This window comes from Cavia porcellus, unplaced genomic scaffold (genome assembly GCF_034190915.1).
Source record: "Cavia porcellus strain 051 isolate PalLab524CR breed Dunkin Hartley unplaced genomic scaffold, mCavPor4.1 scaffold_10, whole genome shotgun sequence".
Taxonomy (NCBI): Eukaryota; Metazoa; Chordata; class Mammalia; order Rodentia; family Caviidae; genus Cavia; species Cavia porcellus.
The window spans coordinates 15,986,143-16,058,231 of NW_026947493.1; the positions used below are offsets into that span (position 1 = coordinate 15,986,143).

The window sequence follows — 72,089 nt, forward strand, 5'->3', positions numbered from 1 at the left end:
TAAATTCTGTGTTCTGTATATAATTGTTCTCCTCACAACCCCTGACTACAATTGCATAGAAAAACCCTGTCTCGGGCTGGGGATTTAGCTCAGCGGCATAAGCGCCTGCCTTGCAAGCAGGCAGTCGTGAGTTCGATCCCTGGTACTGATAAAAACGAAAAAGACAAAAAAAAAAAAAAAAAAAAAAAAAAAAAAAGAAAGAAGGAAAGGAAGAAAGAAAAAACTTAAATGCAATGAGTATGGAAAACCCTTCTCTCAGGGCTCATCCCTTATTCTTCATCAAGGAATTCACAGTGGGAGAAACCTTATGGGGTATGGAGTACAGGAAAGTGCTAAGCAAAAGTTCTATCCTTGTGCAACACCACGGACCGTATGGACAAAAACCTTGGAAACATCTTGAAGGTAGGAAAGACTTTATATAGCAGACCTGTGGCCCAGTTTTTTTTTTTTTTTTTTTTTTTTTGCCTTTCAATCATTAAAGAGTCCACAGTACGGAGAAAGCTTAGGAATTTGTTCAGTGTGGGAAAACCTACAGTCAAACTCAAATTTTTTCAGACCTCAGAGAAAACACAATGCAGACATTTAAGAGATTACAAGACAAATCAGTACTCAGATCTTTTTCTTCAGAAATAAAGACAGACATATCAAGTGATACAGAATAAAAGTGGTGAAAAACATGAGTGCGACATCTAGATGGGAGAAGATATGCAAATACTTTGGTCTGAGCTTGAAGTATATCAATTTATCTGAGTGCAGTTACCTTTCCACGGGAAAACAAAAGACTGTTCCTTCTGTGGTAGTTGGGGTTAGGGTAATGAAAATAAGTATTTCCTCAAGTATCTTTATTAAGTAGACAGTTTTGACCAGCGATGGCAAACCTTTCAGAGCTTTCAGTGATAACAGACAACCTGCTGTGGCTCATGTGCCACAGTTCAGCACCACTGGTCTGGACCTTCCGGATAACAACTGTGGCTCTGAGTGTCATTGACCCCTTCCTGGGTAAGGGGATCTGCCAGACTTTAAACTTCTTTCTCTCTCTTTCTGTCTTTCTTGCTTTCTCTCTCTCTCTCTCTTTTTTTTTTTTTTTTTTTTTTTTTTTTTTTGCTAACTGAATTTGTTTCCCATTCTGAGCCCTTCTCTGTTGCTGCCTCTTTCACCTGGGATCACGTTGATGTCAGGTCATGCCGCCATTGACCTCTGCTGGCTGCTCCCAATGAGAGCGGTGGGGTGGGGGTGAGGTGGAGAAGAGGGAGGAGTGATGACCCGCTTTCTCTCTCTGGCATCCTACCATCCTGACTCCCTAAGATTTTCTAATCCTCCTTCAGGCATCAGTCCCCGTCCTCTCCCTTTCTTTCTCCTTATCTTCCTTTTCCTTTGCCCCTTCTGCAATTGCATCTCCACTCCTAGGGTTCTACCATCAAAGCCTGGCACTGTGACTTAGGAGTGCATCCTGTTGAGTGGAGAGGGAGCCCTGACTTGCTGCCATGTTTGGTTATGACCTGAGCAAGGGAGAGTTTGATTTTCTGGGTCATAACAGTGAAAGAGTCTTTATGACAGGAAGTCTGTCTTGCCTGTTGCTTAGCTGCCAGGTAACATTGTCTTGAAAATAGTGTGATTGCCCCATCAGCTATTCAGTGAAAGGAAGACAAAATTCCCCTGGAAACTACCTAGTAGGCTTCCCTCCAGATTTGGTACATACAAAAAGCAAAGGGGGAGGGCTCACTGTGGTGGTGCAGACCTGTAATCCCAGCACTTGGAAGGCTGAGGCGAGAGGATTGTCATGAGTTGGGCCAGTCTGGCCTACATATGTAGTGAGTTCAAAATCAGCATAAATTACAGAGTGAGACCCTGCCTCAAAATACGGAAAAACAAAATAAAAACACTCAAGGAAAATAAAAAGCTAAAAATCTCTAGTAGCATTAAGGTTATATCTACATGTGAAATTGGATAGACTGGACTACCTTAAAAAAATAATTAGGCTGAGTGTGGGGGTACACATCTGTCATCCTAGCATTCAGGAGGCTGAGGCAGGAGGACTGCCACAAGTTCAAGGCCAGCCTGAGCTACATGGTGAGTTTTTAAGCCCAGCTGGGACTACACAGCAAGATCTTGTCTCAAAAAAGAAAAAAAAACCTAAATAAATAAATAGGCTATTAATTAGTTTATTAATAAGCAGAATTGTTTGAGCTATTTTTAAAATTTTGTCTTAACCCATTTTTAAAAATATATCAAAGTGACACATTGTAGTGGTAGGGTCGGTCATATAGTCCTTGGCTGAGAATCCCAAGTATTGTAGTTCTGTTTAGGGGAGAAAATTGGAAGTTAAAACATTGAACATGAGAAAATGCTTTTTAGAAATGGGCATCGCTGTATGGAAAATGGCCCATGAATACAAATATTTAATAGTTCTAGAGATTTGGGTTATATCTAGTGCTTGGATCAGTTTCTGAAATGGAAGGTGAAATTTGCATAAGCCTGTTAAAAATACAGTAATAAATGCAAGTCCAGCTGGTGGAGAAGCGAGGCAGAATAGAGCTTATTTATAGATTTTTCTGATACCAGTTCTAAGAAATGTGCCTTAGAGATTAAGATTTATTGAAATATAAATATACAGAATGCTTGCTTAGCATGTGGGAGGCTCTGTTCAATCTTTATCATCACACACACACAACACACACACACACACACAGAAATGTTGGGGGGAATTTACTCATACTTGTTTTAGTTGAGCACATGGGGATTTGCCAGTCTTACACCCTGAAAAAATGGTACTATACATCACTTCACGTAAAGACATTCCCATAAGCAGGATATATTGTACCCCATATAGATGTTGGTGCATATATACATAACACACATGCTTATATTCCCTTTCCCCACCTAATCTATGTGATATCAGGTTTTTGTTTTTCTATGTTTCTTTTTCTTTCTTTTTTTTTGAAATAAGGTCTCATTTTGGCTTTGAATTCACTATATAGCCCCGGCTGGCCTTGAACTTGTTGCTATCCTCCTGCCTCAGCCTCCCAAGAACTGAAATTAAAGTGTGTGCTACTATAGCTCGTGCTTCTTTTCTCCCTCTTATTGGAAATTGAACTTATTCTCTCTACCTTTGTATTGCATTGCATTGCCTGTTGTTTTTTTATTTTTGAAACAGGGTCCTGCTATGCTACTAAGTTGTCCACAACGGGCTTCTACCTATAATCATCCTGCCTCAGATTCCTGGAGTTTGGAGTTATAGGCATGCTCTGCCATGGCTGGTGCTGTTTCCTTTTTATACCTTAGTTTGCTGGTTGTTCAATCTTCTCTTACCTCTTGTTCTATATTTGGTTCTGGATCTCAATTTTTTTCTGTCATGGTAGAATCATTTTGCTTGTCAAGAGACAAGTGATTTACTGTTATATGTTTACAAGTATATTTGAGAAAAATATTTAAAAAGACAGATTTTGCTCTATGTGTGCATGTGTGTGGTGAGTTGGGGAGCTTCAGGTAGCTCCGTTGACTGGAAAGAATCACTGGATGGTAGGACTGAAGATTTGCAAGTGTTGCTCTCTGTGAGTCTCTGAGACTGCTGAATTGCTCCTGAGCGAAATCCTCCTCTGCCCTCCTTGAGGGAAAGTAGACTGGGAGTTTCATTATTGAATAGGTAGACTTTCTAATCCCTTTATTTTTAGTAAGTTCTTCACTCCTATGTTTCACAAATCCTGCTATCCTAGGGGGTGGGGTTTCACAGGGAGAATTTCTTCAAGAGAAAAACTAGTAGTGGTAGGAAAGCCCCATCTTATTCAGAGGAGGGAAGGAGATACTAATGCAAAATATCCACCGTTTCTACTGTTCTCAATTCTTATTAATTATCTTGGTCTTAAAGGAGATCTGTTTCTTTCCAGGTGTTGCTTTATAGATGGTGTTTCTTTCATCTGCCAGGGCCTTGACTTCAGAGGACCTATGTGTGTTTCCAATGTCTTTGGTCTGCTGAGTACCCTCTTGCTTTAGCCATCTATTTCTGACTAGTCTGTTATCCGAAAATGTAATGGTTTCAAACAACACTATTTAATCAGGCATGGTAGTGCATGCCTATAATCAGCACTCCAGAGGCTGAGGCAAGAGGATTGTTGTGAATTCAAAGCCAGCCTGGGATACAAAATGAGTTCAAGGCCAGCCCAGACTATATAGTAAGACCCTGTTCAATAAACAAACAAACGAACAAACGTCCAAATAACAATAACAACAACAAAACTAATATCATTTAGTAGGGCATAGTGATGCAAGCCTATAATCTGAGCTTTCTGGGAAGCTGAGGCATGAGAATCACAGGTTCTAGTTCATCTCAGGAATTTAGCAACCTAGTAAGATCTATTTCTCAATGTCAGTTAACGTGTCTCAGAGATCACTAGGGGAAGACTAGAATGATTGTGCTGCCAAGATCCACGTTCCATGTTGGCTGTTGCCAGAGGCCAGTCTTGGTTCTTTACCACTGGACAGTATTGCCACGTCTAGCACAGCTCTTGAAACTCTAGAGTGGGGATTGTGGGGAATGAAGAAGACAAGAGTCAATATACAAAAGCTGACTTGAGATGGAGCCCTCTCTTCTGATGGGAGAAAAGAACTGCCCAGCACCTGCAGTGCATTTATTTATACAATCAGCATATGAATAAGTTTATGGAGAGTTTAAGGGGATAGAATCTGGGACAGGAAGACTATCTAGTCTACGGCAGAATAGCATGCCTTGATGTTGTCACGGGGAACAAGAGGAAGCTGTCTATGTTATCTCAAGCTCCCTGAGCTGTGCACACTTCTTGTGGGGCCCTGCCAAACTTAAGAGAGGCAGTGGCCTTGTCCTGGATACCCAAGGTACAGACAGCTTTGCCCCCAACAGAGTATACCTACCCCAGGGCAGCTCACAACACTGTATCTTTATCAGGGTGAAAATGAGTAAAGTGTACATCTGGTATAACATCTCTTTTTTTTGGAGGGTGGTGAGGGGATCAGGAATCAAACTCACAACCTCGGGCTTGCCCGGCAGTCACTGTGCCAATTGAGCTATACCCTTGGCCTTTATATAACATCTCTTAAGCAGCATGCCACTATCTTCATCCTATTGTACTTTGAGAAGCACATTACCAGGTCCAGGTCACTCTCGAGGGCAGGGATTGCCTCAGAAGTGAGTCCTAGGAGGCAGGCATCATTGGGACCATCTGGGAGCCCTACCCCGGAAAGCATCTGTCTCCCTGTGATGCTGAGCTCTGCTTGTCAGCTACTGTGCACAGGATTCACCTGGAGGACTTGTTAATATGCAAATTCTGACTCAGCAAGTCCAGATGGGGCCTGAGAGGCTGCTTCTTTACTGGCTCCCAGATGCTACACCTATGGCCACATTTTTAATAGTGCAGTAGTAGAGAAATAGTGTCTGTTGGTGTGCTCTGAAGAAATTACATTTGGCTTCTCTTCTAAGACTGAGAAGACATATACTTAAAAGACCTAGGTCAGACCATAATATATTATCCACAAATTATAAAGCCTTTGAATTTCCAAATTTCTCTTTGTTGTCTTAAACATGGTATAAGATATAGGAATAATCAGTATGGATAAGGCCTAGGGGTAAGAAATTTCTTGGCCAGGTCATTTTTGTTGTGGATTGTAGCTTTTTTTTTTCCTTCTTCACGACAGGGCCTTGCCATGCAGTGCAGGCTGGTCTCAAACTTGCAACCATTCTCCTGCTTCAGCCTCCCTGAATGCTGGGATTATAGGCGTGCACCATCATGCCTGGCTGACTGTAGGATTTTTAATGCGCTGTTACATTTTTTTTTTTTTTTTGTCTTTTTCGTTTTTATCGGTACCAGGGATCGAACTCATGACTGCCTGCTTGCAAGGCAGGCGCCTATGCCGCTGAGCTAAATCTCCAGCCCAATGCACTGTTACATAGATTGCACTCAATACATGTGGACATAGTCCATTTTCTTCTCTCAATGTATGGCCCTCTTCCAAAGCATATTACCGAAATAGGATAATGAAAGACTGACAATAGGCAAAAGATTGTCTGTATCTGACATATCATTCTACTGACCTTCAGTTCCACAGAAAGATAGAATGCTGGGGCTGAGGGTGTGGCTTGGTGGCAGAGTAAAGTATTTGCCTAGGCTGTGTTTGGGTGTGAATTTGATCACCAGCACTGAAAAAACAAATCAAATGGAACCATTTTGTGGAGCAGGAGTAGAGGCCTTTCTGGATTTTCATTTCCTGTCTCCTCACATTCTTTTCTCTGCAACCATCTTTCTGCTTACATTGAGACTCTGGGAATACTGGCAGATGGACAAAACTGCTCAACTTGAGATGCGCAACCTTTTGTAAGCTTTATAATGCAAGTCCCATGGGCTGTGTTTGTGTAAAGGATTCTTGTACATTTTATTCAGTTTGAACTTTAAGAGCTGCAACAATATATTCTCTCTCATATGCTATGCAAAATACAACCTTCACCTATCTTCTAGGAAAATACCAGATCTACATCCTCTACCTGGGTGTGCTTGTAACCAGAGAACAATTCAGTCCTGCATGTTCTTAGGCTTGAAGGGTGAAGGCAATGCAGCTTTGTCTCATGGCACACTTGCACCAAGGCCTGCTCTGCTCCACCAGCAGTCTGACTGCTTTATACCACCCCACTGAGAAGAAGCCCACTGTTGCCCCTGGGCAGTTTGCTGGCAGAAGCCCTTCGACCCCAGCTGGAGGCCTTGCTGCTCCAGCTCCACCTACTGTCTGATTGCCAGGAGACAGCCAGAAATACCCAGCCAGAAACTCCCAAAACCCTGACCCACAAAAGTCATTAGAGATAAGGAAACAATTGCTGCTCTTTCCTGGATTGAATCCAGGGCCTCATGCATGCTAGGCAAATGTTCTACTACTGACTACTGAACTACATCCCCAGCCCAAAGGCTGTTATTTTAGACCACCACTGAGTTATAGGATGATTTGTTGTACTGCAGTATTTTTTTTAAATTGGTACCAGGAATCGAACTCGTGACCATGCACTTGCAAGGCAGGTGCTTATGCCATTGAGCTAAATCCCTAGCCCCTGCAGTATTTCTTAAAATAAGTGTGAATAAGTAAAGCAAATGTATCAGTGAAGTTACAAATAAAAGAAACTGACTCTGGCTAATACAGGAAATGAATGTCCAAATTAAGAAATGAGGAGAGCAGTGGATATGGCTAAGTGGTAGAGTCCTAGCTTAGCATGTGTGAATCACTGGGTTTTGTTTTCAGCTCAGCACTGGCAAAAAAGCAACCAAAAAAAAAAAAAGTCAGATTATAGGAAAACTGAATGAAGGCAATGAAGACAAGACCAGAAACTAGTGAAATTTACAACAAATTTAGTCGGCTGGGTGTGGTGGTGCATGCTTGAAATCCCAGCACTTGGCAGGCTGAGACAGGAGCATTGCTGGGAGTTCAAGGCTAGTCTGGGCTACATATTGAGATTTTGTCTCAAAAAACCAAGCAAACAGCTAGGGATATAGCAAGACAATTTCTTGAAATAAAAATGAATAAGGGTTGGGGATAAAGCTTGATGCAAATACATTGGTTCAATTCCCAGAAACAAAAACAAACAAACAAAAGAGAAGGTTTTCTTTTACTTCTCACAGATACATATAGAACTCTAGAAAAAAAAAGCATTTTAAAGGTATGGAAGAGTTCTGAGGTCAAATTCTTAAAGTGAACAGCTGACGTAAGGCAAGGCAAAGGCAATGTTTAAGTGGAATGCTGTGTAGCATTACCAACTTGCATGGTTCACTTGAACATTTAAAAATGAGCAATTGGTCTCATTTTCAAGGAAATTTTACTTCTTATTTTTCTTTTTCCCTAATATCCTTCTTTGCACTGCCCCACTTGCCCTATTTGAATTGAGTTTGGAGCTAAAAGATTGTTTAAGCTCTTTCTTTCTTTCTCTACAACTTGGTTGACATGCCCATTGTTGAGTTTCACAGTGCTGTTATTTGAATATAAGGCTTTCCTAGGATATAATTTGCTTTTTTTTTTCTTTGTCTTTTGAGACAGGGTCTTGCTGTGTAGTTCAGGCTATCCTTGAACTCATTATATAGTCTAGGCTGGCCTCCAGATGTCAGTGATCCTGATCCTTCTGCCTCAGCCTCCCCAGTGTTGGGACTACAGACATGTACCATCACAACTGACTTTTTTTTTATGATGTCTTGCCATGTTGCCTTAGCTGACCTCAATCCTCTTGCCTCGGCCCCCTAAATAGCTAGGAATATAGATGTGTAGCATTATATCTGGCTACAATTAGCATTTTTAAATGGATAATTTTGGAAGACACAATTACTTCATTCCGTTATTTTGGTCAGAGGAATGAAGAATGTGGACTAGACAGAATTCCACTACAAGCAGTTTGAGTATCTGAACAGACTGAGAATAAGACCCGCAGGGTTAATAAATGAGGTGCCTTAGAATGGCAGCAGCAGAAGGCAATTTCCACTGCAGCTGCAGCACTCTGGGGCCAGTCCAGTCCTGAAGCCCTCTCTGCATCCTCTTCTGATACTGAGGAGCCCAGTTTCCAGGGGCCAGTGTGTGCCTGAGACTGGCTTGGGTGTTCCCTCGTTATCCTCTGTTACTTTCAAAGTAACACAGAAAGGAGGCAATCTTTTAAAAATCCTAAGGATGATAGACATAGATTTTACTTTATAGCCCTTATCTTTTTTTTTTTTTTTTTTTTTTTTGTCTTTTTCGTTTTTATCGGTACCAGGGATTGAACTCACGACTGCCTGCTTGGAAGGCAGGCGCTTATGCCGCTGAGCTAAATCCCCAGCCCCCTATAGCCCTTATCTTTGCAATGTTTTTTTCCCACTTAGTTTTCGGTTCACAGCACACTTGAACAGAAAGTACAAAGTTCTCATAATACCTGCTGTCTGTACAAACACACAATTTCATATTGACATCCTGGTCTGGTATATTTCCTATCATCTTTGAACCTACACTGACAGGTCATCCTCAGCCAAACCCATTACACATGGATCACATCAGGGTTTGCTTCTGCTGTTTTTTTGACAAATGTATCAACATTATGGTATTTTACAAAAGCTTTCCTACATACCGTTACTTCTGTGTGTGTGTGTGTGTGTGTGTGTGTGTGTGTGTGTGTGTGTATTATTTCTCATTCTTCTGACACCCAGCAGCCACTGGTCTTTTTCTGTCACTAGTTTTCATTTTCTAGGATATTATACTTGATATCATATAGTATGTAGCCTTTTCAGAGTGGTATAGACTTTTGTGGGTTTCCTGCCTTCTAGTTCACATTAATCTCATTATACCTGTGCAGAATTAGATGGTGGTTGATATAGAAACTGAAGAACCAAGTTAGAAAGTGTAGCTTAGAAAACTGTTGCATCAGCGTTACTGGAGGGTGATGTCTGGGTCAGAAAACTGTATTTAAAGGGCGTTTGGGTGGCAAAGAGCCTGAGAAAGAGAAGCAAGGCCCAGAGTTGGGGCAGGGTTATGCGGGTAAGAAGCCATGGGTTTTTTCCCCCCAGAGTAACAGGAAGCCATAGGAGAGTTTTAAGCAAAGTAACCAGATGTCATTTACATTTTTAATATTTTTTCATTTATATCTTAAAAATACACTGACTATTGGGGAGAAGACTGTAGGTGGACCCAGGAAGCAGCCTCTCGAGTCAGAGAACTGCAGTAGCAGTTTGCTTAGGCAGTTACAACCATGTGGTGAGAAGCAGACAGTGGAGACATTTTTTAAGATAGAATAGCTCAAATTTGTAAATGGATTGAATAGGATATCAAAGGCAATTCGAACGTTAAAAACCTAATTTGCTGGCTTCAGGATGGGGCGGATTTACCAAAATAGTAAAGATGGATATGGTGAAGGCACTTGTGAATGTGTACGTGGGTGAGGGAAAGTGTTGCACATGTAAATATATCTTTCATGAGACATGGTTCTCCTCTATTTTTGTACTGCAAATTTTCAAAAAGCAAACTCGGATGAATTTTACAGTGAATACCCATGTACCCAACACCTTTCAGTAACCATTTAGTCATTCCTCTATCAGCTCATCTTATTTTGTATTGCATTTAAATCACAGGTCTCAAAGTAGTATGTACTTTGTTCTCAGTGCGTCTGAGTACATATCTAATGGTGTTTTTTTTTTCTTTCTTGAGGTCTAGCTATGTAGTTCAGGACGGCCTTGGACTATGTGACCCAGGCTGGCCTCAAACTCACTCTTGCCTCAGCCTCCCCGAGTCCTGGGATTCTAGGTGCCCTCCACCATGCCAGGCACATGTGATGTTTTCCTTATTCTTTGGATATGAAATTTACATACAAAGTGAAATGCACAGATCTTAAGTGCACATTACCTGACTTTTGACCCATGAGTCACTTATCTATATCTTAAATTGTGAAGCAACCGGGAATACGCAAACAGAATGCTGGACTTAGAAATCTGGAAATCAGAGGAGCTTTTTCTGTCTGCATTGTAAATTTGGGAATTATCAAAACACAGATTTAAAATTACATTAGATGAAAATACCCAGGTGCGTAGAGTGAAAAGAACCGGGCTGGAGCTCCACACCCCAGAACTCAGTGTTAGGGTCGGTGCGGAGTGGGGACACCGGAAAGGTCAAGGGTTGAGCAAGAGTGGGTAGGCGGGCGCCGCGGGCGATCCCTGAAACCACTGGGTCACCGGAGAAGCCAGTAACCGGGTGGCGGGACAAGCTGGGGATGCGCCCGGGAGAATGGCGCGGAAGGACCCGCACCCCGGGCGCAGGGGCGGAGGGGCGAGGCGGGACTGCGGAGGGGCCGGCGCCGAGCCGCGGGGGGCGGAGTCGCCGCAGCGCGGCGCGGCGCGGCGCGGGCGGGCGGAGGGAGGGGGTGTGTGCGCGGGTCACATGGTCGCGCTGCCCTCCCCGTCAGCCTCCCTCGCCGCCGCGGTGCGCTGGCTGCAGGAAGCCGCCGCGCGGCCGCTTTTGTTGTCAGGGAGTCTGCGAGGAGCGCCGCGCGCAGGACGCTGCCACCCTCTCCCTGCAGCCCGCGCCCGGCTGCGGGGCTTGGGTCCCGTCCGCCTATGAGGGCGCCCCACGACTACCGCCGCCTCTGGCCCGGGGCGGCGCGGCGCTGAGACGGGCAGCGGGCGGCTTCGGGCCCCTCCCGGAGGGCACCATGGAGGTGAATGCGGGTAAGAGCCGGGCTGCGGCGGGTGGGGGAGCCCGTGGGGCGGCCTGGGTGTCTGCACGGCCGGTATGGTGGGCTGCGGCGCGCGGCGTGTCCGTCCCGGGCCGACTCCCGGGCAGCCCCGCACCCGCCCTCGCGGCTCCCCGAAACGCTGCAGCGAGGTCCGGCGGCGCCTGGCCCAGTCCGGTCCCCCCCTCACATGGCCCGGCCGCGCGAGCCACGTGCGCGCTGTGTTTACGTTCGGCGGCGCGCGGGCGCCGGTTGGCTGGGCGGGCGCGTGACGCGGCATTACATAATGGGTGCTGAGGCGGCGGCGGCGGGCGGGGACACGTGAGGCCGCTGGGCTCTGTGACCCACATTCCCCGGGGCCGCAGGGATACGTGGGGGCGGGCGCACCGCAGCCTCCCGGGAGGCCCCGCCCCGTCGGAACCTCTAAGCTGTGACGTGGCCGCGATTCCCGCCTCCCCCGCGGGGTTGCACACTGCGGAGGAGGCGGCTGCGCGTGCGCTCCCGCAGAGTAGGGCGGCGGGGCGGCCCCGGTCAGATACCCGCGCCGCAGTGCGCGGGCCGCGGCCTCCGGGTCAGGAGGTGACCCAGACTAGAGGAACCCGGGCCGTGCGGCACCTTGGGAGTGCTGCGGCCGCAGACCTTGCGGATCCTGAGGACCGAGGGGGTGCGGGGCGAGGGTGCGGCACTGCCGAAGCTAGAGCTGGAGGGAAGCGCGGGGCTCCTGGGACGGGATCCTCGGAGCAGGGCCAGTGGGCCGCGACGCGCCTCGAGATCGACCCCCGCCCCTCAAGTGCTCTCTTGGGCGGGTTTATACACCAAAGAGCCTTAGAAGCAGCTCGGGAATTCCCTTTGGGTGGGGATTTTACTGTAAACAGGTCACATGTAACTATGATCAGAACTATGGTCTGGATGACTCAGGTGAGCGAAGGTGACATCCAGCCCTGTGGACTACTCATCATCCATTTAAATTAAAAAGAAAACAAAATTTTTAAGTCTTTCATTTTTATTTTGTGAGATAGTCTCATTATGCGGTTGTAGGTGGTCTTGAGCTCAAAACTTCTGAGTCTTTAACGTGTTCTAAACTTGAGATGTTTTTAAAATCCTTGTTAACATTTCCTGTTTGCCGAGGAATGATACCATACTCTGTCTCCTTTTGACTGCGGGGGACAAATGACCCTTAAAACCTGAAGCAGTGAGGATACAGAAACAGCCAGTTTTGTTTGAGTTCTATGTGCTTCTAAAAGTCATGCTATATAATGCTAAAAATAAAGTTTTCTGATTGTGTTTTGCTTACTGATGGGTATAGCCTTTCAAGGTATTTAAAAGTATTTAGAAGCTTCCATGGAAATACATTTGTGTGTATTTTTATGTGACAGAAACTTAGAAGTTATTAGGGTCAGCCCTTTTGTAACGCCATGAATTTTTTAGGCTTTGCAACCTCGTGAGGTGGGTTGACTGGTGTGGGTAGAATTTTCTCGTTTGTTTGAACCTTCCTGGAACGTGATGGGTTTTGTTTTGTTTTTTTTTTTTGAAACAGGTTGGCTCAAACTCAAAAATCTCTCAAGTGCTGAGTTTACAGTGTTGGTCCCCAGCTAGCTTGATTTTAACTTTTGTGATCCTTGATTTTAACTTTTGTGACTACGATTTGATCTGGGTGATTGTGGAGAACTAACTCTCCCATCCTTTTTATTTCTTCCACCGCAGTTCTCATGTTGGTGCAGGCTCACAGTTACCTTATTCTACCCGTTGGGGTGTAGTGCTCAGAAGTGAATAGGTTGTTACAGAAGTGGACGGATATTTACCAAGTTAAAGCCGGGCTCTTTGCTTTGGACCTTTCTGTAAATGCGTTCTGAGTTCTGTGGCAGGCTTAGTGTTTATTGTTTTTTTTTTTTTTTTTTTTTTTTTTGTCTCTTTCTTTTTTTTATCGGTACCAAGGATTGAACTCACGACCACACACTTGCAAGGCAGGTGCTTATGCCACTGAGCTAAATCCCCAGCCCTGTGTTTATTGTTTTTGACTATTGCTTTGCTGACTTTTGGTGACCTTGTCATCAATTAGGACATTTTTTGTTTTTGAGATGGGGTCTCACTAGTGATTTCAGCCTAGCCCTCAACTCACTAGCCTAGGCTGGCCACGAACTCTGGTGATCCTTTTGCCTCTGCCTTCTGAATGCTGGGATTACTATGCCACCTACACTACCTTAAAACTACATTTCATCCATTGTGTGTATAATTACTTGACCTGAAGTGTTGGAGTTTGCAGTTAAATTTTTGTTTGTTTGGCCTCAAGTTCAGGGCTGTGATAAGCCCTTACTCAATATGTTAACAGTTTCTACCCTCTATCAGAGCTTTAGTAAGACTTCTTTTCAATTTTAGTTTGTTGTAAAAGTAGACCAGGGTGGGGCCAAGTTCAGTGTTAGGTGACACAATCTGGCCCTTCCTGTATCTAGGTCAGTACCAGTTGATATGTACAACCATTGATTATCTTATTATTCTACAATTAATGATGCTATTTCTCTGCTTTCCATGACAAATTCAGTTAAGGAATAGTTAAGAATAGAAGAATAGTTAAGTGTAGAAGAAATTTTATGTTTTGTCACAAGGATATTGAATATGCATTTTATAAAAATGAGTCATTTTACATACTTCATGACTGTGCCTATACTTCAGATTTTAAAATTTAGGAAAACATTCGTACACAGTGTAATTTTAGGCTTACAGTATATATTCTGTGTTTTCCCAAACGTGGCTAGAGGGATACAAGGGGGAAGGAAGATTGCTTCACTTGGAGAAATAGCAAAATAACACGAAAAAGTCAGAAGTGAGGTACTATGTTGCTTGTTTGGTTATTGGGGTTGAAGGATTTAGAAGGTAATATGGCAGTAAAACTGGAGAAAGCCATTGGGTCCACTTGACACATTAAAAAAAATGAGAGAAGGTGGCATAATAAGGGGGAGTCGTGTGTAACCATGGCCAAGTTAACAATCAGCAGCATCTGCTGAGTACTTACTATGTACTTACTATGTACAGGCCCATTACAGGTATTCCCTCATTAATTCTGTGAAGAGCCAGGCGTAGTGGCACACCCTGAAATTCCAGGGCTCAGGGGCTATGACAGGAGGATCACTGAGAGTTCAAGGCCAACCTGGGGTAAATGGTGAGACCTTGTCTCAATGAAACCAAACCAAAACTAAACAGAATTCTGTGAAGGGAGGTCCTGCTGACACTATTTTAAAGAAAAAAGGGTAAATAAATTGCATATAAGTAGTGTAGACAAGTTGAGGAGCCAGGATGTTAAGTATATTATGCTGCAAAAAATTTTAGCCTACGTTTGGAAGTATATGCACAGTGTGGGGAGGGGTCCTGTCTTTTAGGGTTAATGGGGACGGATATCTATGGATCTACTTGGGTTGCAGTTGTTATGGGGTCATATCTAGTAGGAAGGGACTGAGAGCTGCAGGGCCTCCTAGTTCAGCATTTCTTTTTAAACCTTGTTGTTAGTTAGCTGGCTTTCTCCTACTAAGACACAAGTTATACTCTCACCATTTTGTTGTTTAGTAATTTACATGGAGACAAAAGTAGTTTATTTTAGAGTAAGACCTACTTATTTTTGGTCACTGCACTTAAAAATAAATCTTGGGCGGGGGATTTAGCTCAGTGGTGTAAGTGCCTGCCTTGCAAACACAAGGTCGTGAGTTCTATTACCAGTACCAAAAAAAAAAAAAAAAAAAAAAAAAAATCTCATGATACATTATTTAATATATTGTATCCTCTTATATACATCCTTACTTTGATTTTGTTGTCTTTGCTGTTGTGTGTCTTGACCTCTGCCTTCTCTTGTACTTTTGTTTGATCCTCAGCATTTCAGTTACTTGTATGAGATACTGCTCACATTAATACAGCTTTTTCCCAAGAAGAAATATAAAGGTTTTTGGGGAAGGGACCATGTTGTTCTCCAGACCCTTGACATCTGGGACACAATTCGAAGTTTAGTGTCAGATACACCTTTTTATCTTGTGAGGTGAAATTGCTCATAACCTACTTTTTTTTTTTTTAATTGCCCAGGCTGGGGTCAAACTTGTGATCCTTCTGCCTCAACTTGCTAGCATGCTGTGTAATGTACTTTTTTTTTTTTTTGAGACAAGGTTTCACTATGCAGTTCAGGCAAGCCTTGAACTCACTTTGTAGCCCAGGCTGGACTTGAACTCGCAGCAGACCTCCTGCCTCAGCCTCCTGAGTGCTGGAATTACAGACATTTACCACCACACCTGATTACATAACCCACTTTTAAGATAAATTAAAATTTTTCAGTGGTAAAAATGTTTTAAACCACAAAATACTAAATAAAGTTGTCACTTGATGTCAAGCATTTTGTTTAGGAGGCTGTGCTTGCCTGGAGAAAGGGTAAGAAAGCCACAGTGTATGCAGGAGCAGTGCTTCCCAGCAGTCTTTGAGTATTGACTTTGGGCTTGTCTGAAGTTGACCACTGGGTAAGCCCTAGCCTGGGAACCTGGCCTAGCTCCAGGGTTCCTTTCAGTTAAAAATAGAGAAGATTCTGCCTTAGCTAATTTTAACTTAAGGCCTTCCAGAAGTACATTTTGCCTGTTTTTGGAGATGAGGTATTGGGAATTGCTGTTTTGGGGATTTTACCTTTCTTGCTTTATCATAAAAATTTGTTAGTAGGTGGGCATGGTGATAAATGCCTGTAATCTCAGCAATTGGGGAGGCTGAGGCAGGAGGATTGTTACGAATTCAAGGCCAGCCTGAACTACACAGCAGGACCCTGTCTTTAAAAAACCAAAATAACGAAAAATAAGAAGCCTGAAAAGACAACTTTGCAAAATTTCAGTATTCTCTTTTATTTTAACTTTTTTTCTTTTTGATTTTTTGGGATAGAGAACCTTGCTCTGTAGTTCACATTGGGCTTGAGCTAAGGAATTATAAGTAATCTCTTTTAGGAATTACTAGATTTCACTGTAGTGTTATAATTACCTGGAGGAGATATGCTTATTTTAGGGACTGTGACTGAGGTTTAGAGAGATTGAAAGTGACTTTTTTGCTTCAAAAAGGCCTCAAAAAGAACTGATGGTCTGAATCTTGACTTTGAATTCTGGCTCTGCAGTGTACTTGCTGTGTTAGTTAAGCAGTCTGAGCTTTGAGTTCCTTGTCTATAAAATGGAGTGATGGAAGCTAGTTTGCAGAATTCTTATGAGGATGACATGTGTTGTAGTCAGGGGTTGTACACGAGAACAACTAGAATTAGGACATGCAGTTTATAATATTTTTTTAATAGTCACCAGAAGTTAACGCAGAAAAATGCAGGAAATCTATATGCAACACCAAAGACATAGATTATTATTTATTTAGTCAAGAGCCTAAACCCACAGCAATGTCCCACATGAGTCCAGATAAAAACCCAGAGCTTAGGACAGTGCCTCCCACGAGTCCAACTGGAGGTCCCAGAGCCCACAAGAAGGACTCACGCCAGTCTTTTTTATGGATCCGTGCCGGGAAGACCCAAGGGTCAGCGGTGGAAGCCAGAAAGGATGAAGGAGCTGTGCTAGAGGGATGAGGGTTCTATGCTGGCGCTGAGAAGTCACACTCACAGGAAAGACCAGGGCTATCCTGAAAGGTACCACAGCTGTCCTCAGCAACACGGAGGCCCCGAGCTTCTCTGACGACAAGCACAGTCGGGTACGTGCCATGAAGCAGCGTGACGGGTTCATCCTGGAGACCAAGCAGCACATGTCTTCCGCTCTGGAGCCAGGAAGCAATGCTCGATGTGAGGACCAACGCTTCTCCAGGAGATCCAACAGCTCAGACAGCAACTCGTAGGAGAACCCACAATGCCTCCTTAACGCCTCAACCATCAACACTTCCTTTCTTCACCTATTTATCCTGGCAACTTTCCTCAGGTGGAGCATCTTCACTCAATGCCATGATGATGTAATCCAGCTGGCGTTAAGCTGATCACCAGTTGTTAATCCATAACAACATGTGATGTGGAACTGTAATTTTATGGTTGTATTTAGAAGGGATGTGATGACTAGTGTCATTTTTCTTTAAGTTGAACTAATTGATGTGTTCCTTATCTTCTAAGAAATTAAAGTAAACTCATTTGAATTGCTAAGATTGGTAGACATGTTGATAGATTGGTGTCTAGTAGAGTAGTAAGAATAGATGCCACAAAACTGAAATCACTATTGAAGGTCTTGATGGTAGACTTCTAGATGAGACTTGGATTCATTAATTTAGTACAAATGTTGAAACTTCGTAAAGAAAGTTTGGAACTTAAGGGGATAGCCAGAATGGTTTTCTAGTTCGACTTTGGAACTTTGCAAAGGAACTTATTTCTTGGTAGCTAATTTAAGTACTTTTACTGCCCATTCAGTATTTTTAATCTGTTCTTAATTTGGATAACTGCTTCCTAAAAGTTTACTTCAAAAGTAATTAGAAAATCTTATTACGTAAAAAAAACTGACTCAAATCACTGGTCCTAGGAACATCTTACTTTAAGGAAAAATATCACTTCATCATCTGTATACTTCAGGGATGTTGGATATGGATTTTTGTTTTTTTGTTCTGGGAATTGAATTCAGGACCTTGCACTAGCCACTGTACTGTATGTCTGGCCCTAGCTATGGATGTAGGTAGTATCCAAGACACTTGCTTTAAAAAAAGACAAATACCAGTGAGATTTTCCTTTGGGAGTTTATGGAGGACTAAGGCTTAAGGTTTTTTTTTTGTATCCTTTCTTCTTTTTCTTTTTCTTTTCTTTTTTCGTGCTATAGGGTCTTGCTGTGTAGTTCAGGCAGGTCTTAAATTCACTATGTAGCCCAGGCTGGCCTTGAACTCACAGCAGTCCTCTTACCTCAGCCTCCCCCCTGCTGGGATTACAGGCATGTGGCACCATGCCTGGCTTTTTGTATCTTATTCTGAGTGGAGAAATGTAAAAAACGTAGCAATTTGCTGGCACCTGAAGTTTCCAATCGGATTTCTAGCGTTTTGTAAAGACACACTTAAGTGGTTTTACTCAGTGGTATGACATTTAAGAGGCTTCCAGGTTAACATGGCTTCTCTTGGCTCAGAAGGTATTAAAGATATTTGGACAGTTGTGTAAAGTAAATATTACCCTTTACAACTATCAGTGATCTATATTTGAACTCACTATCCATTTTTTAAACTTCATTATAAAGAGAACCTGCTAAAAATGCCTGTTTCTGAGTGTACTTTCTCCAGTCTGGTCAGGGCCTTGGGAACATGGATTCTGAACAAATACTAGGTACGTTTAGTGATAAATTTTTATATAATTTCTCTTGGTAGTGAAAGTAAACTCAAAGCTGTGGAGCTTTTTCTCCTTGTGTTTAGGCTATTAGGAGCTTTTAGATTTTAAATTCAGTAGTGGATAAAAGTACTGCCCTTGGTCACTTCATTCCAGATGAAGTAGCTGGCTTGTGGCAGTGTTACTCAAAATTTAGTGTGCATCAGAATCACCAACAGGGCTTACTAACATTTCTGATGAGGGCTGGGGATATAGCACTTGCCTAGGATGTGTGAGGCCATGAGTTTGCTTGCTTGAGGGTAAAAGTATTTCTGATGCAGTAGATCTGGAGTGGGACCTGAGAGTTTGCATTTCTAACAGATTTCCAGGTTATAACTGATGACTCTGGTTTGGGGACCAAACCTTTTTATCCCCTCTATGGTACTGGGGATCAAGTCAGTGGATATATGCACGTTAGGCAAGCATTCTACCACTGAGCTGTGTCTACCTGCCCTCCCCAAACTCTTTGAGGATAGTTGGTTTGTAATTAGAGACTGTATTGCAGAACAAATAATACAAAGCTCTAGTTTCTCTGGGCAGATGAGATGTACACAGAATAGTTTGTGGGAAGTGGGTCTGTCTGACTACAGAGTAGATTCACACTTACAGCCTTAGAACTCATGCCAGTGCATGCTTTTTTTGGGGGGGGGCAGGATTTTACTGTGTACTTAAGTCTGCCCTTGAGCTCACTGTATAGCCCAGGAAGACTGGCAGCAGTCCTGGTTCAACATCCTGACCGCTGAGATTACAGGTGTGCATCATCACACGGGGTGGGATGTTGATGAGTTTGTAAACTGTTTTTGAAAGTGGGTCCATGAAGTGCGGAGTAGCTTCAGCCTTAGAGTTGTCCTTTCACTCCATGTGTTCTTCCTTCTGGGTCCTTTAATATGTTCTATAAATAATGAGTCAAGAACAAATAGTGAATTTGCATCCATAAAGAGCTGCTCAGGGATGAATGAGCCTTTCTGCAAGTCCAGTGGCAGAATGAATGGAGAATATTGAACTAGGGATTAATGGATAGTCAAGAGCTGTCTTCAGGGAACAATAAGAACAGAAAGATTAAAATGGGCATGATGGCACGTGCCTATAATCACAGTGCTTTGAGAGGCTGAGGCAGGAGGACTGCTGTGAGTTTGAGGCCAGCTTGCACTGCATAGCCAAGACCTTGTTTCAAAGTTGAACTGAACCTGACCAAAAAAAAAAAAAAGAGGAAGAAGAAAAGAAAATTGGGGACAGCAGCTATTAAAGGTTTCTTGGGCTGGGGATTTAGCTCAGCGGAATAAGTGCCTGCCTGGGAAGCGCTAGGTCATGAGTTTGATCCCCAGTACCAAAAAAAAAAAAAAAAAAAGTTTCTTGTATGAGATAAATCATATTACCTGGAGCTCCAGATGTCAATTACTTCTTCTAGGGATGTACATATGATTCAACTAAGTGCTGGGGTAGGGCAGTGATGGCTCATGGTTTCTGTGACTGTCGAAGGTATAATGAAAGAGACAAAGAGAACATCTCTTCACAGCTGAATTTGTTTACTGTGAACTGTAATGTCACTCAGGGATATTTTTCTAGCCCTTTTAGGAGGTTAGAAAATGAAAGCTTTAGGTTTGTTTAGAATAACCACGTCAAAGAGTACGTTTGTACTTTTTTCTGTATGTGGGAGTTACATGTGCTTCAAACATTATGGAAAGAGGAAGAACAAAAGGACATAATTTTCTTTTTACTTTTGCTGTAAACCAACCTTTAATACCAGTAGTTGGTCTCTAAAGCCAGCAACTTCACTAACACTTCAGTAAATTAGTATGTTCAAATTTGTAACAAATTAAAAAGCCCACATATATTATCTTGTATCTAATTGTTTGATTTCCCCCGATTTCTAGGAGGTGTGATTGCCTATATCAGTTCTTCCAGCTCAGCCTCTAGCCCGGCCTCTTGCCACAGTGAGGGTTCTGAAAACAGCTTCCAGTCTTCCTCCTCTTCTGTTCCATCTTCTCCAACTAGCTCTAATTCAGATATCAATGGTAATCACAAGAATGGTGATCTCTCCAATATAGAAGGCATCCTGAAGAATGATCGAGTAGATTGTTCTCTGAAAGCAAGCAAATCAAGTGCTCCTGGAATGACAAAGAGTCATAGTGGTGTGACAAGTAAGTTACCTTAGTAATTTAAAGATCACTGCAATTAACTGTAGACTGGATTTATTTTATCACCTTTGATTTGGGGAACTATTACAGTGCCAGCTATAATTTGACTCCCTTCTGAATGATCATAGATCAGTAGTTAGGGACGAAATCAACAATGACTTTACAAGTTACAGCCTATGGATTATCACGTAGAGTTCAGTTTTCTGACTGACCATGTTACTCCCAGGGTACTTCCTCTTACATTATTCAGTTACCTTTCTTCTGGATTCCTAGTACTAAATCTCATTTCTTGAACAGAGTATTAGACCTGAGTGTGGTAGTGCATGCATCCCAGCCCTCTGGAGGCTGAGGCAGGAGGACTGCTGCAAGTTTGAGGCCAACCTGAACTGCATAGTGAAATCCTGTCCCCCAAACAAAATAACAACAACCTCCCCTCCCCTAAAGCAGAGTATTAGCATGTGGGAAGGGGTTTCTTCTGATGAAGTAGGGGTTGGGAACACTTGGAATTAGGAAACAAAGCAAAATTGGGATAACCAGTGGGTGACTCCTGAGATTGGACTCCTGAGTGAATGTCAAAGTAACAAAGATTAGAAGGGAGGATCAAGAAAAGGGAGGATCAACAAGGAGCAGAGCTGGGCCTGTTTAGCTCCTGTGGGTGAATTGAATGAATTCACTTGGCTGTGGAGACCTTTCTTTGCCTTGTTTATTGATTGAGTTCCCCATATCTGTGTTATTTATCAGTTTCTGTGCCGGAATTGTAATTTTATGCAGGAGAATTACTTCTTCATTCTGCTTGCAGGTATAGTGTAAAGCAACTGTGAATGTACTTAATTGCAGTAAATGTTTAAAATCTCTAAGAAGGAGAAAACCCCAACTCTATGAAGTATTTTTGTAGTTTCATAATCTATTTAAAATGACCAATTTGCTTTTATTTGCTGTAGAGATTTTTCTTCTACATTATAAAGGTAGATATATAGCTCTTAAAGCACCTAGAAGCTGAATGAAACAAATAAGCAGTTGGAAAGAAAAATACTTGAATTATTTTTTCTAGCTTTTCACCTCATGTCTGTTTGTGCTCTAGAATTTAGTGGCATGGTTCTACTGTGTAAAGTCTGTGGGGATGTGGCATCAGGATTCCACTATGGCGTTCATGCTTGTGAAGGCTGTAAGGTAAAGCATGCTTTTTTACCCTTAAACTTCTGATAACCAGGGGAAAGAAATTGAGATTACTTTTGCAAATTTCCACAGTTGATAATCTAGGAGGGAGAGAGAAGTCTGATGCTTTGGTTTTAAGTATTTATGAAATAATTTTGTTATTTTATTCATAATATGAAATATAAAATAATTTTTTGGGGGGTGGGGCAGTACTGGGGATTGAACCTAGGGCTTCATACATAATAGGTAAATGGTCTTTTGCTGATCTATATCCCTAGAGTTTTTATTTTTTATTTTGAGATAGGGTCTTGCTTAGCTTGTCAGGCTGGCTTGGACCTTGAGATCTTACTGCCTTGGTCTCCAAAGAAGCTAGGATTACAGATGGGCACCACCATGTTTGGCCTTGAAAGTATTTCTGTTGAAATTTTTATCAAAACAGATTTGCTGAAAGCAAAAATAGCAAAATGAAAACAAAAACAAAAAACCAAATTTGCTGTGTCACTGAAGCAAACAGTATGAACGGGAGTGTCAAGTACATGCTGTAAGTGTTAGGGAAGCAGCAAGACACAGAACAGACAGGCATTGTGACTGCTCAGTGGAGCTTCACTTAGGCCAAACTGTGAATTAGGTCTTGACCTAATTCTATTTTGTATCACTGTAACAAAGTAATAAAGACTAGATAGTTTATAAAGTTTATTTGGCTCAGAGTTTGGAGACTGAGAAGTCCTAGATCATGGGGTTGCATAATAAGGCCGTGAGGGCCTTATTACTGGGTCATATGGTAGAAGGCATCATGGAGAGAGAGAGAGAGAACATGACAGCCAACAAATGTGCACACTTGCCGAAAGATATGTTGAGTGTGTGGAACAGGGAGGGGGTGGACAAACTCACTTCAGACCTCGCACAGTGACAGTATTAATCTGATTCATGAAGGCAGAGCCCTCTTAAAGGTCCTGTCTCAACATTTTTACACTGGGGATTATGTTTGTAACACATGAATTGGGGGTGGGGTGGGGAGAAGCACATTAAAACTAGAGCAGGTCTTATCAGATAGTTTGCAATTCTGATATGTCAAGTTCTGGAAATTGGGAATTGTAAAATGCCTTCATTTAGTTGCATATTTCCTGGTTATCATTACTTGAGGGTTGGTTGAATAATTCCAAATAAGATAATGTATACTTACCTACTCATAACTAGAATCAGTCAGGGTCAGTGTTACCCCTCTCTCACATATGGCATAGTCCTTTCTTCTGTTATCACAATTTAACATGCCAAAGACATGTTCTTGACTTCAAGCTAGCTGCAGGAATTGATTTTGGCAAGATATAGCAGTAGGTGAAGAGATACTGAATATATGTGATGAGAAAAGGTGGCTCTGAATGAATTGTGAGTTCGTTAGCTTTTAGTGGCTAAGTCACTTCATGAGAGTAGTCAATATTTTTTTGTAAATACAGCTTTTCCTACTGTTTTCTTTATTTTCTTTATTTTTTTGGATTTTTTGAGGTAAGATCTTACCTAACTAGTGCAGGCTGCCCTTGAATCCCTGCTCAGCCTCTTCAATGCTGAGATTACAGGCATGCACCACTACATCCAGCTTCTAGTTTTAAAAATAGTGTAAATAACTTTTTTTTTTTTTAACAAAAATGTGAAGTAGGCAATAGTGAGGTAGGCTTCATGCTCACATTATAGCTAATAAATACAAGCTGAATGAGATGAATTGTGCATTCTTTATATGTATTTGTTTTAGTACTTTCTTAAAAATATATTTGGTTTTGCTTTTGTGTCCAAGTCAGGTTTGTAGTATCTTAGTAATAAAACATAAAAATGCTGTGTCCTACAACTGCTTCATAAAGATTTATGAAATGTTTAGTCAGCATTCAGGGAAAAGGCAGTTTAAAATAATTCTGGTAATTAAGTTGTTTTTTTATTCTGTCTGGAAGCTGGAGCTCTTTGAGAACCTGTTGCAGAGTATGTACTTAAATTGTTAGCCTATAGTAAAGAGAGCCATTTGACAAATGTCTTTGCTTATCCTTGGCTGGTCTGGAGGTGTGTGCTGTAACACCTGTTGCTGATACACAGGCAAAAGTACCTGACGTCGGAGAGGCCTTGCCAGTGCCAGCAGGTATCGATCCATAAAAGACTGGCCCGTGCCAATGCAATGCCAGATTCTAGTGAGGCAGTTACAACTATAAACGCATTTTCTATCAGCTTTTTAAGGATTGGTCATTTATATTTCAAGAGTTCTGGAATTTGCGTGTGACTAGAAGTATGGGATGAAAAATGTGGCTGCAGGTAAGGTTAAGTAAGAGGGCACTGTAGTATGAGGGATGCTGTTTGGATAAGCACAAAGATACTTAAGGATTTTGTTTGGCAGATACATGTAGCACCTGTTTGTTGATATTAGTGACAATTGAAATAAATTCTTTGTGTCAGTATTGTTTCTATTTGTCTTAAGCCAAAATCATTTCCCAGTAGGCTTGAGACAAAGAATTCATCTGGAATTTCAAATGAATGAGTAAATCTTTTGTTCTTAGGGTTTCTTTCGGAGAAGTATTCAGCAAAACATCCAGTACAAGAAGTGCCTAAAGAATGAAAACTGTTCCATCATGAGGATGAATCGGAACAGGTGTCAGCAGTGTCGATTCAAAAAGTGTCTGTCTGTGGGGATGTCCAGAGATGGTATGTCCTCAGTGTGCAGAGTGTTGCAAAGCGTGTGAAACTTCGTGTGTGTTCCTTAACATAGACTGGAGTTACAAGCCAAGTCACTAGTGGCCCTCTTATGTTTAGGGTGAACGTACTTCAGAAAAGGACATTTTGATGCTTTGTAGGACATTAAATTGATTAGTCAGATTTTACCATTGTCCACTCTCAAAACAGCTTTTAGATCAGCTCTCCCCCCCCCCCCCCCCATTTTTAGAAACCCGCTTTTGGTCAGGCTTAATGGCATATGCCTCTAAACTCAGCACCTGGGAGGCAGAAGGATAACTGCAAGTTCAAGCTAGCCTGTGTTATATAGTGAGTTCAAAGCCAGCCTGAACTATGTCATAGAAACATCCTGTCTCAAGAAACCAAAAGTCAAAAACCCCAAAACCTCCCAGAAAAACAAAACAGAAAACCAAGACAAACAAAAAAACCAATAAGAAACAAACCATTTCCCCCTTTTACTGATAACTTTTAAAAAACATTTTTAAAGATTGCATTTCCTCAAATAAGAATTTTTGACTGAGTCTTTTTGATTTCTTAGTATTACTGAAGGATCCTTTTTTTTTTTTTTTGTCTTTGAGATAGTATCTCCCTGTGTAGTTCAGGCTGGTCTTGGAACTAACTTTGTAGCCTAGGCTAGCCCCGAACTCTCAATGATCCTCCTGCCTCAGCCTCCTGAGTGCTGGGTGTACAGACGTGCACCGCAATGTCCTCCTTGAAGGATCCATTTTTTCTATGATTGATCTATTACTTTGTTGGCCTGAAATGGTGTACTTTTGGGACACAGATTCTAAACACATGCAAAGTAATGCAAAATTAATATTAAATATTAAAGTCTGAAGTGGAGGTGGCCATCTAGTTCTGGTATAACCTATTCTTATAAAAAACAAAAGTTGTGCTAATTTGTGAAACTAATTATTATTTGTGAGTGTTATCATTGGAAAATTGGACACTTATTTCTGATACTCTGTAAGACAGGGATATGAGGTTTTTAGAGGTATTAGTCTAGTAGAGTTTGTTAAAAGTTGCTAAGTATTAATTTCCTATTTATCTAGGGAAGGGTCATTTAGGCATTTGTTTTGGTTAATATCTTGCTGATAAGGAAATAGAATGTTAAAGAGTTTTTAGGATAAGACATTTCAGCAATGAATGTTTTTTGAATGACCTGAAATTTTTGTTTTGTAGCACTGTTACACCAGTGTTCTAATTATCATTATTTTTTTTTTGTCTTTTTCTTTTTTTTATCGGTACTGGGGATCGAACTCACGACTACCTGCTTGTAAGGCAGGTGCTTATGCCGCTAAGCTAAATCTCCAGTCCCCAGTGTTCTAATTGATAGTGGTTGGTTGTTGGGATTGCTCCCCCTAAAGTAAAAGTGACAGTCAGTTATAAGAAGGAACTAGAGCTAAATATGAAACATAGTAATATTGTTTTTGACAGTGATACTGTTACAGACTATAATTCGTAAGGCTTTTTTTGTGGGTAGTTATATTACATTTTTACTGTCTCATATAAATACTAAACTAGAAAGTAGCATTTCTTTTCTTCAGAGAGGATTATTAGAGACAGCCTACCTTCTGAGACTTAACTTTAAAGAAAATAGAGAATGACTGATCACATTTTTATATCATTAGTTTTAATTAAAATCCAGCTAATTTGCTTTGCAGTAATTGCAGTTCTATTGAGGTGTATATGGGTGTAAAGAGGTTTCCTTTTCTCTTCCGAAACCAGAAAAGAAGAGTGTAGGTAATTTAATAAGAGTTTTTGAGAGTAAATTTTAAAAAAATGAATTATTGTTTTGGATCTTTTGAGACAGTTTGCCTATGTAGTCCAGGCTGGCCTTCAACTCACTGTGTAGCCCATACAGGCCTTGAACTCCCAGCAACCGTCCTGTCTCAGCCTCCTAAGTGCTGGGATTAGAGTTGTGGGCTATCTCCTCTGGCACTCAGCCTTGTAAATAAGGGACTGTGCAGGAATGCTGATCTGCTTCAAACTCTTTTCATTAGTTATAAATTTTAGATTTTGCTTGTAAAGTACTCAGGAAATAAATCTTACCTTCATTTTGTGAGAAAAATGGAAAAGTTTCTCTCCAATTCTCATTTTCTTTGGTACATCAAGACCAGCAAATTTGGAATTCAGAATAGAGACGTACAGACATTCTTTACTTGTATGACTAGAGGCCATAGCTGCCAGGGATACTTTTGCTATTCTTTTACACAGACAGGTCTTATTTAGAATGTTAAATAACTTTTTTCCTTAATAGCTGTTCGATTTGGTCGTATTCCTAAGCGTGAAAAACAGAGGATGCTAATTGAAATGCAAAGTGCGATGAAGACCATGATGAACAGCCAGTTCAGTAGTCACTTGCAGAATGACACATTAATAGACCACCAGGAACAGACAGCCTTACCTGCCCAGGAACAGCTGCGACCCAAACCCCAGTTGGAGCAAGAAAACATCAAAAGCTTTCCTCCTTCCGCTTCTGATTTTGCAAAGGAAGAAGTGATTGGCATGGTGACCAGAGCACACAAGGATACCTTTATGTATAATCAAGAGCAGCGAGAAAACTCAGCTGAGAACATGCAGCCGCAGAGGGGAGAACGGATTCCCAAAAACATGGAGCAATATAATTTAAATCATGACCATTGTGGCAGTGGGCTGAACAGCCATTTTTCCTGTGAAAGCCAGCAGCATCTCAGTGTCAATGGACAGTACAAAGGGAGGAACATAATGCATTACCCCAATGGGCATGCCATTTGTATGGCAAATGGACATTGTATGAACTTCTCCAATGCTTATACTCAAAGAGTATGTGATAGAGTTCCAATAGATGGATTTTCTCAGAATGAGAACAAGAATAGTTACGTGTGCAACACTGGAGGGAGGATGCATCTGGTATAGTGAAATCAATTTTTTGCTCACCTTGTATCAAGGAAAGCTTTGCAGGTTTTCTTTTTTTGGGGGATAAACCACCTTGGGAGGTGGGTAAGAAAGCCTAAAGAGAAATAAACCATCAGTTTTGTACAGTATTTTATTTCAATTTTAATAAACACTTATTGAAAGGCCTGATTTTATACAAAGCTATGTACAAGCTTGTGATTTAATTGATACTGTGATTGGGATTAAGATTTTATGTGAAAAACGATCTGTACAGAATTGGTCCTTTAATTCTCAGAAATCCCTTTGGAAATGAAGTATGATTAATGAGTACCTTACTAGCTTTGGTATTTTCTCAGAATCCTGTTTTGTAGTTTACCATGGTCAGAAATTCTTAGCTTTCTATGGAGAGGCAGTTTTATTTTCTCTTTTTATGTTATTTTGAGATAGGGTCTTGCTGTTTTGCCCAATCTGGCCTCGACATCCTGGGCTCAAGCAGTCTTCCTGTGTAATAGCTGGGACTACAGGCCCATGTAGTGGCCCAGCAGAGAGAGTTTTTTAAAAAAACTATTAGAGAAAGATGTTTGGATACAGACCCTAGATGCTTCATTGTTTAATAATTTAGGAATATTAATAGGCTAATTGCTAAGGATTTTTCTCATACTTCATCCTGTGAGATGTTACTGTTACTCATATCACTCAAGTTGTTTTTTTTCATCAAATACAACATTCTACATGAAAATTCAGTGTTCGTATTCAGCCAAAATTTCATCAAAAACAGCAGTTCCGAATGATTTCCAGTTTACACCATGAGGTCCTTTGGTAGTGCTTGGTATTTCCTACTGTCAGGTAATTAAAGTCTTCTTTTTTCATTTTCAAAATAGTTGACTCTATCCCAGTCTTCATGTTTAAGTTTTTGTCCTTTGCAAGTGTTTGATTCCATGGATCTAAAGGATGACCTTATATTTTGTTGGGCTTAGTGTCCAGGAGGAAGGAAAAAACTGTAAGTATTTAGATTCTGATTTCATGATAGTCTCCATGGTTTTAGAATCATCCCATACCTGAATCTTGTATGGGTTTAATGGAAATTTAAAGGTTGATTTTATTAGTGAGAGTAGACAGTACATGTTTGATCATGTTTTCTAGTGTTTGACTTCCTATTTTTCTCTCTCTCAGTCAGTTCACATTTTGAAAGGTACATCTTGTTCTAATTGAACCAAGTGGAGGTCAGTGGGAACACCGCAATTACTGTTAATGACATCAAAGATCTGTAAACTTCTTAAAGCAAAGCACCTTATTACCTTCTTGGAAATTGCAGCTTTGTAAATTTGCTTATTTAGAAAGAAGTGAGTTAGGAAATAGTAACGAAATGTAGACATAAGTTCTAGGCCTGTGACTTCCAGCCATGTTTGGATGTCACTAAACCTTTCAGAGTCTTTCTTGTCGAAGAAATGATAGTTAGAAGGTGAGGTTGTAGGACAGTACTGGAGTGCTTGTCTATCCTCTATGAGGCCCTGGTTTTGTTCTCTGCCATAGCAAAAAGAAAAAAAAAAAAACCAAATGATCATTTATCATTAGTCATTACTGAGTTGAGAATCAGATCAGTTTGAGTGTTTCAAAAACCATGAAGCACTATACCAGCATAAAGTGGTGGCAATGTTATAAAACAAATTATTAAACCTGGGCAGTAGGTTTTTGAAATAGCTTGATGAGGTTTTTGCTTTGGCTAACTCTTTATAGTAGGTAATTGATATGTAAATTCGATTTTGTTTAAATTTAAAATGTACTTACGTTATATCTCTTTTATTTAAATGCCTAGTCATCTGTCACTGACCAGAAGTTGTTTATTTTTAAATTGTAAATTGAAAGCTTGTATATATTTATTACCTTAATGAGGTGAACAGCCAGTGGAGAAAGGGTTAATAGCAGATTTTAACATTTTTGGTGGCTATTTCACGTTGGGGTTTCCCATTGATTGAGATGCACTTTTCAGATTTCTTTACCACATCTCACAATTGAAGAAGTTTTTTTTGTTTTGTGTATACAAGGTTTGTCCAATGAGTAAGTCTCCATATGTGGATCCACATAAATCGGGGCATGAAATCTGGGAAGAATTTTCGATGAGTTTCACACCAGCAGTGAAAGAAGTGGTGGAGTTTGCAAAGCGTATTCCTGGGTTCAGGGATCTCTCTCAGCATGACCAGGTCAACCTTTTAAAGGCTGGGACTTTTGAGGTAGGTTTTATTTATCCTGAATATTGATGCAGGACATGTAGAGTTTTCATTCTTTTCTGAGTATTTATAGTTGAGTCTGAAACTGTCATCAAAAGAATAACCTAGGATTTCAGGAGAGGTAAATACAGAGTTACTTGGGACTTGAATTGTAGGTGCTTTGAAATCCCCATCATACAGAGTCCAAGGTCATTGTTTTAGGTATGAACTTGGTAGTTTTTGCCGTGTTAGGACACTTGCAGAAGCATTGCTATTGTCTGGTAATCGCTGTACTCAGTAGAGGGTAAGAGGGAGTATAGAATGCACTTTTTATCATTAAGGAGATTGTAGAATATTGGGGTTTGTCAGATATCTCTCGTGCCACTTTGGGTCCTCTTAGCATCAGCAGACTTCAGAATCATTGCCTGCCTATTTTCCTTTAGACTCCTTTGCAGGGATGCACTTTGCCTGGGCTTTGGGCACCCACTGCTGCCACCTTGGGTGGGACCTGTCAGCGAATGCCTTTCTTTTACTGTCTGCTCCAGGCCTTCCCTGTTGCTGCTGAGGCAGGAAAAGCTTTAGGTTCTGTTTGGAGCTTACTTAAGCATAAATGAAATTTGGGGAGGTGTGAAAAGTTGATGTCTCGTGTGTTAGGGCTGTATTTTCATCTACTCTTGGATGGTCCCACAAGATGGTGCTGCCAGTGCTCTTGCTATTAAACAGCAAGTAATATTCCCTCCTAGTACAGCACTGGAGAACCTTTCAGCATTTTCAGTGATAACAAACAGCTAGCTGGCTGCAGCACAGGTGCCATAGGTTGGTCACCACTGCCCTAATATTCACTTGCTCTCCTTTTCTGTCTCATTTCTTTTTCTTCTCTCCTGTTTTCATGTGTGCCAGTGGACAGCCTACAGAAGCCTTTGCCTCAGGCTCTGTTTTCTGGAGTACTTGGAGAAAAAAGAAACCATAATCACAAAACAGCTGTGTATAATTAAAAAGCCAGACTTACAGGTTAGAATTCTCAATTTGAAGAAAAATATTAACACTTCAGATTTAGGCCAGAAGGAAGGTCAGTGACCAAGTTGAGTTTACTGATTTTGAGAGGTAACTAAGACCTACCAAGGTGAAGACACTTTTCCTGCATTACCAGTAAACTCATAACACATCGGAAATTAGAACACAAGCCCCGTACTCCAGAAGTAGCATTATTTCTATCTTATGATTTGTCTTGGCATTATTGTGTCTAAGGCTAGCTCCATTCCATTTTCATAGCAAGCTCACTCCTGTTTGTTTTTTTCCTCTCAACTCAATAATGACTAATGATAATGTTGTTAAAGTGTTTGCTTGGGATTATCCTTTGATTATAGAAATGCAGACTATTGGTATTACCAGTTAGTGTAGTGGAGGGAGAGGTGTAGGTAAGTAATATAATTTTTAACTGATTGGGTTTAATAGCATTATAACTTGGTATTTAGAATACTTTTATTGTGATAGTGGTCTTTGTGTGTAATATTTTTGGGTTATAGTTTCCTGAAGTAATCTAATTAGAGTTCATCTGTGTTTGCCTTGACTATATTTGGTGTTTTGATGTTTTCAGGTGTTGCTGCATTGGAATATTGTCCTTTTACTTAGGGCAGAGACCATGTGATATTTATAGTAACCTAAAGGGTTTAATGCCTTTGGCTACAGCCCATTTTAAAGTTTCTTGGCATTATTGCTTGCTTTAATTATAGATTTGCATTTCAGAGTCTTTGTAAGTAGTTACAGAGTGTCACAGGACTCAAAAGCATTTTGCTATTGGTGCCTGGCTTTTTTTTTTTCCTGATGCTTACCCTTGGAATGTTTATTGTTTTGGTAGAGAAAGTGGTTCCAGGTAAAAATAAGCAATATCTTTTACAACTTTCTGTTGTATTTAGGATGTTTCTTAACTGACTTGAACACTGAGTGTTTAGTAAAATTACTGCTGAACTTCTCCAAATACATTTAAATCTTCTTCTTTTTCCAGGTTTTGATGGTACGGTTTGCATCATTATTTGATGCAAAGGAACGTACTGTCACCTTTTTAAGTGGAAAGAAGTATAGTGTGGATGACTTACACTCAATGGGAGCAGGGGATCTGCTAAACTCTATGTTTGAATTTAGTGAAAAGCTAAATGCCCTCCAGCTGAGTGACGAAGAGATGAGTTTGTTTACAGCAGTTGTCCTGGTGTCTGCAGGTAAGCAAGAAGGTTCACCATCTGGATTATAGTCAGCTAACTAGGTTCTAGCCAGCTAGGTAATAAAGTGTAACAGAAAATGTGAAATTATACGAACTTATTATTTTTGACCCCCACCCCTCTTTTTTCTTGGTATGGGGGATCAAACTCATGACCACACACCTGACAGGCAGGCACTGCCGCTGAGCTATATACCCGACCCTTTTTTCTCCCTTTTTTGGTATTGTGGATTGAAAGGTACTGAGGACCTTTGTCCTGAACTACATTTAAAAATTTTTTTTTTAAATTTTGAGGAGTGAGGTCTTGGTCTTGCTGAGTCACTAAGTTGCTCAGGCTTTAAATCATATCTTTCTGCCTCAGCTTCTCAGAGCGCTGAGATTCTAAAGGTGTGTGCCACCACGCCTAGCATTTTTTACTTTTTTCTTTTTATCAAGATTGTATATATCAAGGTACAGTAGTCATCAAATGCTTTTCAAATCTGGGCTTGCATTTACCACTTAAGCTTTTGATTAAATTTTTATTAGTATAAATATTTTGTGGATTTGTTTTTTCTAGCATTGTGTATTTGTAGGTATGTGGTCCAAATATCAATCAAATTTTAGCTATGTGGGTTACTTGCAAATGTTAAAAGCATTAAGAGGCATTGGTATGGTTTATTGCAAAGGTACATGATTATGTAAGTTATAGCTTTAGTTCAGCTTTGCCGTTGAATTTTCATTGTGATCTGGATAACTAATTTTGTCCTTTTGGGTCTTCGTTTCCATGTCCTGTTAAAGGCAGGCATTGTAGCATGCGACCCTAGTGTAGTGTCAGTCCCTGGTTTTAGGAATATCCAGGGTTTGAGAGCTCATTTTTGTTGTCAAGTCTGTTTTATTCAAGGATAAAAGCAAATGAAAAAGAAAAAAAAAAACTATAACAAAATTTCAAAACACATCAGTCAGGGCACCAGTGATACATACATTGCGTATTGTCATTCACAAATCAGTCACCCAGAGCACAAGACATTTACATTCAGTTGTCCAAACAGTACCTCACAAATCTTTCTCTTCAGTGAACTCAGAGAAATTAATAGTATAACTATCTTAACAATTTTTTATGTACATATGCGTGCATATATACATGCTTTTTCTTTCAGCTTGTCACACTAATGAAACAATATGATGTTTACACATGTGTGTTTTATTTATCTCACTAATGAATATATTCTCAGGATGCATCCATTTATCTATAAAAGTCTATAGTTTATGGCTGAGTAGTACTCCATTGTACAGAAATACCACATCTTTTTTATCTTTTCCTCAGTTGATGGACATTTAGGTTGTTTCTAAGATCTGGCTATTATAAACTGTGCTGCTATAAACATGGGTGCACATACATCATTGTGGCATGGTGTTTTTAATTGTTTTGAGAAGATACCCAGAAGGGGAATGGCTGAGTCGAATGGGACCTCTAGTAATATTCTGAGGAATCTCCACACTGATTTCCATAGTGGTGGCACTAATCTGCATTCCTACCAGCAGTGGAGAAGGGTTCCTTTCTACCCACAGTCCCTCCAGCATTTGATATTGCTTGATTTCTTGTTAATAGCCATTCTTTCTGCAGTGAGAGAGAATCTCAGTGTTGTTTTAATTTGCATCTCTCGAATGACCAGTGATGCTGAACATTTTTTCATGTATTTATTTGCTATTTGTATTTCATTTGAGAAGTGTGTATTCATCTCAGATGCCCATTTTTGGATTGGATCTTTAAATCTAGAAGGACTGATTTGTCTTGAGTTCTTTATATGTTCTTGGTAGTAATCCTTTGAGGAACAGTTGGCAAACATTTTCTCCCACACTGTGGGTTTCTTTTCACTCTGATGATCATGTCTCTTGCTGTGTGAAAGCTTTTCAGTAGGGTCCTAGTTGTTAATTCTTGGTGATAGTTCCTGTCAATTGAGGATTTGTTCATAAAGTCTGCTTATACCAATGTCTTCAAGAATTTTACCTGTTCTTATCTCCCAGGAGATTTAATATTTTTTTTAATATTAAGATCTTTAATCCATTCTGATTCTGGCTTAGTATATGGTGAAAAATATGGGTCCAGGTTTTCTAGCACCATTTATTAAAGAGGCTGTTTTTCTTCCAGTCAATGTATTTGGCACCTTTGTCAAAGATAAAGTGGCTTAGTGTGTCTGCAGTTGTATCTGCAATTTCTAATCTGTTACGTTGATCTTCAGGTATGTTTTTTTCCACAGTATCACATTGTGTTTTTATCACAGTAACTTTATTGTATAATTTCAATTCAAGAATTGTGATGCTGCGTGTCCTGTTTCTATTTCCCAGGATTGCCTTTGCTATTCTAGGTCTCTTCTGTTTCCAGATGAATTTTAGGATTGTTTTCTCTAATTCTGTGAGATATGCTACTGGAATTTTGATTGGTATTGCATTGAATATGTATAACAGTTTTGGAAGTATGGTCGATTTCACTATATTGGTCCTACCCAAGAACATGAGATAACTCTCCATTTTCTCATATTCTCTTCAATCTCCTTTTTCAGAGTCCTGTAGTTTTCAATGTAGTGGTCTTTTATATCCTTTGTTAGATTGATCCCTAGGTATTCCATCTTTTTGGATGCTATTGTAAATTGTTTCACTGGTTTCTCTTTCAGTGAGTTGTTACTCCTGTACAGAAAGGCTGCTGACTTTTGAGTTTTGACTTTGTAACCAGCTATGTTATTGAATTTGCTCATTAAATCTAGAAGTTTTTGGTGGAGTTCTTGGGGTCTTCTAAGTAGAGTATCATGTCATTTGCAAATAAGGATAGTTTAACTTCTTCCTTTCTTTATTCCTTTTATTTCTTTCTCTTATCTCATTGCTCCAGGACGGTGTTGAATAAGAGTGGAGACAGTGGACATTTTTGTCTTATTCCTGATTTTAGAGTGAAAGCTTCCAGTTTTTATCCATTTAGTATGATGTTGGCTGTTGGTTTGTCATAGATGGCTTTTATCAGATTGAGATAAAGACTATCTGTTACGATTTTCTGTAGGGTTTTTATCATGAATGGGTGCTGAACTTTGTCAAAAGCTTTTTCTGCATCTTATTGTGATGGTCATATGGTTTTTGTCCTTGGCTGTGTTAATATGGTATGTCATATTTGTGGATTTATGTATGTTGAACCATCCCTGCATCCCTGGGGTAAATCCCACTTGATTATGGTGTGCAGTCTTCTTAACGATTTGCTGCAGTCTGTATGGCAGTATCTTCTGGAGGATTTTTGCATCAGCGTTCATTAGGGAGATTGTCCTGTAATTCTCTTTCTAAGTTGGGTCCTTCTCTGGTTTTGGAATCAGAGTAATGCTTGCTTCCAGGAATGCATTTGGGAGTGCTGCTATCCTTTCAGTGTCATTAAAGAGTTTGAGAAGTAGTGGCATTATTAGGTCTTCACTAAATTTCTTGTAGAATTCAGCAGTGAATCCATCAGGGCCTGGGCTTTCTTTGTTGATAGGGTTTTTTTTAACCCCCACCCCAACATGAGATCGAGCTCACAGCTGTGCGCACTTGCAAAGTGTAGGCATTTATGCCACTGAGCTAAATCCCCAGCCCTTGTTGATAGGTTTTTAAATTACATATTCTATTTCATTTATGGATATTGGGTTATTTAGAATTTTTATATCTTCTTGATTCAGGTTGGTAATTCTTATGTATCTAGGAATCTGTCTATGTCTTCTTTATTTTCCATCTTACCAGAACACAAGTTTTTAAAGTAGAAATAGATGATTTTCTGGATTTCTGCAAGGTCTGTTGTGATTTTTCCCTTTTTATTCCTAAGTGTATAGATTTAAGTCTTGTTTTACCTCTTTTTTTTTTTTTTATATAAGGTTGGCTAAGGGTTTGTCAGTGTTTAATCTTTCAAAGAACCAACTCCCGGATTCATTGATTCTTTGTGTTGTTTTTTTAATCTCCAGTGTGTTAATTTCTGCTCTGATCTTTATGATTTCCTCTCTTGTAAGAGCTTTTGGTTTAGCCTGCTCTTTTTTTTCTAGAAGTTTGAGGTTTAAGATTAAGTTGGTTATATGCACTTGCTCTGTTGGTCTGTAAAGGTATTTACTGTTATAAATTTCCCTCTTAAGACTGCTTTCATTGTGTCCCACAAGTTCTGTATGTTTTACTATCATTATCGTTAAACTGTAAAAACTAATTTCATCTTTTAATTTTATCTGTGACCCATTGGTTGTTCAGTAGGGTGCTAATTTCCATGTGTTTATGAAGTTCTTGTGGTTTCCTTTAACATGAATTTCCAGTTTCATTGCACTGTTCTGATAGTATGCATGGGATAATTTCAGTTCCTTTGCATTTGCTTAAGCATGTTCTATGAGTCAATATATGGTATGTTTTATAGAATGTCCCATGTGTAGCTTAGAAGAATGTGTATTCTGATGTTGTGGGGGGTGGATCACTCCATAGACATCTGCTAAGTCCATTTGGGCGAAAGTTTGGTTTAGTTCTAATATTTCATTATTGATTTTTTGCGTAGTTAATCTGTCTTTCTGTGACAAGGGGGTATTGAGGTCTCACAATATAGTTGTATTAGGGCTTGATTTTTTGTGTGTGTTAGTAATTGTTTTATATAGTTGGGTGTACTGGCATTTGTTGCATCTTGATTTATGATTGTTATCTCTTCCTCTGGGATTGTTCCCTTTACGAGGATGTAGTAACTTTCTTTATCTCTTAATCAACCTTGGCTCTAAATTCACTTTGTCTGCAAATAGAGTAGCCATCCCTGCTTTTTTCTGGGTTCCTGTTGCATGGAGTATTGTTTTCCATCCTTTGACTTTCAGTCTTTGAATTTCTTTTTGAGTTAAATGTGTTTCTTATATGCAGCATATTGTTGGATCTTGGTTCTTGATCCACTCTGCTAGTCTGTGGTCTTTTAAGTGGTAAATTGAGACCATTAACATTGATGGTAATAATTGACATGTTTGACTTATCCTTGAAATGTTACTTTCCTGTTGTTGGCTGCCCCTTCTTTTTTCTTTCCTATAATTGTTTGCCTTTCCTGGTGAATTCCTTTGTTTGGGTTCATGGAGCTGTGATCCTTATTATCTCTTTCTAGAATGTCCTTCAGAACATTTTGGAGTTCTTGTTTTGTGGTCATAAATTTCCTCATATGTTGTCATGGAAGTATCTTATTTCTTCATGAATTTTGAAAGATAGTTTTCAGGGTATGTCAATGTGGGTTGACAGTTGTTTTCCTTTAGAATTTGGGGTACTTCACTATAAGCTGTCCTTGACATGAGAGTTTGTGCTGAGAAGTCAGCTCTGATTCTCTTCTGATAGGCTTTCCTTTATGGGTGATTTGTTTCTTTTTCCTAACAACTTTTTAAAAGATTCTGTTTTCGGGTTGAATTTCTGGAATCTTTTTTTTTTTTTTTAATTTTATTTAAGGAGAAAAAGAAAAACAAAGGGTACAAGTTATACAGAATTTCAGAAAGAATAAACAGTAGGAAATCACTAGTTAATAGATTACATATTGTTATCTTAGAAATAGTTGTTCAAGTTACAAAATTAAAGCATATAAAGTGAACTTTCAGACAGTGAGACTGCAAACAGTTTTATTCAATGATCCAACAAAACTCAGTAATATGGTTATCTATCTTATACACTTAAATATATATGCAATTATATCCTTTAGAGCACTTTTTTTTCCTTTCTTTTGTACAATGACAATTACACATTTTGGGTTTTATTACTCATACAGTTCTTACTACTTTTTTTTGAAGAGAGTAAAATCAAATGTGACATAACAGAACAGAGTCTGTCAAATCAAAAGGATGGACATAATAGATAATGAAAACAAAATACAAGGTGATCAACAATGGTTACCATACTGCCTCTTGCTATCTTAAAAAGAATTGGCTATATCATCAGTTATAATAAAATGGAGCAAAACAGTAAAGAATAAAACCAAAACATTGGAGACATTACAGGACTTTAAAAGAAGATAATAGTCAACCAGAATGGGTGTCATAATGAATCTTATTGTCTTCACAGTTGTTGCCTATACTTTTGAACTTGGTACTATCAAGCAAAGCAGAATAGGGGAAAATCAGTTAAAACAAGATGGTGAGGGCAATACAGGGTTTCAAATCAAGTTAATAGGAAATCAGAGTGTGTTACTATAATATATCCTGCTATTTTTTGTTTATTTTCCCCTTAATTAAAAAGATAAAAATAAAAAAGTAAATAATTTAAAAAAAGGAGATTGAGATAAAAGAGGGCATAACAAAATAGCGCAGGTCAAAGCATAACCATTTAAGCAAAATAGTGTTTCACCACAAGATATCTTGACATAAAAGTAGTTACCATAGTGTCTTCTTTCCATGAAATCTTTGAGTATAACTTTGTATACTGTAGCACCAAACATATCAAGACAATGTAAAACCGTTCAAGAGAATGACAGTATTACAGGGTATTTAGAACCAACTATCAGAAAATGAACAACGGTTTCTGTATAATCTCCTTGTCTATAAGATTTTTTGTTTATATTATCACATATAATAAAAGCCAAGAAGATACAACCTGTTAAGACCAATGGAGACAGAAGAATAAAAGCTTGATGGGACTTGAAAACAAGATGATACTAAATCAGCACTAGCTATTATGATGTCTTGTTTTCTACAAAATAGCTGTTCCTACCATCCAATCTTCTCTGCCTCATTTCTGTTGAGCTCTTTCTGTCGTTTGTTGTCAGTTTGTCTTCTTCATTTCGCTTTCTGCTCCATTCATTGTGGCCTCTCTGCCACTATTTCTGGAATCTTGGTATTTTCCTTTTTTAGAATACCCTGCAGTATTCTCTGTAAAGTTGAACTGGTGGTTGCAAATTCCCCTAGTTCCTCTTTATCCTGGAAGCACCCTGTTTTTCCATCAATTTCTAGGGACAGTTGTGCAGGATATATCAATCTTGGCTGGAGGTTATTATCTTTCAAAGCTTGAATTATTTCCACCCACGCTCTTTGTGATTTGATGGTTTGTGCTGAGAAGTCTGCTATAATTCTGATGGTGTTCCCTTGTAAGTGATCTGTTTCTTGTTTCTGACGGCTTTTAATATTCTGTTCTTATATTGGATTTCTGGAATTTTGATTATTATATGCCTGGTTGTAGCTCTGTTTGGGTTTTAGGTGGCTAGGGTCCTGTATGCCTCATACATCTGAGCATCTTTACCTTTTGCTAAATTAGGGAAATTCTCTTGGATTATTTCTGTGAATAGCTTTTGTAGTCCATTTGTTTGTGTCCCTACTTCTTCTTTTATGTTCTTAATTCTTAAGTTATAGATCCTCTTATCATCTTCTAGCCTTTGTATTATTGCTATTTGTTTTCTTGTTATTTTTAAGAAGTTTTTCCTTTCATGCTCCCACATTACAAATCTGCCCTCTAGTTCAGATAACCTATCCTTAGTTTCTTTCAAGCTGTTATGCCAGCTTTCGATAAAGTTTTTAGTTTTCTGGTAATCTCTTTGAACCTGCTTCACATATTCTATGGTTTTCTATTTTCTCCATCAAACAATTCTCCCCTTTTTTCTGTTCTTCCATTCCACCATCTGTTTTTTCTTGGGTGGTGCTTAGCATTTCTCTAACTATTCTACTTATATCTTGGTGTATTTCGTTAAATACTTCTCTTTTGAACTCGTCTATGAGGCTCCGGAAATAGCACTTTATGTCTCTTGGTGCCGTGTCTGATACTGCATGTTTTCTTTCCTCATTCTCCTTTGCATTCACCTTTCCTGGATCAGTGTTCTCAGGATTGGGAACTGAGGACCCTTTCTTGTTGCTTCCTCTTCCCATACTTTTTGTTCCTTCCATACAAGCAAATATAGGAGGCCCTGTTTTTTTTTTTCTCTTTGTCTGTTACAGTTTGTTTCAATTGCTGGGTAGGTGTTCCTGCCCACTGCAGTGTACTGGGGAGACACAGACCTGGGCAGCCTCTGCTGGGCTCGCCCCTCCAGGTCAACCTACTGAAGGCTTCACTGCTAGGGTGCACCTCCAGATGCTGGGACCTGGTTTAGGCTAGCCTACTGGGTCTTAGTCCATGGCGTCATTCAGGCCAGGCACTCCCCACCACTCCCGCTTGAGAGGGGAGTATGCGACTAAAGTTACTGCAGTATCCTGTTCCGGCAAGTCTGCCTGGTCCCAGTATGTCCTTTGCTGAAGCCTCCTACTCTATGGAAGGGTCCCCGTTCCGCTCACTCACTGTAGATCGATGCAAGGCTCCCTGCCAGTCCCGTTCTCAACTCCATTCGCCAATTCCCACTCTCAGAGTTTTTGCTTCTCTCTCTCCCTGCCGTGCTGATTTGGATGCAGCAGTGGTAGCAGGAAATTCAAATCACGGCTTCCAGTGGCATGGGATCCAGCTTCGGTGCTGAGATTTTATCTGTTCCTGTTATAGCACCGGGATTGCGTTTCCAGTTGGTTTCTCTTAGCTTAGTTCGTTCCTGGATTGGCAGGGTACATCTCCCCTTGTTTAGGACTCCTCGCACCACCCCATTCCTGGATTCTAAGCAGGGTATCTCAGAGAGCCTCCGTAGCTGCTGCTATCTATCTGCCATGTTCTCTTGGAAGTCTGGAATCTTGACCATAATATGCCTGGCTGTAGATTTTTTTGGTCATTGCTAATTGGAGTACTATATGTCTTCTTTTTCTGCATGTAAGATTATCTCTACCAGGAAGGGATTGAACCCAAGGCCTTTGCATAGAGCTATAGCTCCAGCCCATTTTAAATTTTTAAGTTCAAGATAGGGTCTTGCTTAGTCACTTAAGTTGCCTGAGTTGGCTCGAACTCTATATATTCCTGCCTCAGCCCCCAGAGTGTTGGGATTATAGGTATTCGCCACAATGGCTGGCTTATACTCACATTTTTGATCTTTCAACTTGCTTGACTGCCTGCCTGCCTGCCTCCCCTCCCTCCCTCCTGTCGGTCTGTCCTTTCTTCCTTCTTGTCAGGGTCTTGCTGTCAAGTTCAGGCTGGCCTTGAAGTCACCATGTAGCCCAGGCTGACTCACACTCATGATAATCCTCCTGCAGCCTCTCAAATGCTGGAATTATAGGCGTGCGCCACATCACCAGGTGCATCTGTGTTCTTTAACTGCTACGTCATCTCTCACGGATGAGTTAGATAGAATTTCCTTATTATACATAGGCACTGTATCATTCTTTCTTCATACCGTGGGCTCTTTTGCTATGATATGGTCTATATGTAATCAGGAGTTAAAACATTTATATTCTGTTCTGTAACTAATTGTTTTCCATGCTTCATTTATCACTTTCAAGGTTGAAGTGTCAAAAGCCATGTTTGCAGTGTTCAGATTATGTAGTGTTCCTAGTGTTTACATTGGATTGAAGTGATAGAAGAAGTGATGTAAGTCTTTGCCCTAAATCACTGCAGCCTGAAGTGGGGATGTTCCATGTATCAAGGAAGAAATGGGCTGCTTATTCAAGTTCTGTATCAACCTCTTAGAACAGTACTGGTAACCCTATGGTATGTGTGCTACAGCAGACTCTTTGCATTGTTGAAAGCTCTGCAAGATTTGCAATCACTGGCTTAGAACTAAACAACATCATGAATTGCTCTTTCTTTATTTCTTTTTTCTTTTTCTTTTTTTGCAGGGGAGGTTACCAGGGATCAAACTCACAGCCTTGTACTTGCCAGGCAGGCGCCTACACCACTGAGCTAAATCCCTGGCCCCGAATTGCTTTTCCTTTAAAACAGCTTTTTGATTTCCTTAGAATCTGTAGTTTTTTTTTTTAATTTGGGTTGTTATTAGAAGATGTGCTCATTAATTTTAGATTTCATTATATTAAGTCCTTACAGTACAACTCTCATGTGAGCCAAGGCATGCTATCCTGTTATGTTGGGTAAGGGAATTAAGAGACTGAAGGCTTAAAAGTTACTCAAGGCTACATTTTTAATAACTGGCTAAGCAGATGTTTGAAAGCCCATTGGTCTGGTTTTTTGTTTTTTTGTTTTTTTTTTGTACTGGGGAGCAAACTCATGACCTTGCACTTGCCAGGCAGGCATTCATTGATCTGGTCTTTACACAGATATCATGCGAGTTAATGTACATAGAGAAGTTGTGGTGGAGTACAGACTTGAAAGCAGGATGAAGAATTAGTTACGCAAGTAGAAGATAGATATGTATAGTGCAGCCTAATGTGGTATACTGTTTCAAAGATGATTTCTAAATCAGTCTGTGCATTTAGAGGTTACAGACTCCAGGCGATTTTTGTTTATGATTTAGCCAGATTTGTAATTGAGTTCTTTGGCTTTGAAATCACAAAGACAGTAGCTTTAGGTAAATGAATATGATTTACATTTCTAGGTATAGGTATCTATTTCTCTGCAGTTCTGAGTTGTATAGAGAAGCATAGGTTATTTAAATGCCAAATACTCACCAAATGGCTGACTCTTTATAGTATTAGTTCCTACTCCATTTTGTTGGAGAAGATCACGGATGTTTTTTCTCCCTTTTTGACATTGTAAATCATTGCTGATAAGATTGAAGCAAGTATTTTCTTTTGTGAAATGTGAGCTCGTTAAACAAAATTTGATTTGTTCACCTTGGATTCCCTACCACCCAAAATAGTAACCAGCACACACATTATGTGCTTGGTGCCTGATTTAATGAAATGCAAGGATATTTAAAAAGAAAAGCCAAAAAATAAAATATAAAACAAAAAGGCAATAAATATCAGAGGCAAGAAGCTGGGTATGGCTTCACACACCTGTAAATCCAGCACTTGAGTGGCTGAGGCAAGGGTATTGCTGAGAGTTCTAGGCCTGCCTGAACTGTATTGTGAGTTGAAGACCAGTTTGAACTATATAGTGAGGTGAGATTCTGTCAAAAGAATTGGAGGCAAGAGAAACTCTTGGAAGCATTGTTAAAGGGTTTGGGAAGATGCCCAGAAGCAGACTAGCTGGGTCAAATGGGACCTTTGATTTTAGTTTTTTGAGGACTCTCCACACTGATTTCCACAATGGTTGCACCAGTCTGTATTCCCACCAACAGTGGAGAATAATTTCTTTTCCCCCACAGCCTTTCCAGAGTTTGTTATTATTTGATTTCTTGATAATAGCGGTTCTTTCTGGGGTGAGGTGGAATCTCAGTGTTTTTATTCGTATCTCTCAAATGAAAAGTATGAGCACTTTTTCATTTATTTATTTGCTGTTTGTATTTCTTCATCAAAGAAGTGTGTATTTATCTCAGATTCTTATGTTTGGATTGAGCCTTTAAATCGGAGAGGACTGGTTTGTTTTGAGTTCTTTGTTTTTGCTAGTCATCTTTTATCTGAGGTACAGCTGGCAAACACTGTCTCCCACTTTGTGAGCTGTCTCTTCACTCTGATGATGGTTTTTCTTGCTGTGCAAAAGCTTTTCAATAGGATGAGATCCCATTTGTTGATTCTTTGTGCTAGTTCCTGTACCCCCTTTGCTGTTACTTTTTAGTCCTTGTTATAAATGCTAATACTGCAAATGACCTTTTTCAGCTATTAGGAATAATGAAAGACTTCTTTGTAAAAAAAGAAAGTACATGAATGACCAGAGAAATTTGCTTTCTGGTAGAAAAGAAGTCTTTTTTCTTCTTCTGCAACCTCCCTGTAGTGGGGGCTGTGGGGAGGTCACTGTCACTGCATATTTCTTATGGGTTGCTGCCTCCATTTGTAAAGAGGAAATAACACTTGATGAGGAAAGTTCTTGGGCAATCTACATAAAGTTTGACTGGTTCTAAGATACTTTATTGCTCGCTAGGCATGGTGGCACAGGAGGCTGAGGCAGGATGATTGCTGCAAGTTTGAGGCCATCCTGGGCTGCAAAGCGAGTTTTAAGGCCAACCTGAACTGCATAGTGAAACTCTGTTTCAAAACCAACAAAAAGACAAACAAACTTTATCCATGGTCTATGCTAAATCACTAATTTATATTTTATATGGTAAGCTGGGTAAACAACATATGAAATGAAAGTGAATGCAGGGTAATGTAACTAATGTAATAAGGTTGCATGATGTGTTACCTATTATTGGTACCATAAATTCCTTCAAAACTTTTTGGCTTAAAATGCGAATATATATTACCTTACAATTTTTGAGGGTTGGGAATAAGAGTATTATGATGGTTTGAAGTTTCTTAGGAGGTTGTAGCGCAGCTTAGTACAGAGCTATGGTGGGCTTTAAAGGTTCAAGTAGAGAAGGGCCTCATGGGGCTTACGGGGTTATTGGCTGGACTCAGCTCCTTGAAAGCATTTGAGTTAAGTGTCTGTTGTTTGTGGCCTGTTGGCTGGAGACTAGAGTCCCATACTTGAGACCCTTGCCAAGGGATGACTTACACCACAGCAGCTGGCGTTTGTGTGAGGGAGTAAAGAGTACCTAAGATAGAAGCCATAGTCTTTTGGTAACCCAATCTTGTAAGTGACCTCTTCTCACTTCTGCCTTGTTTTATTCATTAGAGGTGAGGCAGTAATTCTAGCCCACTCAAGAGGAGGGGATTACAGAAGGATTGAATACCAGAGTGGGGGGACTGTTGGGGGGCATTTTGGAGGCTGCCTGTCTACCCTGCATGGGGTAGCAATACGTCCATATGTAGTAAACATATATTTCTGTGTACTACATTATTTTATTTTGCTAATTAGAAGTAGTTGAAGTCAGAAGATGGCATCTAAGTTTAGAAATCAGAATTTAGTTTTGGACAGGTATGGTAGCATATGCCTGTAGTATCATCACTTGGGAGGCTGAGATAGCTGGACTTTCATGAGTTTGAGGCCAGCCCAGACTGCATAGTGAGACCTTGTCTCAGAAGCAAAAGCAAGAACAAAAACATGTAGTATTTTGCTGGTAGAAATCCCAAAACACTGAAGAATTTTGATATATTTAATGTCCTGTATAATGAACTATATGCACATTAAATAATAGCTAGGAAAATTGTGATTTTTGTCAATTATCTTTGCCTTTATTCCGGTGTATAAATTCTTTTTAAATTAGATTGATGAGTAGGAAGTATATATGTATTTATTGTTAATAATGTGTCTTCTCTGTATTTCTCTGTTCTTCATTTCCCATTAGATCGATCTGGAATAGAAAATGTCAACTCTGTGGAGGCTTTGCAGGAAACCCTCATTCGTGCACTAAGGACCTTAATAATGAAAAACCATCCAAATGAGGCCTCAATTTTTACAAAACTACTTCTAAAGTTGCCAGATCTACGATCTTTAAATAACATGCACTCTGAGGAGCTCTTGGCCTTTAAAGTTCACCCTTAAGACCTTTGAACATGAACTGATACAACTGTACATTTTGTGCTAAAATGCTTATTTATATGTGTGTATCATATGTGGAGAAAGAAAAGACCTTTAAGACAATACAAGATTGTAGGCTATCTCTGTAATCAAGCAATAGCTGTTTGGATTGAGAACCTTTGGCCATGATTAGATATTGATTGCATCTCCCCAGTAGACCAATCAGCTGTGTCGCACTTAAACTGGAGAAGTTACACTGAATTATAATCACACTGAATGTTAGACTTTTCATCTGCCAAAACCAAAAACCATTTTGATCTCCCTGTGGTATAAATATAACGCACAATCACAAGTATAAGACTTAAAAATTAATCTTTTGTGGTAGATGTACTGTTAAATATTGTAAGTCTTGGTGTTGCCAGAAGACTGTTACATCTGGTAATTGGAGATTTGGGGAACTAGGAGATCTCCATGTTTGTATTGTACTCTGCCACTGTTAAACTTGATAATCCTGGGCAGGTTACTTGGTTATGGAAAAAGAATTGATAGTGTCTCCAATGCCCTGTATCACAGAGATACTAAAAATGTCTATAAAAGTTTATTTACCTCTTGGGAGATAGGCACTATGTAAATAAGATAGAATTTTTTATTATTATAATTATTCATAATAACACTCTTTTGTTATTTCCACACTTTTCTGGGAAACCATTTCATAGTCTATACCAGTCTGTTATTCAGGGTTCCTTGCACATGTGTGGGGTATCCTGCTGATACACACATACTCAGAATTTATGGATACATCAAATACATAGTATGTGTACATAGTATGTATGTGAATAGTTATACATAAATATATTTCTTCACAATATTTTAAACTGTGAAGAACTTGATCATACAACTTAAAACAAGAGGTGTCAAAAGACCCAAATTAGGTGCATTTTACCTGTTAATGATGATATAACCATTGCTTTAAAATATCTAGACAGTAGAATATTGAATTTATCCTCTATTTTTGTTTATTTAAGCAACACTTAATGTCCAACTTTCAGAAAATATGTATTTAAGAGTTCATCTTTGGTAAACTCTTTGGTTCAAGGTACTAGTTTTTTAAAAGTTCATTCAAATTCATACCTTGTGCTAATACAGGTTGCAGTGCTGCCCCTTATACATGCTGCAGCTCAGTGATGAAGAATTTTGATCCTCTCTGGATAATTAATGTTTAAGAAAACTATTGGCATGTGTCAGCATGTATGTATGCACACACACAGCATACACACGTGCGTGTATGTGTGTGTGTTCTGAGTCCTCTTATTTTTCTTTCCCCTGAGTAACACTACAGGGATTTGTCAAATTAGATTTAATCTATAATTTGGAAAATCAATGTGTGACCTACAGACTTAGAAATGGTATAGTTATATTTTTCATCCCTGCTTCTAAGGATGGACTTTATTAAACATAAGATCAACTTCTGTTTCAGAGAAATAGTCAAAATTGAGCATTTTATGTATGTTTTCTGTTTCCCTGGAAAGGAGCAATTAATTGAACTTGTTGGTAAAGATTGCCTTCTATATAATGTTCAGATGCTAGAAATTTGCAGATGTTAAGAACTTGCTTTATTACACTAAGTGTGTTACTTTCATTACATGAGCAGAATGCCTTATTTTGTAATCTTGACTAATTTGTTATTAGCGAGATTTGAATTTCTGTGGCACTAGTAACTTAAGTTAAAAAAAGATGAACCCTCTCATTGTAAGAGGAAAGGAGATGGTGATATAATATGGTATAAGCGTAATTGTGATTTGCTTTAAGTGGGTATGACTTTATGGGATTATACAGCTATAGTTTTGTGAATTATTTACATGATAGCATTATCTTTTTGTATTTTTTTCCTAAGATAAACAAATGCATAGTTTTCTTCTACGGGGAATAGAAACAGCTTTTTGAAATAATATTGAAAACCTCAAAGTTCATGTTGATTTTTAATTTTTGCTTTTTGCATAAGCCTCTTTTATAACATGTATCTTTTAAAATGATTAAGTCTTTAGGAATGTGTAACCAGAACAATGTTAGTATTGCTTATAAAACTTTAGTTAGGTTCAAAATATTCATGTGTATGTCCATATATAGATATATAGATTCACATTTTGTCTTGTAAAATTTTATTTGAGTAAACTCTACCTGTAGTAATGGGAAAACAATTAATGGTTCATATTGCCACACATAGCATTTCTATATTTGAAAATAGCCCAGTATGAAACTTGCAATTCTAAAATTAAACCAGCAGCCTATTACAAGCACATTTTTGGATTGAATTGTGGTTAGAAATGCAAAGAGGACACTAGTAAAAGACATCAGTTTAGGGAACTTCTGAGTCAGTGGGACACTGTTGATTAATGTACTGTATGAATTAAGTATGCTTTAACTCTGATTTTACACTTTAAAGTTTAAATATGGGCATTATGTCAGGAGACTTAAGGGCATTATGTCAGCAAGCTAAAACGTTTTTTCCCCAGTGTTTTTAATGTATCTCCACATGATCTGAGTGTAGATTACAGCTTTCAGAGAGATAGCTGAGGGAAAGGCGAAACATCTTGGAATGAAGCTTGTCCTTCATTGTATTAAAGCTTGTCCTTTAATTACAGATTAAAAAGAAGGAAATTGCATTGGATTGAGTGTATAGCTTTCGTATTTACATTTCAATAAATTACCATCGTAACTTGATAAGAGATGATTTATTTTATGTAAACATTGCAAAGCAAGGTGTAGAAGCTCAGCTAGATTTATTATTGTGCACGAGAGTAAATACCTATCTCAATTACTCTTTTTTTCAATATAAAGTTTGCTGAATGTATGAGAAAAGTTTATTGCTTAGGACATAGAATTTTTTTAGGGGTTGGGGGGAAGGGCTGTGTCAGGAAATTGTTACATATAAACAAAAATTGTTTTGATTTGATCCAAAAAATAAAACCATTCTTGAACTAACAAAAAAAGGCTACTGTTTTAAAAATGGTAGAAATATATTGTTGACAGGACATGAGTTATTTTCTATAAACTGTAATTGATGACATGGATAATACCTTCATGTTTCTGAGATGTAACCTGTACATGGGGGAGGGGATAATAAATATTATTTCTAACCAAGAGTGGTGTTTTATGTCTGCCTCACCGTTTTTGTAAAAGCATAATTTAACTACTACAAGTTAATGTCATAGTAGGGTTTCTTATGTAAATCTCTGATTTAGCATGGGAAAATACTTCCACACAAAGATTTTGTTCAGAGGTTTCAGCAAGGGATGTTGCTATTTTCTCTGATGTCAGCCGAATGATGGTTTGCTGTTTCTGGTGAGGTGTTTTCAGAATTCTGGGAAGAAAATGTGAGAGGATGGGTGCTTGATCTGCCATGAATCATCCTGGTCATAAATGGGATAAAGTATCTCGCGAGACCAACCTCTTGTTCATTTCCTTAACAGGCAGTACCCAGGCTAAGTTGAGGCGTCATTTATATTGACCATATAGTGAGTGTTTCCTAGAGCACTGCTTTTTTTGTGGATGTTAGGTGGGAGAAATGGGCTCCTTGATCAGATTTGGACATGCTGAGTCAAACAATTACCAGCATCTCCAAATTTGTATCTGTCTTGTTCTCTTAAGTATTGTGAATTTTATTTTATATTTTTCATTTTATTTTATACTTGTTACATTTTACGTTACTTTATGTTACATTATTTTGTTTAGTTTATTTGTTGCTGCTTTTGAGACTTTTATGTAGTGGCGGGCAGGCCTTGAACTCCCTCTGAAAACCCAGCAGGTTTAGAATGCCTAGCAGTCCTGCATCCTGAATACCATCATTATAGGTGTGTACCATTACTCCTTTTAGAATTATACATTCCTTGAAGGGTTTAACAGGGTTTAACCCATTTCCTCCAAATTTACCTCCCGCCCCTGTACTGAGTTTCTATTGACTCAGGCAAGTTTGCTTTTAGAAGAAAAAACTTCATTAACCTTATACCCCAATGGGTATAGATCTGGATGTTGAACAAGTTCAGTGTTTTACTGCACAAATTTGCCTTTTATTTTGTAGTACCCCCTTTTTGCATAGCATAATGAAATACAAACTCGAAAGAAACGTGGTTAATAGAAAAGATGAAATCCTACTGAATTCTGGGACTATCAGTAAATGAGTTCATGGACCTGCTTTTAGTTTTCATGCTTGGACCTGTGTTAAAATTTGTTAGGTTTGGCTTTCTTTTTCTTTTTTGGTACCAGGGATTGAACTCATGACTGTGCTTGTAAGGCAAACACCGTTGAGCTAAATCCCTGGCTCTTAGGTTTGGTTTTCTTAGATTTGAGTTCGTCTGAAAATTTAGAATCAACTATGCATGTGTTGTAGTAGCTATGTGAGGTGTCCTCCAGGATGGGAGAGCTCATTGCTGAGAGGCAGTCATTAGAAATCAGTGTCCGATCCACTTAGGACAGTACTGCATGAGTGAGTTTAAGAGCCGGAGGGGACATCTTGGAAGGAGCCGAGCTTCTCTCCACAGCCTGTGGCACAGTCCTCCCAGTGTAAATGTGCTCTTGGAATTAGCGTCTCTCCTTTTCATTATATGTTACTGAAGAAGGTGGGATCTGTTTATTTTAAAGAGGGTAAAATTAAACATAACAAAACATCATAAAATAAGAATCAGATTTCAAAGCAAGACCACCAGGGATCACTATCTTAATGTCTCTTGTTTTCTTCCAAATAGTTGTCCATATCTTCACACACAGTGAATTCATATTGAACAAAATAGTACAGAACTGGTCAGAACAGGATGATGAAGGCATTTTAGGTCTTTAGGACCAGACAATAGGGAAGTCAACAATGGCTTCTGTAATGTCTGTCTGTCTCTTCAAAATAGCTGTCCATACCTTCATGTATGTTGAAATTAAAACAGACCCAAGTCACTGAAAAAAGAATAATAGTATTGCTGGATTTCACATCATGATGCTACCGAATCAGCACTGGGTACTGCAGTGTGTCTCTTCCAAGTAGCTGTTCATTTCATCATACATTATGTAATCAGTTCTTGTAAACTGTTTAGAAGATCTATGGATGCATGAGTCTCTACGTGTGTTGGGAGCCGCGGCCGACACCGGTCGCCTTACTTGGCGGACGTAGGGCCTGTGGGTGGGAGCGGAGCCTGAGCTAGATTGCCCCTCCCATCGAGTGAGCCAAGTTGGCGCCTGCTTCCTGCCCCGATTGCCCTGGCGACTTAACCCGCTCTGTAAGATAGTCTGCCTAGCAACAACTGATGTTAGCCAATCAGCCCGCATCGCGCGCTTTAAACTGATTGGCCACTGTTACCCTATAAAAGTGAATGCCTCTCCCGCCACGAGAGGAAGCACAGAGAGAGATAGAGAAAGTCCACCGGCGAAAAAGGGCTGGTGACAGAGAGGAGGCCTCGCGGGGCCCACGCGGAGACAAATAAAGGCAAGGTTGCACACCGCCAGACTTTGTTGTGTGTCTTTCCTGCCGGCCGGGAGCGACCCCAACATACGTGTATATTTATCCTTTCTGTATTAGAGGGAAAAAACGACAAAACAAATTCCTAGAAAAACGTGAAATGAAAAAGTCATAAAACTGCAATACAAGGTGATCTACAATGGTTACTATGATGTCTCGTTAATCGTCAATAGAATTGTTTATATTATCAGACATAGTATAATTGAACATAGCAGTACATAGCAATATTAATAAAACAAAACATTTGAGACATGGGATTTCAAAAGCAGTTAATAAACCAGAGGGGTATCCTATTGAATCGTGATCTTCAGAGTAGTTGCCTTTACTCTCAGACTTGATACTATCAAACATACCAGATTCAAATAAAATCAGTCAAGACAAAACAGTGATCTAACTAACCAGATTCAAATAAGATGTCATAGACTAATACAGGGCTTCAGATGGAGTTAATAGGAAATTAAGGGTAATTACCGTAGTATATCTTGCTATTTTTGGATTAGCTGTCTGTGCCCTCAAATCTAGTACAAGTAGACAGACTGGAACAGAATAAAATGAAATTAAATAGAGCAATAAGAATAATGTGGATTTTAAATCTTGATACACTATTAACAATGTCCTCTGCTTTTTTTTTTTTTGTAAGACAATTCCTCTTTCACAGGATGCTTTGTACATTTTGGGTCCCATTAACTCCTTTAGTTTATAGATTAGGGGGGCCAACCTGCTATCTCCACAAGTGGTTCTGAACCTTTTTACCCCTGAGCTTAATCTTGAGTTGCATTCTTTTATCTACTAAAGCCTCAAGGTTTTCCTTCATTACAGCTGAGTAGCTCTCCACTACACAAAAGTTACATGTCTTTCCAACCTATCTACAGGTGCTGGATGAGCCGTCCCTATTTTTCTCTGGTTCCCTGTCACATAGAGCATTGTTTTCTCATCTTTGACTTTTGGTTCACAAAACACCTTTCAGGTTGATTATATTTCCTGTACAGAGCATCTCATTGGGCCCTATCTCCTGATCTATTCTGCCTGTGTTCCTTTTTGTTAGTGTACCAAGGCCATCTGTGTTAGAGATTATAGCCAATCTTCTCTGCCTCATTTCTGCTATGCTATTTTTCTGCCATTGGTTGTCTACTTTTCTCCTTCATTCCACTATCTGCCCCATTCATTGAGGCCTGTTTGTCACTGTTCCTGAAATCCTGGTGATTTTTTTCTCTTTCTCTATAATGTCCTTCAGTGTTTTTTGTAGGGTTGGATTGGTGGTCATGAATTCCCCCACTTCTTCTCTGTCATGGAGGCATCTTGTTTCTCCATTAATTTTGAGAGACAGTTTTTCAGGGTACCTCAGTCTGGGTTGGAGATTATTTTCTTTCAGGGCTTGGAATACTTTGCTCCAAGCTCTTCTTGATTTGATGGTTTGTGTCAAGAAGTCTGTTGTGATTTTGATGGGTTTTCCCTTATAGGTGATCTGTTTCTTTTCTCTGAATGTTTTTAATCTGTTCTTGTGATGAATTTCTGGGATCTTGATTATTATATGTCTGGGTGTAGATCTGTTTTAGTTGTAGTGGCTGGAGTTCTGTATGCCTCACTTTTCTGAATATCATTTCCTTTTCTTATGCTTGGGAAGTTTTCTTTAACTATTTCTGTGAATAGCCTTTGTATTTCCTTTGTGTTTACCCCTGCTTCTTCACTCACATTTTTTATTCTTAAGTTATAGATCCTCTTGTCATCTTGTAGCCTTTGTATTGTTACTTCCTAGTTCCTTGTTTTAAAAGAGATCTTTCCTTTCGTGATCACTTATTGCAAACCTATCTTTAAGTTTTGAAAGTCTAACTTTAGTTTCTTTCAGGCAATTTTGCCAGCTTTTAATGGGGTTTTAAATTTCCTGGTAATCTCTTTGAATCTGTTTCATGTATTCTAGATTTTTAAAATATTCTTCATCAAAGGTTTCTATTTTTTTGGGTTCCTCCATTCTTCTGTGTCTTCTTGAGAGGTGCTTAGCATTTCTTTTATTAATATTCTTACAAGTTGCTTTACTTGAATTAGTATTTCAGTTTTGAGTTCATCTATGATGTCATGTATATATTTCTTTATGTCCGCTGGTGGTGTGTCCGGTATTGCATGTTTGCTGCTCTCGATCTATTCTGGAAGACAAACTAAGGATAGATTATCCAAACTGGAAGCAAAAAAGATGGGAAGAGAAAACAACAAAAAGTCCCCTCCCCAACAAAATGTTCCTGCTTTCATAATCAACTTGTTCCCTGTAATAGCTATTCTTTTTCTAAATTTTTAAAGATTTTTGATGAATATATGGGTGGTTTAGTCATTTATTCATGCTCACGTTTATTGAGCAACTGAGTATCAGGACTTTTTTCTATCCAAATGCAATTCATTGTTGCTTGGAAAGCTAGGGAGCTAGTCTGGATAATGTCGGAGCAGTTGTGAGCACACAGACGTCTTCAAAGATGATTGCCAGGCTCTGGTGTTCTAGCTGCTGTGTGCTGCTGACAGCTTGTAAGGGCTCATGAGAACTAACTTTGCAGAGATTAGGGAACTGACCATAAACAGCACTACTTTTTAAAAATTGTATAAGCTTTCAAGGAAATGGTTTATACCTGAAAAGGTTACAAGCAGGGTATGGTAGTTCATGCTTGTAATCTGAGCAGGTGAGAGGCTGAGACAGGAGGATTGCTCTGAGTTTTGAGGTCAGCCTGGGCTATATAGTGTGAGTTTAAGGCCAGCTTGAGACTCTGTCTCAAAACAAACCAAGAAACAACCCCCCCCAACCCCCCAAAACCTCCACCCAAAACCAAAACAAAACACCTCAAAATAATCACTTTACTGTTGTACTATTTCTGAGGTTATATATCTTAATTTGTATTTAGATAGTGAGAATACTTTGTAATAGCATGCTCCTATACATCTTTTTCCTACTGTCATTGGCACCTTGCTAGATCAAAATTGGCCAGGGAGAGATGATTTATACCATGGAAATTTACAAATGCTATGAAAAATCAAGGTTTGATTTTTTGTTTTTATTGTCTAGACTTAGATATATGATGGTAGTTGGATGTGGTGGTGCATACCTGTAATCTCAAAGCTGGAAGGCAAGCCAAGACCATACTGGGCAGTTCAGTGACACAAGAACCCTCTCTCAAAAAACAACTAGGGATGTGCCTGAGTGTGGAGACCCTGGGCTCAATCCCCAGTACCAGGAAAAAAAAGTGATGGCAAAAAGGTTAATACAGAGAGGAGGCAAAGATGGCAGATAGATAACAACTGGCTACAGAGGCTCCCTGAGATAGTCAACTTAGAATTCAACATAATACAGAGTGGGGAGCCCTGAACAGAGGGAGATGAATTCTCTCGTCCCAAGAAGAAATTAAGGTGAGAAGAACCAACCAAACATACAGTCCTGGTGCTATTATTGGAATGGCTAAAGGTTCAGTGTTCCTGCTGCAGCAGGCGACTTGCTGAGCTGTCCGAGGTCCCAGCGCTTCAACTCACTGGAGGCGCAATTACGTTGAGTTTGGGGGTCTGCAAGCCAAATGGAGAGCTGAGTTGGTGGGAAGCCTGCATTGACCTGTGGTGAGTGACGGGAGTAGAGCCATTCCACAGAAAGGGGGGCTCCAGCAGACGACATTCTGGGACTTGATTTTGGATAACCTATTGGGTCTCATCCAGGCCACATGACCCAGGCCTAGCTCGCTCCACCAATCCCATTTGGGGAGGGAACAACTGACTGAAGCACTGCTGCCCCTTGTACTTGCCAGTCCTGCCCAGTCCCAGAATGTCAGGTTCTGTAGTTAAATAGATGCACAGACATTGAAAAGTATTTCATAATTTGAAAATTATTAGTAAAGAAGTTGCTCATAACATCAGTGAATTCTTTTTTTTTTTTTTTTTTTTTTGTCTTTTTCCTTTTTATCGGTACCAGGGATTGAACTCACCACCACCTGCTTGCAAGGCAGGTGCTTATGCTGCTGAGCTAAATCCCCAGCCCCAACATCAGTGAATTCTAACAAGTTCTAACAATTTTGTTTCACTAATTTATATAGATTAAATGCCAAGTTTTATGTCATTTATCACTTACAACTTTGACAAAAATCAATCACTGCATTCTGTCAGAATTGAGTTTATGGAATTTATAAAAAAGAACATTTTATAAAGTGCATGCTATATATTCTTTCAGTAAAATTGTTACATAAGTACATGCATGTTTTCTCCCCAGAGAGCTGGTTGTTAAGCATTTCCCAGTGCACCACTATTGTTACACATCAATTCACTTGATCTTACCCTCCAGAGGCAATTCTATTTTCACGATGTATAAACCACGGCTCTGAGTTTGAGGACCCTGCTTGAGGTTCCCAGCTGCAAAGTGGAGCTTAGGGCACAAACGCAGACATTTGGGCTCTAGTGCCTGCACCTAACTGCTCATGACGGGCCACAAGCTTGGAGTCCACTTGTTTGCAGCATTGTTTTAAGTAAGTTAAATTAAAAAATAATTTTATTGGTGTGCTTTTGACATACATAATGATAACATTCATCACAGGAAGTTTGTACCTATGTACACAATATATCTTGATATCTTTTTTCCTGTTCACCTCCCTTCCCTTTAGTCTTTCCCTTTCATTTACAAAACTTTGCTTCTGTTGTTTTCCCTCAATTATTTTTTAAAATTTCTATTCCCTTCTTTCTTTTCCTTCATCCTCTGGTGTCCCTCTTCTCATATGAACATTTTCTTCCTATTTCCCAATATCTGTTACACATTTTGGTCCTAATTTACCCTTTGGGTTTCTCCCACAAGAGAAACAATGTGGTATTTAAATGTGTGTCTTATTTATTTCACTTAAGATTATGTTTTCAAGGTGCATCCATTTACCCAAAAATGTCTCATTTATCCTTCTTTATGGCAGAGTAGTGCTCCATTGTGTATATAAACCACATTTTCTTATCTAAGTCATCCACTTATGGGCATATGTTGCTGTTTCCAAGATCTGGCTATAACAAGTTATGCTGCTATAAACATGGGTGTGCATGTATTGTTGTACTGTGATGCTTTTTAGCTTCTGGGAAGATATATAGAAGGGGAACAGCTGGGTCAAATGGAACCCGTAGTTTTATGAAGAATCTCCATACTGGTTTGGTTTCCACAGTGGTTGTACCATTTCCCAAAAGTGGAGAAGGATTCCTTTTTTCCTTACAGTTCCACCAGCATTTGTTATTGGATTTGTTCTGGATAATAGCCATTATTTTTGGAGTGAGATGGAATATAAATGTTGTTTTACTTAGAATTTCTTGAATGACCAGTGATGTTGAACATTTTTTCTTATATTTATTTACTGTTTATACTTCATCTGGGAAGTGTTTATTCATTTCACATGTCCATTTTTGGCTTGGGTCTTTAAATTTGGGAGATCTGATGTTTTGAGTTCTTTTAGAGTTTTTTTTCTTTTTTTCTTTTATCAGTACCGGGGATCGAACTCACGACTGCCTGCTTGCAAGGCAGGTGCTTATGCCGCTGAGCTAAATCCCCAGCCCTTTCAGTTCTTTATAGTAAGTTAATTTGATCTGACAGATGTGGAACTAAAACATGGGAATATTGAGGAGTGAGTAAAATGAAAGTTTTTCCTAGTTGAGGATTCACTGGCATTCCCTAAACACATTTTCCTCTCATCTATAAAAAGGATAAAGTAGTTTTAAGACTAAATGAAATGTATTCAAGATCCCTTTGCAAACAAGGATGATCTACATGGACATTAGATTTCTTTCATAAAATAGTATAGCTTGTTGTGAGACTTTACACAAGTGGCATCATTGCACGGGTGCTCCTGGTAGAAGCCTTCTTCATGCAGTGAGATGTTTTTGGGATTCCTCTCTGTCTTTCATGCACTGGTTTATCAGACGATTGCTATACCAGGGTTTATCCATCTGTTGAGCGAATGGTGGGCTGTGTGTGTTTATTATGCATAAAGCTTAGGAATATCCTTTGTATTTGAAATCGCATTATATTGTGACTTGACCTAAATCATGAAGAGAATAAATCCTTTCTGCTTTGGGTCTCCCAAGAAGACCTTTTCATCAATTCAGAGATTGTTTTTGGAGGTGATTAAATCATGTCTAAAAGGGATCTCTGAACAATAAATGTATCTCTCATGTGTTTCCTGCACATGACCTCTGGAGGCAGGACAATTCCATGCTGGTTCATTGGCTCCACAAATGATATTGGAAAAACATACTATGAGGATGGAAACTGTCAAAAAGGAAAACCAGAAAGTAAAGTGTTGGTGAGGATATGGAGAAGTCAGATCCTTTGTTGAAAGGAATGTAAAACTGGCAGCTCTGAAGAGTATTACCTCAAAAATTAAAAATAGAATTATTGGCCTGGGGTATAGCTCAGTGGCACTGCACCTGTCTGGCAAGCACAAGGTGAAATACCAATCCCACTCCTGCCTGTTCTTAGAGTGACCCACATTCTATTTTCCCATATATACCACCTACAATTGAGGATCTTAAAGAGATAGTTCTACCTATGCTTACAGCAATGTTATTTGTGATTGCCTAAATGTCGAAGCAGCCCAAGTGTGCACTGAGTTAGGAATGGACAAAATATATAACTATGTGTAACACGAACGACAGAAAAGGTTGCTGCTTAGGCATTAGAACTGGATCACTACAGAAGCTCTGCATGGTGGTGTACACCTACAGTCTCTGTGATTCAGGTGGCTGAGGCAAGATGATCCCTTGAGTCCAGGAATGTGGAGCCAGCCTGGACAACCTAGTAAGATGCTTGTCTCAATAAATAAAAGAAGTCAAATGGCTCAAAGATGACTTGGAGGCCTCCCCTCCTGTCTCTATAAGACTGACAAGGGCTTTAGGCTTCTTCCACTTCCTGTAAACAGACCATTCAGAATTTGCCTGTCCCCTGAGTGACCCACCTCCTATTTGTATGTATATATATACAATTCTGCTGGTGGCTCCAAGTGTGTTTGTGCACCTTGCTCTTGGTTCCTGTTTTGTGCTAATTTTGTCTGCTGTGCCCTGGACCTGGAGGTAGCAATCCTTGTTTTTCCTTGTGATGTGTTGAATGTGCGTCTGAAACCTGAAGGACCGGTGGGTTCCCTGCCCAGCGTCTCCTCCCCGCCTCCCTGTGGCAGGGCTCGAGGTCAGGCTTATGCAGTAGTCACCAGCTTCACTTGCTCAGTTGTTCTGCCTTATCTAAAGTTTCTCTTCCCTCTGCCTCAGCTACCTGTGGTCAGCCGAGGTCTAAAAATATTAAATAAAAAACGACAGAGATCATTCACAAGCTTTTAAATTGCATGCTGTTTTGAGTAGCAATGAAATTTTGTGTGTCACCTCACCCCATCCTTCCCGCAATGTGGATTAAGTCTGTGCAGCCTATCTACACTATACTTACTCGGTGTGGGAAGAACAGCATAGCTGCAGTTTCGAGCATCTACCAGCTTCCCTGGATTTGTATTCTTTGCAGATAAGGGAGAATCGGGCGGACTACTACAACAAAATCATAAAAGATAGAAGGGTGGTTACCAGGGGTTGGGGAGGGAGGGAAATGGGGAGCGGTTTCAAAGTTTCAGTTTTTGCAAGATGAAAGCATCCTTGGGATTGGTTGTACTACTTAACACTACTAAGCTGAACATTTAATGGTTAAGATGACACATTTTGTTTCTGTGTATTTTACTACAACTAATTAAAAAAAGAATTTGGGATTTCTGATCTTTCTTGCATTCATGTGTATGTTTGATAATGCTTTCTCTCATGGTTGTAAAATGCTTGCCAGAGGTCAGGCACCATGCTAATAGCAAAAGTACCATCTCCAAAAAAGACCTTTGTGTTGGTTGCTTTGGAGGGCTTGGGGGAGATGTTTCTCAGAAGCTGCAATGGACATTACCTCTTGGCTCTCATTGGCTATACTGGGTCTCAAACAAGCATCATTTCTCAGCTTTATAGAGAGTAGTGGGCTCTTCTAGAAGGAAGATGTTGGGAACAGTTTTTGGGCAGGCAACCAAAAATGTCTTCTACATTGAATCCCATTAGGGAGAGAAGGTACTTCTTTGTGAGTTCAGCATCCATGGCCACCATTGGTGGTGACCAGGGCAACCACCTAGTTAATATGGGCATGATGCTGTTAGGTGGAGAGCTAGGTCTAGCTCTCTTGTATGTTGGGCCAGGGCAGGAGTACAGCTGTTGCCTCCACTTGCCCTTGTTCTTTTTGTCCTGTCTGCCTTTGTCCCCTTGAAAGAGAAGCCCCTCCACTGGTGTGTTCATGAGAGCCAGTTTTGAAACTAAACTGCTGTGGTGATTACGTGGAAGTCAGGAAATGCTACAGATGAGAGTTACTTCCACTCGTAGTTCTCACACAGAGCTTAGCTTTCAAACATGCTCCCAGCTCGAGCCTCTGTCCTATCACAAAACTCATGCATTTAATCATGCCTTGGACCCAGGGCTATGCACACTGGCTGGATAGTATGCCAGTAGGGAGACCAGGGAGAAAGATAGTGGGCCCAGAGCCACTTATGCAGGGAGTCTGCATACCTGGAACTTGATCTAGAAGAGGGCACAGCTAGGATGTCCTGTTGGCAAGAGGAAAGAGCACAGCTGGAAGAAGGTCAGATTGGCCTTCTGAAATAAGGCCTCCACGGTGAGGACCCACTGGCTCAAGGGGCAAAGGAGGGCGGAAGCAGGCAGCGCTTCTGTCCCCTCTCTCGTGACTGGATGGAGAGGACATCTTCATCTGTCATCGCCCTGCCTTACTTCTCAGTGACGCAGGCTTGCTGGTGTGATTTATCAAGACCTGGGACTCTCATTCATGGGCCATGCTCCAGTAATGGACAGGGTTACTGCACCTTGAGGTTTGGAGTCTCAGCAAGATACAGCTTTGGTGATTATGCTCTCACTGGGTAGCATCCCGTGGTGACTGACCTGGGTGTGACCCTCAGGTTGAACGCTGTTGTGCTGTGTATCTGGGTGTCCCCCTGAAGCCTCATGTGCGCATGGTTGGGACCTTTGGGAGATGACTGGAACACAGGTGTGTGACACTGGGTTAGTCCACTGGATGGGTTTATGCTTAGTGATGCTGAAAGGTGAAGCCCAGTGGGAGGGGCTGGGTCACTGTGGGCGTGGCCTAGGAGTATATACCACCCCTCAACGGCCTTGGAGCTCACTGCTTGTTGTCATGCCACGCTGTGAACTACTTTTTCTCTGCTGTGCTGCCCAGTGTTGGAGTCAGCTGACTATGGACTGAACCCCTACAAACTGTGAACTAAATTAAACCTTTTATTTAACTTTGTGAATGTTTGGTATTTTGTCAAGTGGAAAGAATCCTTTCCACTTGAGATCTAGGCAGGAGGATGCACACGGGTTCTTTATTTGTATCTCCTAGAACAGAGCTGTTCAAAAGGTGATCTTCCCGTGAGTGTCAACAGAGAACTGGTTAGAATGCAGATTCGGACCCCTCCTCCCTTTCGGACTGTGGGTAGGGCCCGGCAGGCTGATGGTGATGGTGGGGGTTTCAACAAGTCCCGCAGATGATTCTGATCGAGTTAAAAGATGGAGAACACCTTCTTTAGAAGAAAGAAAGCTGGGTGGCTTAAACAATAGAAGTGAGATTTCTCATAGATGTGGAGGCTGAAAGGCTGAGATCAAGGTGGGATCTACACCTTAAAAGGTGGTTCCTTTTAAGGGCCAAGAGGGAAGAATCCCAGGCCTCTCTCCTTGGCTCATAGATGAATGTCTTCTTCCTGTGTCTTCATGTCATTTTTCCTCTCAGTGTGTATCGGTTTCAAATTCCTTTCCTTCTAAGAGTCCCAGAATCTTGGATTAAGGCACATAGTAATGACCTCATTTTACCCTCTGCCCCCCCCCCCCAGCGCCTTTTTGAGACAAGGTCTCACTATGTAGCCCTGGCTGGCCATATAGCCCAGGCTGGTCTCAAACTCATAGCAATCCTCCTTCCTCAGCCTCCCAAGTGCACCACAATGCCAGGCATAAACAACCCTTTACATACGTATGTACATGCATGTATGTGTGTGTGTGTGTGTGTGTGTGTGTGTGTGTGTTTGTGTGTGTGTGTGTATTTGGTGGTACTGGGGGTGGAACTCAGGGCTTTTGCATTGAGTTCCATCCCCAGCAGGTGAGGGTCTTAGAGTCTCATTAAGTTCCTCTGCTGGGCTCACTTTGTGATCCTCCTACCTCAGACTCCCCAAAATGCTGACATTACAGATATGCACCACCATGCCCAGCTAACACAGACATTTTAAAGATACAGTTTGGCTCATAACACTGGGAAAATCTTGTCCTATAAAATATATATGTCGGACTTCTGGGAGAACATGGCGGACAGATAACAGCAACTACTGGAGGCTCTCTGAAAGACTCGGCTCAGAATCCAGGAATGGTGCGGACTAAGGAGACATAAGCAGGTGGAGATATGCTCTGCTGACTCAGGAACGAACTGGGCTGAGAGAAACCAACTTGGAATGCAGTCCTGGTGCTAAAACAGGAACAGAAAAGCCTCAGTGTGGAGGCTGGACCCCGCGCCATTGTAAGCCGCGATTTGGGTTTCCCGCCGCGCGGCGGCTGGCTGCCTCTACAGTGGCTCGGCAAGGAGAGAGACACACAGAAGCTCTGAGAACGGCAATCTGCGAACGGCAGGGAGGCGTGCACTGACTTGTGGTGAGGTGAGTGAGAGAAACTGACACTCTACCACAGTTTGACTCCAGCGGAGGACTTTCTGGGCCCGAGCAGTCCTGCGGGAGCAGGGCGCGGTGGCGACTCCAGCCACACATCCCCCTCTCGGGCGGGATTGGTGAAAAGTGCCTGGCCTGCATGACGCTGCCAGCGGACCTGGTAGGCTGTCCCAACCCAGATCCCAGAGCCTGACGGTGGCTGGGAGGGGAGACGCGTAGGCTGCCTGGTCCGTAACTCCCTGGTGTGCAGCGGTGAGCGGGAACACCTAACCGGCGCAATTCGATCAGGCTGTGGCTGACGGGGAGAGAAGCTGGGCCTCTTATATAAGCTTGCATATATAAGGAACAGAGAATATGGGAAGAGGCAGCAACAAGAAAGACTCCTCGGCCCCCAATTCTGAGAAACAGGCAATAGCAGACACCGCACCAATACACATAAGGCGCCATATAGAGAGCCTCATAGACCAATTCAGGAATGAAGTTATCAACGACCTGAAGCTAGAAGTATGCAGAATAGTTAGAGAAATGCTAAGTACCACCCAAGAAAAAACAGGCGGTGGAATGGAAGAACAGAAAAAAAGGGGAGAATTGTTTGATGGAGAAAACAGAGAAAGCATAGAATACGTGAAGCAGGTTCAAAGAGACTACCAAGATACTAAGAAGTCTATCGAAGACTGGCATAACAGCTTGAAAGAAACTAAGGACAGACTATCTGAACTGGAGGGCAGACTTGTAATATGGGAGAATGAAATGAAAAACTTCTTAAAAATAACAAAGAAACAAACAGCAATAATACAAAGACAAGAAGATGATAAGAGGATCCATAACTTAAGGATTAAGAACATAAAAGAAGAAGTAGGGACACAAACAAGTGAACTACAAAAGCTACTCACAGAAATAATCCAGGAGAATTTTCCTAATTTAGCAAAAGGTAAAGATACTCAGATGTATGAGGCATACAGGACCCCAGCTACCTACAACCCAAACAGAGCAACACCCAGGCATATAATAATAAAAATTCCAGAAATTCAATACAAGAACAGAATATTAAAAGCTGTCAGAGACAAGAAACAGACCACTTACAAGGGAACACCCATCAGAATTACAGCAGATTTCTCTGCACAAACCATCAAATCACGAAGAGCGTGGGGGGAAATAATTCAAGCTTTGAAAGATAATAATCTCCAGCCAAGATTGAGATATCCTGCACAACTGTCCCTGGAAATTGATGGAAAAACAAGGTGCTTCCAGGATAAAGAGGAACTGGAGGAATTTGCAACCACCAATTCAACTCTACAGAGAGTATTGCAGGATATTCTAAAAAAAGAAAAATACAAAGAATCCAGAAATAATGGCAGAGAGGCCACAACGAATGGAGCAGAGAACAAAATGAAGAAGACAAACTGACAGCTACTGACAGAAAAAGAGCTCAACAGAAATGAGGCAGAGAAGATTGGATGACAGGAACAGCTATTTTGGAGAAAATGACATCTTAATAGGTAATACTGATTTAGTATCATCTTGTTTTGAAGTCTCATCTAGCTTTTGTCCTTCTGTCTCCAATGGTCTAAATAGGCTGTATCTTATTGGATTTTATTATGTACAATAGTATAAGCAAAAACCTTTTAAAGACAAGGAGATTATACAGAAACCATTGTTCATTTTCTGTTAGTCGATTCTAAATACTCTGTAATGCTGTCATTCTCTTGAATGGGTTTACATTGTTTTGATATACTTAATGCTACAGTATACGAAGTTGTACTCAAGGATTTCAAAGAAAGAGACAATATGGTAACTACTTTTAGGTTAGGATTATCTGGTGGTGAAACACTATTCTGCTTAAATGGTTATGTTTTGATCTGCGCTGTTTCGTTGTTATGCCCTCTTTTATCTCAATCTCCACTCCATTATTTACTTTTTTATCTTTATCCTTTTAATTAAAGGAAAAAAATAGCAGGATATATTATAGTAACCCACTTTGACTTTTCATTACCTTGATTTAAAGCCCTGTATTACTCTCACCATCTGGTTTTTAACTGATGTTCCCCTATTCTGTTTTGCTGGATAGTATCAGGTTCGAAAGTTTAGACATCAGCTGTGAAGATGAGATTCATTATGACGCCCATTCTTGTTGACTTTTATCTACTTTTGAAGACCTACAATGTCTCCAGTGTTTTGGTTTTGTCGGTTTTATTCTTTACTGTTTTGTTCAATTGTATTATAACTAACGATATAGGCAATTCTATTAGAGATAGCGGGAGGCATTATGGTAACCATTGTTGATCACCTTGTATTATGTTTTTACATTATCTATTATGTCCACCCTTTTGACTTGACCGATTCTGTTCTGTTATGTCAGATTTGGTTTTACTCTCTTCCAAAAAAGTAATAAGAACCGTGGGAGCAATGAAATCCAAAATGTGTAATAGTCATGGTACAAAAGAGAGGAAAAGAAAGTGCTCCAAACTATATAACTGCATGTATATTTAAGTGTATAAGATAGAAAATGATATCACAGAGTTTTATTGGATCAATGAACAGAACTGTTTGCAGTATCATTGATGGAATGTCCACTTTACAAGCTTTAATTTTGTGACTTGAACAATTATTTCTAAGATGACAATATGTAATCCATTAACTAGTGATTTCCTACTGTTCATTTTTTTTTCTGTAAATCTGTATAACTTGTACCCTTTCCGTACTTTTTTTTTTCTTTTCTCCTTAAATAAAATTTAAAAAAATATATATATGTCCACCTTCCTTTGATTCCCCATTTGTGAGCATATAGTTTCCAGAATGGTTCCTAGTACTTGCAACTATAGTGTTTGCCAAAGTGTTATTACAGTTTCTCAAGTGTTATTCAAAGAGATTAACTGTTGATGGAGGATTATTGATATTTTATTGGGATTATAATCATACATTTTGTGTGTGCACAAGGTATACCTGCTTAGACTTAATTTAGTTGCCGGGCTTTTACAAGGAAGTCTGATGATGCTGCACACTTTTTGGGTGAGGTCTTAACTACTGCCTGCTGTAGTAGATTTCTGAGTTGCTCTATCTTCCTTGTTATTTTTTGTGCAGCTTGTATTATGGGAGAATTCTTTTGGGGTTCAAGAAAAGGTGTGAGAAACTCATTTGTTTCTCTTTTTCTGTCAGAGTTTTTGAAAAGAGAAGAGCAGGAAAAAATAAACCTACTTCATTCAAGTGTAGCAAAAGATTTTAGGTATTACTGATTTCAAGCATACAAAGCCAGACTCTAAACGTCATGTAATTGTCATTGAGAAGTGTCACACTTGGTTTGCTATGGACTTCATGTTGTTGCTTTTTTTTTTTTTATGGTACCAAGGATCGAGCTCATGACCTTGTGCTTGCAAGGTAGGCGCTTATGCTGCTGAGCTAAATCCCCAGCCTGTGTTGTTGCTTTTTGATTTGACAGATTATAAATTGCTCTGGAGGCCTACCTATTGCCTGTGCTGCTGGGCCCTAGCAACACAGAAACTATGCTGAATTTCTTCGCAGAGCTGACATTGTTATAAAACAGCAAAGCAAAGTGAGCGGTGAGATAGAGCCAATCTCCTGCCCCTGCTTTTCCCCCACTCCTGTTCTCTGTGGTTTCTGTGTTTACCAGGCCCCTGAATAGCCCAGTGTTAGAAATTGTGTCATTTGGTCTCTGGAGTTTTTTCAGGAAAACAACCACATTGCTGTTTCTCATACAGTTTTGTTGCTTTTATTGGTAACATTCTTGGGAGATGAGAAGCTTTGAGGATGGCTGGCATCATGTGTTTAATCAACTTCAGCTCAAATCCAAGGTTTGACAAGTGACAAACTTCTCTCATGTCTGTGACCATATTTTGTTCATTCGGGTGGAATTTCTGAAGAGGGCTTGAAGGTAACAGAAGATGATTCATGAGATATCTCCAACTTCAGGGAAGCCAGAGAGGCCTGAAAGGTCTAGGGGAATCTATATGTATGTGGTTGTGCCAAGAAATTGAATTAGCAGGTTAAGCTTGAGGAAACACTGGAAATCCTGGCAACTGCTCTCAGTGGATTTTCTCACTTCTCTGAGCTTTGCTGACAGCCACTGAATGTATTATGTTACAAAGCTAATTATAAAAGATCTCAAGAACCAAGGGGAGCGGATTCATCTGATGAGCTGATTTTGGAGCATACCTTTATGTTTTTGGAAGGCATGGGTGAGAAGTTAAATAATAAATTTTGGTTTTGTTTTGGATTTTGTTTTTTTGAGACAGGGGCTTGCTGTGTAGCTCAGGCCACCTTGAAAAATCAAATCTACCTCGGGATTTGCTGGCATAAAAGTTTAGGTTTTACTGGAATGTATTTATTTTGTCTCAATTTAATTTCAGGCTTCAGAACATCATTTGGTGCTGATTTATATGGTTGTTTTGAGGGAGAAGGCAGTTGGTATAAGCAGTTCTTTATTTCATTTAGGAGATGGGATTGGTGATTGGGATGTTACTCTGTACTGGGGTAGTTTCAGCTTTCCCTTGTGACTTGTAGAGAACTCAGAGCAATTTTGGAATTTCTGATAATCATGTTTATGAAATTGATAACAATAAAAGGGATTAAGATTAGGGAAACACCTTAGAAATCATCCATTGCAAGGCGAGGGATATGGCTCAGTGGCATAAGCGCCTGCCTGGCAAGTGCAAGGTCATGAGTTCAGTCTTTGGTACAGAAAAAGAAAAAGAAAAAGAAAAAGAAAATAGCATCCATTTGCAATAGTACTCAGACTTCTCTCACTAGACACAGGAAGTAGCTTTAGTTTGACTCCTTCCAAAACGGACTCAGGGACAAGAAGTTGGGTGCTGGGAAGTGATGCCAGGAAGCAGGAGGATGAAGCCAACACAGAGCACCCAGCGAGCTGGCTACCCCTGAAGACGTCTGCGTCTCAGTCACGTTAAGAACACTTGTATGTGCTTCAGAGTTGTCCCATCAAGGGACAAGGGAGCTGGGTTGCTTACCCACTGGCTTTCTCTTATTGGCTGGGGGCATGATCCTGAGAGAGGAGCTAGTTCTCACATACCAGAGAATCAGAGACCTAGAATTTTATCTTGCTTAACTTGAGGGGCTAGAATTTTCCCAAAACTGATATCAGGGGAGTTTCTGTAAGGGGCCCAGAATGGGGCATTTGGACTAAAAAGAAAGAAACACCAAATGCCAGGGTGATCAGCCTGAAGAATTTATTAGGCATAGCTAGAGGGGCTTACACAGACAGCCAGCAAGATAAGGCTCTTCTGCCCAGGCATGTCTGCAACAAAGCAGGCAGGAAAGCAGTTTGGAGCAGAGTTTATGGCACTTGATATAAGGCAGGGGCCAGTTTCCACCTGGTTAGCAGTCTGTCTTAAGTTTTCAGAGTTCCAGATGCCAGTGTAAGCAGGATTATCAATATCTAAAGGTATTGAAGACAGAGTTTTGGGTTCAAGCCTGCAGGAAAAACATTCAGCTGCCAGCTCACTGAGCAGTCAAGGACTCAGGATTTCACTAAAGTAAAAAGTGAGGGGAGGGGCCCTTCACAGGGGCGTGTGATGTCGAAGTGGTTAGCAATAATAGAACTGTCCCCTGTGGTTGCAGGTGGGCTGAGACATGGGCCAGTGGGGTATAGGAGAGGGCATCAGTAATATCTGTGTTAGTGGTGACTTCTAGGTGCATAACATACTGTTTTGGGAGTAACCATGGCAATGATGGTTTTTCAGTTCACTTGTAGATTCTTGACAACCCTGAATCCTCTTAAAAGGTGAGGCTCTTTGGGCTGCTTTTCTTGAACCTAGGCAGACTTGTGAGTTCTTTAAACAACAGATTATGAAAAAAACTCTCTAGGTTAGGTCATAAAAAGCATGCACTTTTCATGTTGGCTGCTGGGACTTACATAATGGACCTTACCATGTCGGATGTCAAACTCCTCTTGATGGTCACGTTGAGAGACCATGTAGAGGCTCTCTGGTCAACAGCCCCTGCTGAGCTCCCATGGCCAGTGTTGACTGCCCACCAGTTGAGGCCACCACCCTTCCTGTCTAGACTGCTTAACCTTTCAGATGTCTGCGTCCCAGCCAATACCCACTGTAACCTGCTGGGTGACCCCCAAGGGAGAACTGTGTGGTCAAATTCTGTCAGAAACCTTGGCACACCGAATCTGAGAATAAAAAGAAACATTCCCTAACATTATTGTTTTGTCCTTCTAAGTGTGAAGTCGTTTGCTGTGCAGCAGTAGTAACTGGGTACTTACAGATGATTTGTTGGACTCTGGTGGTAACCCTGTGTTTGCTCCCCAGTCAAGTGTACTGGGAAGAGCCACCAGTAAGAGTGGCACTTTAATGGTGATTACCTTTGGCCTACTCCAACTCATGTTAGAAAAATAAGTTACTAAAAAGACTTCATACTTACATATTAATAAGTAAGCTGTTTCTGACATGGGTCACTTTGCATCAGTGCTAGGCAGTTAACCTGTCCACATTTATCCTTTCAGATTTGTTTTTAATCCAATACAAAAAACCTTTTTAAACCTGGTTTGATAACACATCCTTGTGGTTCCAGAACCTTTGAGTTCAAGGCTAGCCTGGACTACATAGTGACACCATGTCTGGGAAAATGACAAAAATGAAAATATCAAGAGCATATTTTTAAATTAAAAAAATCCTGAGATTCAAATACATCTCTTTTTCTTTTCTTTTTTTATTTAAAGAGAGAGAAAAAAAAAACCAAAGCTGTAAAAGGGTACAAGTAATACAGAATTTCAAGAAAAAAATATACAGTAAGAAATCACTAGTTAATAGATTACATATTGTCATCTTAGAAACAGTTGTCCAAATTACAAAATTAAAGCATACGAAGTGGACATTCATACAGTGAGATTGCAGACAGTTCTGTTCAATGATCCAACAAAAACTCAGTCATATGGTTTTCTATCCTACACACTTAAATATACATGCAGTTAATATCCTTTAGACCACTTTCTTTTCCTCTCTTTTTTACAATAACAATTACACTTTTTGGGTTTTATTACTCCCACAGTTCTTATAACTTTTTTTTTCTGAAGAGAAAAAAAAAAACCAAATGTGACAAAACAAAACAGAGTCAGAACAGAAGGATGGACATAGTACATGATGCAAAAACAGAATACCAGGTGATCAAAATTGTTACCATTATGCCTCTTGCTATCTTAAAAAGAGTTGCCTATATCATCAGGTATAATAGAATTGAACAAAACAGTACAGAACAAGACCAATAAAACCTACACTGGAGACCTTACAGGACTTCAAAAGAAGATAATAGTTAAACCAGAATGGGCATCATAGTAAATCTTATTGCCTTCAAAGTAGTTGCCTATACCCTCAAACTTGATACTATTAAACAAAAGAGAATAGAGTAAAATCAGACAGAACAAGATGGGGAGAGCAATACTGGGGTTCAAATCAGGTTAATAGGAAAACAAAAAAGTTACTATAATTTATCCCACTATTTTTTAATTGTTTTCCCTTAATTAAAAAAATAAGAAAAAATAAATTAATTAAAAGAAAAAAAGGAAAAAAAGGGGGAGATTGAGATAAAAGAGGACATAGTAATAGAACAACACAGGTCAGAACTGAACAATTTAAGCATCATTGTGTTTCACCACCAGATAACCTGACATAATAGTAGTCACAACAGTGTTTCTTTCCTTGAATTATTTGAGTATAACTTCGTATACTATAGCATCAAACATATCAAGACAGTGTGAAGCCATTCAAGAGAAAGAATTACAGGGTATTTAGAACCAGCTAACAGAAAATAAACAACGGTTTCTATATTATCTCTTTGCTTATAAAAAATTTGTTTATACTATCGCATATGGTAAAATATAATAAGATACAACATATTAAAACCAATGGAAACAGATGAACAACAGCTTGATGGGACTTCAAAACAAGATGATATTAAATCAGCACTAGCTATTATGATGTCTTGTTTTCTTCAAAATATTCGTACTATCACAGACAATAAAATTGAACAACCCAGATTAAAACCATTTCAATTAATGAGTGAAAACATTACACGGCTTCAAACCAATATGATTGGGAATCATGATTACCACATACTTTTATGTATTCTTATCATTTCTTACACTAGGGAAACTATTTGGTATTTATACATGTGAGTTTGATTTATTTCACTTATGAATATGGTCTCAAGCTGCGTCCATTTATTTATAAATATCTCAATGTGATCATTCTTTATAGCTGAGTAGTACTCCATTGTATAAAAATACCACAACATTTTTATCCATTCCTCAGTTGATGGACACTTAGGTTGTTTCCAAGATCTGGCTGATTACAAATTGTGCTGCTATAAACATGGGTGTGCATGTATCACTATGGTATGATGCTTTCAGTCCTTCTGGGAATATGCCTAGAAGTGGTATAGCTGAGTCAAATGGGGCTTCCAGTCCCAGTTTTCTGAGAAATCTCCAGACTGACCTCCACAATGGTTGCACTAGTCTACACTCTCACCAACAATGCAGGAGAGTTCCTTTTCCCCCACAGCCTCTCCAGCATTTGTTGTTGGTGGTTTTCTTGATCTTGGCCATTCTTTCATGAGTGAGATGAAATCTCAGTGTGGTTTTAATTTGCATTTCTCTAATGACTAATGATGATGAACATTTTTTCATGTATTTATTTGCCATTTGAAATACGTCTCTTTTTCCAAAGCCAGTTCATTAAGGTACTTTCTGTCTTCGAAGCGTGATTGTTGCTAGCTTACCTGCCCATGCATGAAGCCTCAGCTGCCCTGTGTATGATATGTGTGAGGAGGAGAGGCTTGTATGGCCCTGTCTGAGGTACAGACAACCTGTCATTTTGCAGAGGTGGTGGTGGAAGTCCAGGGAAGTGAAGATGTTTTTCTGAGCTTGTATTTGTGGGATTTTCTGGCTGTACCATTAATGATTTACCTGCCTCAGATGCTGCAATCACAGAAGATAGTATTTTGAAAAGGGCTTTGTGAAGAGGCCAGTAGTATTCATATTGTGCTTTATCTCCTTGCTGTGGAATTCTTTTTTTTTATTTATTTAAGGAGAAAAGAAAAAAAAAAGTGAAAGGGTACAAGTTATACAGATTTACAGAAGAAAAAAATGAACAGTAGGAAATCACTAGTTAGTGGATTACATATTGCCATCTTAAAAATAATTGTTCAAGTCAAAAAATTTTAAAGCTTGTAGAGTGGACATTCCAACAATGATACTGCAAACAGTTCTGTTCAATGATCCAATAAAACTCTGTGATATAATTTTCTATCTTATACACTTAAATATACATGCAGTTATATAGTTTAGAGCACTTTCTTTTCCTCTCTTTTATATAATGACTATTACACATTTTGGGTTTCATTGCTCCCACGGTTCTTATTGCTTTTTTGGAAGAGAGTAAAACCAAATGAGACATAACAGGACAGAATCGGTCAAGTCAAAAGGGTGGACATAATAGATAATATAAAAACATAATACAAGGTGATCATCAATGGTTACCATGATGCCTCCCGCTATCTCTAATAGAATTGCCTATATCATTAGTTATAATACAATTGAACAAAATAGTAAAGAACAAAACCGACAAAACCAACACATTGGAGACGTTGTAGGTCTTCAAAAGTAGATAAAAGTCAATGAGAATGGGCGTTATAATGAATCTCATTATCTTCTCAGCTGATGCCTAAACTTTCAAACCTGATACTATCCATCAAAACAGAATAGGGGAACATCAGTCAAAAACAAGATGGTGAGAGTAATACAGGGCTTCAAATCGAGATAATAGAAAGTCAAAGTGGGTTACTATATTATATCCTGCTATTTTTTTCCCTTTAATTAAATGGATAAAAATAAAAAAGTAAATAATGGAGTGGAGATTGAGAAAAAAGAGGGCATAACAGCAAAACAGCGCAGATCAAAACATAACCATTTAAGCAGAATAGTGTTTCACCACCAGATAATTCCGACCTAAAAGTAGTTACCATATTGACTCTTTCCTTGAAGTCCTTGAGTACAACTTCATATACTGTAGCATTAAGAATATCAAAACAATGTAAAACCATTTAAGAGAATGACAGCATTACAGAGTATTTAGAATCGACTAACAGAAAATGAACAATGGTTTCTATATAATCTCCTTGTCTTTAAAAGGTTTTTGCTTATACTATCGTACGTAATAAAATCCAATAAGATACAACCTGTTTAGACCATTGGAGACAGAAGAACAAAAGCTAGATGAGACTTCAAAACAAGATGGTACTAAATCAGTATTACCTATTAAGATGTCATTTTCTCTAAAATAGCTGTTCCTATCATCCAATCTTCTCTGTCTCATTTCTGTTGAGCTCTTTTTCTGTCAGTAGCTGTCAGTTTGTCTTCTTCATTTTGTTCTCTGCTCCATTCGTTGTGGCCTCCCCGCCACCATTTCTGGGTTCTTTGTATTTTCCTTTTTTAGAATATCCTGCAATACTTTCTGTAGGGTTGAATTGGTGGTTGCAAATTCCCCCAGTTCCTCTTTATCCTGAAAGCACCTTGTTTTTCCATCAATTTCCAGGGACAGTTGTGCAGGATATCTCAATCTTGGCTGGAGATTATTATCTTTCAAAGCTTGAATTATTTCCCCCCATGCTCTTCGTGATTTGATGGTTTGTGCAGAGAAATCTGCTGTAATTCTGATGGGTGTTCCCTTGTAAGTGGTCTGTTTCTTATCTCTTACAGCTTTTAATATTCTGTTCTTGTATTGAATTTCTGGAATTTTTATTATTATATGCCTGGGTGTTTCTCTGTTAGGGTTGTAGGTAGCTGGGGTCC

The 72,089-nt window shown here is 39.8% G+C and overlaps 1 protein-coding gene across 1 annotated transcript; it reads left to right on the forward strand.

The window, feature by feature from the left end:
* The first annotated feature begins 10,890 nt into the window (after window positions 1–10,890).
* Nr1d2 (nuclear receptor subfamily 1 group D member 2) lies at window positions 10,891–48,202 on the forward strand. Its single transcript, XM_003480164.4, has 8 exons — window positions 10,891–11,177; window positions 20,378–20,644; window positions 21,723–21,811; window positions 24,331–24,475; window positions 26,763–27,394; window positions 29,425–29,610; window positions 31,592–31,802; window positions 44,889–48,202. The coding sequence occupies exons 1-8, from the start codon at window positions 11,162–11,164 to the stop codon at window positions 45,083–45,085; spliced, it is 1,743 nt and encodes a 580-aa protein (XP_003480212.1). The 5' UTR covers window positions 10,891–11,161; the 3' UTR covers window positions 45,086–48,202.
* The last annotated feature ends 23,887 nt before the right edge of the window (window positions 48,203–72,089 follow it).

What these genes read in the sequence shown, in the direction of transcription:
- Nr1d2 (XM_003480164.4), top strand. An exon ending in GAGTCATAGTGGTGTGACAA is followed by an intron (nt 20,645 to 21,722) that starts GTAAGTTACCTT and finishes TTTGTGCTCTAG; the next exon opens with AATTTAGTGGCATGGTTCTA. An exon ending in ATGCTTGTGAAGGCTGTAAG is followed by an intron (nt 21,812 to 24,330) that starts GTAAAGCATGCT and finishes TTTTGTTCTTAG; the next exon opens with GGTTTCTTTCGGAGAAGTAT.